This window comes from Haemaphysalis longicornis, unplaced genomic scaffold, assembly GCF_048455015.1.
Source record: "Haemaphysalis longicornis isolate Haplotype H1 unplaced genomic scaffold, Haemaphysalis longicornis Haplotype H1 scaffold_17, whole genome shotgun sequence".
Lineage (NCBI taxonomy): Eukaryota > Metazoa > Arthropoda > Arachnida > Ixodida > Ixodidae > Haemaphysalis > Haemaphysalis longicornis.
Genome location: NW_027526276.1, coordinates 3,045,117 through 3,117,205, shown reverse-complemented (window position 1 = coordinate 3,117,205; position 72,089 = coordinate 3,045,117). Strand labels below are relative to the sequence as shown.

Below are 72,089 nucleotides of genomic sequence, written 5' to 3'. Positions count from 1 at the left end.
TAGTGGGCCAGGTCTTTAGTCCACGACAAGAATGTAAGAGTAATTTTCTTTAATTTAATAGAAAGCTAGTCTGAGTAGACCAGGATTGGTTCTTTACGCCTGCAGAAGGGTTGGAAAACAATAAAGAGCTGCTTGGAAATATTCATCGGTTTCGATTTTTGTAATATATGCACGTATACTATTTATTGCGTTCACTAGCCAGTATATCAAGCCTTCAACACCGTAACCATGTCATAAGTGTTCGGGTTGAGAGCCAGTTGATTATGATAACAATGGTTACGATAGACATTCAGAGCTCAAAAGCCGCCTTCGAGTACTCTGGACAACTTTGTCTGTACGCGATCGCGGTGGCGTAGCACAAGCCTTCTCATTGGGTTTCCGTGTGAACAAACAACGCACGTTTCGTATATGCAGCTTCTTGCACGCAGCCATAACGAAAGCCCATTTGTGAAGAGGGGAATGTTAGCCATACAGCCTAAAGAAAATATCCACACCATCTTTGTGAGCCTCCCAAACATCTCCAAACCTAAAAAGACGTTTGTGACTATGGAGCGAAATTAATGCGGTGGACACAGAAAAAAATATAAAACATTCGTCTGATACAAGTCAACAACAACAAAACAATAGAAGAAAGCCGCTTTATTTCCTGGGGTGCGATGCTCGTGTAGAGGCCCGCTGCTTGGTACGTAGCATTAGACCATTGAGTCTTCATAAAAGCATCTCAAAATACGTTAGGGAAGGAAGCCTACGCATTTTGAATAAATATCGAGGAGCTGTGAGTGCTGAACCTCGCGAATAAGCCAGAAAGGGCGAGTTGCACTCGATATTCTGACCGATGCTCTAAAGAAAGTTGTTCTCCCTCTCCTCCTGTGTTGTAAACATGTGCGAGATAGAGCTTGAAATTATTCAAATCTGCCCGATGTTGGCAAAAATAACTGCATTACCAGAAATACCCGTTTAATGCACTAAAGCATCACGGGCACTGCTGCCCCTCACAAGCGAAGTGTAGCAGACGACAGCTGCGCGAGTCCCTAGGCTGACGTCAGAGCCAGGGGGCGCCACTCAAACATCTCACCGCTAATAGGGAAACGCCGACGATTGAAACTTGCTAATTACACTTCAAGAACAGGTAACAGCGAGTGGGTTCTAGTAAAGGTAGTAGCTAGGTGAATTCAGAAGCAGTAGTTTAACGCCCTGCATCTCCACAAACACACAGATATGGCGATAGTAACACCTGTAATCGTTATAGTAGCATAAACGGAGATAACTGGCAGGATAAAATTTTAAAGAAACGAAAATTAAAAAAAAAATAGAAGAATGAAATTTTCAAAAAAATGATCTGACAAAATAAAAAAAATACCAGTTGATACATTTCCCCCGAGACCGAAGAATGAACGAAAAAATTTCGTGAAAGAACGTTTGCAATGCCTATAAAAATAGCGCAAATTGACAAACCCTGCAGTACGCCTTACATCGTCGAAAAAACCTTATTAGCTAAGTAAACGCACTTCATCGCTATACCGGTATATTTTTACGTCATTGGTGAAAAGAATTAAAAGACAACTTCGTAATATATTCCAATGTTCTACGCTACTCAAAGCTATCTTTGAATGCAGAGATGCACAGTCTACACAAGCGCCGTAAGATTGCTACTCATTAGTAGCTAATTATCTGAACTTCTGCAGATGTTTTTGTTTCAATTTTGTTGCTTCCTACAATCTTACCTCATATATACAGTAAAACCCCGTTAATTCGGATTTCACGGTACCAAAGAGACTATCCGAATTAACCGAGTGTCTGAATTATCGCGAATGCGCCCAAAACACCTAAATAATACTTTCAATATCCCCAAGCCTTTATTTTTTTTTAAGTTTGTCACTGTTGTTTGTTGAGGACACAAAGGTGTTTTACACAAAAGAGACAAATAAAAAAGAATTTTATGGTTGTCTTGTTTGTCGGCTAGATGATGGCCACAGCGATGAGAACTCTGCCTTTCACTTGGTTGCGAACCAGTGCCATGTGTTTTTTTTCTCCGTGTGCCCAATCTGTATGCACCCAAGCTCGTTCGTATCTCATTCCGATTGTGAAAGTTTTTAAATGCGCCTTTGATTTCTGCTGCGGATCCGAATCAGCTGAGCGTGACCGTGGAAGGATGATCTGCTCTTTCCTCACTTGAACTCAGCGGGGAGCCAAAATTAGCCGAATTGCGGCCGAATCTATTGAAATTAATTCGTTTTCAGCCATAAAACAACCTGGAATTTGAACGCATCAGACAGTGCGTCCGAATCAACCCAAATTACGCATTAACGAGGGGAAGGGGGTATTTCAGATAAGATCGAGCAAAGTGTGGCTGTTCGGTTTCTTAAATTTACGTGATTATTTTTATATTATTCCCTGGTTATTTGAAAATATTAGCGAATCTGAAAATTTTTGTCTTAATAGGCAAAATGTTCCCTTACCAAAAAAAATTTAGAACGTGCCAAGGAGGACCCCCGCCGCTACTAGCCCGTGGGCCTCGGACAAATTTTGCGACGTCAATATACGAAAATATTCGTAACAAGGAATTCGGAAATTTCGTTCTCAATTTGCGCCTGGTGCCCACTTCGCCGAGAAAGTTTTGTTGCTGGAAAAAATATTATTTTCGCGATTAAATGTCAAATTCGTCCAAGAGCCCAATATTTCTCGTTTTTGAGCATCATTGCACAAGAAATGCTGGGGTCACAACATTCAAATTTTACTCAGTTGTGCTGCTCACCTTTAAAACAAACGAACTGAATATTATAATTCTATAAAATTTAGATCAGATCCAACAGGCGCGCATGTTTGAAGAAAAGTTTGAAAAACACAAAGTTCAGACCGTAAAAGAAACACAGCTTTGATTCTTTCGAAATTCTCCACAGGTGTAGGCCTTTACATGCTCTTTCGTTATCGCCAAAAACATGTTGCATCATTTTGTTTTTGGAGCGCGTACAGTGCGACAGAGGAGCCCTATTCGCCCGGCTCTCCACGACGTACTGTAGTGATATCGACTGCGCTAAAATTTGTATAAATTTTATTTGTCTCATATATAAGGCAAATGACCCCTCCACGGATACAATACCTCGGAATGAAACAGAAAAAAATAAATTTTAATGTTCACTTTGGCACCACATCAAGCAATCTGCGCCCATTTTGAAGTGTACAGATTGGGTAAAAGACAACAAAACTCTTACGTTCAGCGCCAGATAAAAAAAAAACCGCAGTTTCAATTTTTGTGAAACATTGCCAAGTTTTTGGCTGTTAAATTTACTTTGGTTAGACATAAAGACACCTTGCATCATGTTGAAAATAGCAAAAATATTGCGTTCCTTAACTATACAGGCGGCACCGCTGGAACGTACTTTGAAAATCCGCGCAGAAAGGGAATGGTGTTTTTCGGGATTAGTTCTCAGAGCTTCCTCTGAATTGCGTAAAGCACTGACACTCTTTCTCTTGATATGCTATTTTGTATTTCCGAGGTAATTCATGCCAACAAAACACTCGATCCGTGCACACCGGTATCCTAAATGCTAGGTTTACATCGAATATATACAAATCCTAAGGATGCAGACATCAACTTTTCGTGTCTGAGCTCCCTGCGAGGAGCATGGCTGACAGAAAACCATGCTCCCGCAGTACACACTTTAGTATCGATATAATGCAAGGTGTTTATATTTCTAATGAAAGTATGTCCAAGAAATTGGAAAAATTTTACAGAAAATGAGAGTGCTTTTTAAAATCTGTGGTGGAGCCTAATAGTTTTTTATTCTTTTACCCAACCTGCAGACTTTAAATATGGCGGAGAGTAGTTTTTTAGCGTTCTAACGTGGACAGTAAGGAGGACATTTGTCTGTTCCATTTTCAGTTCTATTCGATGAGGGAACATTTGCTCATTATACAAAACATATAGAATACATACATAGCTGAAGAAAGTGTTCACCACTACAGTTCATCGTGGAGAGCCGGGCGGATAGAGCTCTTCTCTCGATCTGTATGCGCTCCAGGAAAAAAATAATGCACATGTTTTCGTTATAATGAAAGAACATGCCAGGGCCTACATTTGGGGGAATTCCGAAAAACCGATTATGTTTTTTTTATATTATCGTGTGAACTTTCTGCTTTTCAGTCTTTTCATCAAACTTGCGTGCCAGTTGCACCTTAACTGAACCATATACAGTTATGAGATTCGTGTGTTTGTTTAAAAATGTAAGGGGCAAACGCGACTAAAATATGAAGATTATAGCTTAAGTGCTTTTTGTAATGTAGGCTCAAAATTAGAAAAAATCAAGCACCCCTCCATCTAACGAGTACAATGGTTGAACGGGAAGGTTTGTCGTGATGGATTCTTTGGTTGGTCAATTTTACACTGCGCGTATGTGCTACTCTGGATGCAAGCACCACTTTTGTGGAGTACCCACAGCAGCCCCGCTCCTGCCGTACCTGCAACTACACGCAAGGACACTATCCTACAATGGAACTGTCGGGGCCTGCCCCAAAAAGTTGGTGAACTTAAGGAACGCCTTCGCCTAGGCTCACTTCGTGCATGGGCGCTACTGCTTCAGGAAGCGAATGGCCTACCCCGTATCCCCTTTTTTACCGGCTATGCGTCTCCAACAATCATTGACCACCGTAACGCCCCACCAACGGCCACGGGGTAAAGCGGTGGTATATGTCCTCACGCGCCTTCCCCAGCAAGCCATTGACCTTCAAAGCTGGTGCTCCCCGTGGCAAGAAACTGTTGCGGTGAAAGTTCAACTAAGTCCCTGTGCACTGATCCTCGTATCCTGCTATGTGTGTCCTCACAGTGGTCATGCCCCGCGGGCTCGGTTTGGGTGGATTTCGCATATACGAGCACAACATCCCGGTTGTCCCATCCTCATCGGCGGTGACTTTAATGCTCCGCACCCAGCCTGGGGCTATAACACGGCGAGTGCGCGAGGTTTAGATCTCCTCAACATCATGGAGAATGCGCGCTTCACTATACTTAATGACAAGACCCAGTCAACTCGCCGCTCCACGTCTACTCGTATGCCTCCACATTCCCCACACCTAGCTTGGTGGCTTGATCCAACGGCCGTTACTTGGCGGCGGGAGCCAGACTGCTGGGGTAGCGACCATCATCCCATTTACCTCGATATTTCATCTTCGCCCTCTCGTCGCCTACGTCGTAAATGCCATATCATCAAGTGGGACGAGTTTCGGAAGTCGATTAGGCAGATATCAGCATTCAAAGAGGACCCTTTATCATCCATACAAAAGGCACTTGAAGATTCTACAACTGTAAACTGGGTTGACGAGAGCCGCTTTAACCCTGATTTGCCCCTCCTTCAGCTGTGGGCGTAGCGCCGCCAGGCAGAAGTGTTTGCTTGTCGCAATCCCAACTCTCCGACTTGCCAAATCCTCCTTAAACAGCTCACAGCCGCGGCTCGTCGACATGAACGCCGGCTGTCCCGCCAGCGCTGGCTTGACATGTGCGCTTCGTTAGGGCCTCAGTCTGGACTACGCTCCATATGGCGCATATTTCATTCGTTTGAGCGATCACCAGGATCCCCAGATCCTGCTGCGTCAGCGTTCCTCACGTCCAAACAGGCTTCTTTGCAATTTGCAGATACGCTGGCCCATACTTTATACCCCGATTTTGACTTGGACCCGGTCATCATGCCCCCTCCGTTCACTCTTCCGTCCGGTGCTGGTACGCCGCCATCGGAAGCAGCAACCGAGGGCATACTCTCACCATTTACAATTGCGGAACTAACGGCGGCCATTGACACGGCGGCTTTCCGCAAAGCTCCTGGCCCCGACGGAGTAGCATTTGAATCTTTCAAGAACCTCGACCATTCTTCTCTGGAGGGACTCCTACAGGCGTACAACCGGGTTTGGCTCACGTGTACAATCCCCCCGGCCTGGCTTCAAGCGGATGTTATCACTATCCCGAAACCCGGTAAACCGAGTACAGACATCCGCAACCTCCGACCAATAGCGCTTACGGCGACCATTTGGAAGCTGTTGGAACAGATTATTGCCACACGCCTTCAGCGGTGGCTCGACGAGCACCATCTATACCACCCATGCCAAATTGGATTTCGCCCCCACCTTGGTGCTGAGGATGGTCTGGGCCACCTCTCCGAGATGATCGTTATTGGCGGCCGATCCCATCGTGTTCGCTCTGTGCTGGGCATGGACGTTCACAAAGCGTACGACCACCTTGGCCACGCCGCCGTCATTGCGGTACTTCATCTCCTTCACCTGCCATCCCGCCTATGTGATTTCATTTCCTTCTACCTACGAAACCGCACCTTCTCCATACGTCTCAACGGATCTCCCATAGGTTCCTTCCAGCGCCGCCGTAGAGTGCCTCGGGGACCTGTCTTGGCCCCCTTGCTTTTTAACATGGCCATGATACCTCTTGCCTGGCGACTTGGTGCTGTTCCACACATCTATAGTATCATCTATGCAGACGACATCACGGTATGGTCTGTTCACCAGGACCTTCACGTCCAAAGTGTCCGCCTGCAACAAGCCCTAGATGAAACCAATTCTTGGTGCAGGTATCTTGGCCTCATGCTTTCGCCTAACAAAACAGCCCTTCTCATCGTGGCCAACGCGTGGGGCCGTCGGCGGTTGGCAACTTCCCCAGTCCGTCTTTCGGTTCAAGGCACGCCTATACTAACAGCATCTACGCTGCGGGTGTTGGGCTTGGATATTACGGCCACCGGTTCTGCAAAACCTTGGATTCGCTCTGCAAAGCATCAAGCTTCACAATCGCTGCATCTGTTCCGTCGCATGTCTCAGAAAGCCGGCGGTGCGGCCTCCAAGATGGCCCGCATGCTTGTCCGAGCCATTCTTCAGCCTCGCATAGGTTATCAAGCGCAATTCCACTTTCTTACAAAGTCAGACTGGGCACTACTCGAATCAATAAACAATTCGGCTATGCGAGCTATAACTGGTCTTCCAGCCCTCACCCCCGTCCCTATTCTGCAACAGGAAGCGCAGCTCAACACGTTTGATGAGCTAGTGCATCAGCGTCGACAAGCCCGCCTCCAAAAACAAGCCCTTGACCCTGATTCCGCCGCTCTTGCAGCGTACATGACCGGTTCACCAGCCCCACTACTATCAAACACCAATATACGGCCCCCATGGAATTTCCACCAATTAACGGATACATGACCTGTTGCCCGTATTCATCCCCGGAAAGTTGGTGCTCCGATTCCGCCTTCTATGAAGATTGGTAGCCCTTCGTCTACGCTGATGCTTGTCGACGCCAGTGTTTCCGATACCTTACTTCATACGGCGCTACTCTGCCCGACTGTGGCTCCCGATCCAGTGACCTGCACTTACATAACAACGGAGAAGTGGCCATCAACGCAGGCAGAACTCCTTGCAGTGCGGGATGCTCTGCTACACACATCGTTGCTAATCAACCACGCTTCACCACAGTGTACAATTTACACTGATTCGTCGGCAGGTGTTTGATACCTTCGTAAAACTCTCACGTCCAACGAACTTCTGCTAGAAATCCAGGACATAATGGACACTTATCCATGTCGTGTGCGCGTGTCATGGCGCCAACGGAATAGCCACCCCGCAATGCAGGCTGCAGATGCCGGAACACACCCCGTGCGTGTGCACTATCCAGCTCCTCTTGCACCTTCGTCAAACGGTGTTCGCCTTGCCAGTGCAAAAGAACGTCTACGGCGCACCGCGCGCGCTCTCATATTCCCGCGCGGTACCGATCTCCCTGGAGGGTTGTCTCGCCAAGATGAGGTCCTGCTCAGACGTCTTCGCCTGGGAGTCGCCCTCACGCCAGCTGTGACGAGGTCCTGGCCTCCTCAATACCATGCCCCGTTCAACTCCACATGCCCCTTTTGCCCCGCTCCAGTTGACCAGGCTACAGCAGAGCATCTGGTGTGGAGTTGCCCTGCTCTGCGAAGCCTCCGCGCTGTGCACATCGCCACCTGCGGCCCGCGCCTTGGACGTCCGCCAGACTTCATGGCGTGGATAGAAGGACCACATCATGGCCCCCTGCTCCGATTGCTTCGGGAATCCGGGGTTTATCTATATATTTAATTTCCCCTTATGCTGAATAGCAAACTTCCGCGATAAAAAAAAAAACTCTCGGGTGGGCACTCCATTGGACTAACGTTTGGGTTTCGGGTATACGGCGCGAATCGGTACCTGCTGCTTGGAGTTAGCTTCGACCGGGTCGAAGTGGAGCAGGGATTCTGATTCCGGCCGCTGCGCAGTGCGTACGCAGGATGGCGAGCTCCGTGAAAGGAGTGGCTTTGGCGGGCCCTGCGGCCCGCGGTAACAGGTCAACGGATGTAAACAGTGTTTCGCAGGATTACGAAGTTATTCTGCCCCACCTACCTTCAGGACCAATTGCACTCAATACGATTTTTGTGCACGCGGACGTAAAAGCCAGGCGCTACAAAGTTGAATATTTCCGCGACATGATGGTTCGTCTGGAACTTCTCCCCGAGGTTATCGCCTTGGGGGAGTACCAGGTGAACCATGTGTGGGCGGTAACATTCAAGGACGCTGACGGAGCAAAGAAGTTTGTCGCTGCTGGTGAAGTGCAGGTCAAGGGGCGTCGGTGTGTCGTCATCGACCCGAGGAACAAGGACGTCCGTTTGAAGCTCCATTGGGTTCTCCCCTTCGTCCCCGACGACGAAATACGAGCTGCCTTGTGGCCATACAACAGGGTGACTGACGTGCCCAGAGACCGCTGGCGTGTCCAAGGATGCACGGCGCAGTCGTCGACTACACGCTTGGTCACCCTAAAGTTAAAAGCAGGCGTCAGCGTCGACGACCTGCCGCACCAACTACGTGTGGCAGGGGAGCAAGCCCTCGTCGTGGTTCCCGGCCGGGTTCAAGTCTGCCTGCGCTGCCACCGGAGCGGCCACATTCGGCGTGAGTGCCGAGTGCCGCGGTGTGCTAGCTGCAGGCGCTTTGGCCACGACGAGAGTGATTGTGTGCGCACTTATGCCAATGTGACTGGACCTACGAAAGGTGACCGTGAGGATGAATACATAATGGATGCCGCCGACACCGAGGACGCTGCTAAAGGAGAAGACGTCGTGCCGTCGCCAGAGGTTACGCCCCCTGAGCCTGCCTCCGCAGTGAAGCCCCCTGTCACGAACGCCGAGGTAACACCGCCTAACGATGCCAGCAGAGAGGCTACAGCCAGCCTCCCGGTGCCCGAAGCGGTCAGCTTAACTGACAAGCAACATGAAGGTGAGCTTACGGTGACAGGAACTTCAGCTTCGGAGCAGTGCGAGGCAATGGAGGAAGGTGCTGCGGGAAACGGGGCTGCAGCTGTGAAGCGTGCACGCGAGCTGTGTGAGGAGGGAGGAACTTTCTTTGCGACGAATGAAGAACCGCCACCGAAAGCAGCAGTAGGAGGACGGCGCTCTTCATTTAAACCAAAGCCCAACATAACGCTGGAGAGGAATCCGCTGGGGCAACGGCCCCCGTAGCAGCACGGACTGGGCCGAGAATGGTGTGTGAGTTGATTAAGGTAATTTTCCGCGTATGCTAGACGCAGAAGTAGGGGTGCATCTTATTCATCGTACCAGCCTTTCTTAGGCTACTTTGATGTGTAAAATCCGCCGCTTTGTTGTAATGACCAGTTATGGTTGCGAAACTAAAAAATGCTCTAAAAATAGCGACTTTAAACGTGAGGGGCTTGGCGCCAAAAAGACGCCAGTATCAGCTTAGCCGCATTTTGCTCGAAAACGATATCGACATAATCGCAGTGCAGGAAAAGAAGGTAGAAAGTGAGCAACATACAGAGCGGATGATTTCGCCTTTCAGGGCGCGTTACAACGTTTGTGTGTGCCTTGCCGTTTGCACGTCCGGCGGCGGCGCACTCCTCATCCGCAACATCTTGGGCGTTTGCGAGGAGAGTGTACCAGTAAGCGAAGACGGCAGAATGATTGTGTGTGATTTTGAGTATTGCCAGTACGCGTGGCGGATAGTTTGTATTTATTCACCCAACAAAGAAAATGAGCGTAAAAGATTTTTTGAAGACATTGAAGCCTATCTCAAGTGTGGTAGACAGATGATCTATTTGGGGGATTTTAATTGTGTGTGTTTGGCTGAGAACAGAGTAACAAAACAGCCCGTCCGGGAAGCAAGCGCGATTCTGTTAGGTAACCTTACCCAGGAACATAATTTGAGTGACGTAGGTCACGTACTACCCTGCGGAAGTTTTCCGCAATTTACGCACTTTCAAAATCCGAGCCATGCCAGATTAGATAGAGTGTACGTGTCCTGTAGTCTAATACAACTTTGGAACAATTATGAAGTTATAAAAGTGTGTTTTAGTGATCATGCTTTAGTTTCGATTGTCGCGGGTACAAAGATAACAAAGCCCACCTTCAATTGGAACTTATGGAAGTTGAACGCGAAGCTTCTTTCGGACGAAGATTTTTTGGCTCAAGTAAAGAAAATGCTTCAAAAAGTGCTCGATGTAGACAATGAAGATGTCATCATTAAGTGGGAAGACTTTAAGAACAATGTCAAGATAGCCGCAAACTTAAAAGCTTGCGTTGCACGCCGTTGTGAAAAGCAGAAAGAAAAAGAGTTACATGGAAAACTAGACTTTTTCTTAAACCAGGAAAGGATCGTTCCAGGAAGATACAAAAAAGAAGATACAAAAGAAAAAACAAAAAAAACTGAGGTTGAGATTATCGATACAGAAAAGTACCGAGGGGCCATGATAAGGGCACGGGCCGAACGATTGTGGGGAGGGGTAACTGCAACCATGCGGGCGTTCAGTGACGAAAAAAGTTACGCAAAACGGAATGAAATTCAGGAGATAAGTTACAAGAACACAGTTACGAGTGATGGCCAGATCATAGAGAAGGCTTTTGTTGAATATTATACCGAAATGCTGGGTCTTCAGAAAAACTTTACGAGCGGTTACAAAAGCACCTTTCTTACATTGTTGCCACCGTTGGATGGAGACATTAAAGTACAGCTGGAAACTCGAATTACCAAAGCTGAAATAGAGACGACGATTGATGAACTAAGCTCGGGAAAGTCACCGGGGACGGATGGAATAGTCGCAGCATTCTATAAGGCGTTCAGGTCAGAAATAGCGGAGGCCCTGTACAGAGTACTTGACAGAGTGTATGAGTGTAAAGAACTGCCTTTATCTTTTCGAAAAACACATATTGTTCTTATCCCGAAATCTGAAAACCCAATCAAGCTGCAGTCAGTGAGTGCATATCGTCCGATAAGCGTGACCAATGTTGGCTATAAAATTTTCATAAAAGTACTGGCAAGGCGGCTGCAAACAGTATTAAAAGACATAGTCGGTCCGCACCAAACATGCGGAATTAACAGGAGAACCCTTTTCACGAACACGCACACTGCGCGCAGCATATTAGAATGCATCGACGCAATAGGCTGTCGTGTCGCCATGCTGCAGCTCGATTTAAAAAAGGCCTTCGACCGTGTAGCCCATGAAGTGTTATTTTGGGTTTTAGAGAACGTGAATGTTGGCTCAGTGATTTTAGACGGAGTTAAGATAGCGTACAAGCAGTGCAGTGCGAGTGTCATTGTTAACAAGAAATTAAGTACCAGCTTTCCTGTCCTTTCTTCCGTAAAACAAGGCTGCCCCTTGAGTCTACTGCTTTTTGCAATGTACTTAGAACCCTTCTGTTTAAAGATTTTGACCAACAATAGAATAAATGGCTTTAAGCTGCACTCAATTGAGGTCAAGATTCTGGCATACGCAGATGATATTGCGGTGTTTTGTACAGAGCAGGACAGCATCAACGTGGCGGTAAAGGACGTCACAGCTTTTGTAAACTTTGTGGCAGCACCATAAATTGGAATAAGCGCTCGGGCTTCTGGCACGGTCAGTGGGAAACCACAGCACCTGTTTATGAAAATGTTCAGTGGATTGTGGTTCCCACGAGGTACCTGGGTGTGCCACTTGAGTACTACCGGGACCCTGCCGAACACCGGAAAGAGCAAACAGAGCAGGCGCGCGAGAAAACGTCTTAATGGGGAGGCCGTGATATATCGGTGTTTACGCAGGCGACTGTTTTTAATCTTTTCATTGTCCCAAAAAGTGTGGTATGTTTGCAGGTATTGTGCATGGCCAGGGGTGCGGTGCAAAGGTTGCACCAAGTATTTGCAGTTTTTCTCTGGGGTTCAACATGGGAACGCACCAGTCGAACAAATCTTTTCCGTTCTGTAAAAAACGGAGGGGTCGGCCTTACACATTTGTTTCTGAGACAAGTAGTAGCGAGATATATTTTTTTCCGCGACCAGAAGGATTTATTATTACGAACTGTAGTCCAACTGTTCCTACGAGATGAGCTATCGGATTTCGTTGTGTCGTCAAGTGATGTGCAACACAATCGTGTGCGAGGTTACATCCGTGAGGTAATCGATTCTTTCAAACTTCTTAAAGCCCGTTTTTCATTGAATATTTAGGTAGTGTTTCTCGTAAACACTTGTATAAGGATTTGCTTGATCTTTGCTTGCCCGAACCTCTGTACCGATCCTTGTACAGAGGAGAGGGTGGCAGGGATGTGTTGAAGCGAGTGAAAAGAATGCCTGTGCGACCATCTGTGAAACGTTTTTTCTTTCAATTGCATACTGGCATGCTCCCAGTGAAACCATGGCTTTAAGGAAAAGGCTTATTTGTGGCTTGGTCCATTAACTGTCGCATTTTTCTGAAGCCAGAAACGATCGACCGCATATTTCTTGACTGCTCAGACTCCGTTTTTCACTGGGATATTCTGAAGCGCACGCTTAAAAAAGACCTTGTAATAAGGCCCCATGGCATTCGTTTCTTGTCCATTCAAAGCAGTGGGGGTGTGCCGTATGATACGTTTGTGCTGCTGAGTCTTCATAGTATTTCGAAGACGCGAATGGCTGAGACACACTCATGAGGACGCTCAGTCTGCGAGAGTGTATTTCAAGAGAGTATGGTGTACACGAGAGAAATTTACAGGCTTCAAAAAGAGCCGCCTGAGTGGCTACCCCTGTTGGACAGCTTGGTTGCACTGAAAGAATTTTAACTCGCTGCACTCCCAAGTGGGACCAGTGCTTATGTGTGCTTAATATTTTGTGTACGGGTGTTACATGTCCTGTGTATGTGCCAAGCAGGCAATAAAGAAAGAAAAAGTGTCGAAGTGGAGCACTCGGTTAGACGCCGGCTTCATAACGCAAGGGAGCCAGGTTCGGTTCCGGCCACTTTACCCCCGATCATTGATCCCCATCGCCAGAGAAAGGTGGCTTTCCTGCACGGCGTATTGGCGCACAACGACATCTAGACAACGTGACAGCAACATGCACAACGGGACACTAGAGCTTCGCTCTAAAAGTGGGCTCTGAACCGACTTTGGCGTTTTATTGCGAAAAATTCATATTCTTGTCAACGACAAAACTTTTTTGGAAAAGTTTGGAGAAGGCATGAATATTTTCGTAGATAGACGTCGCTATAGTTGACCGAGGCGCACGGCCAGGTGGTGACGGAGGTCCACTTTGTCGAGTTCTATGTTTTTACAGTAGGAAACTGTTTTCGCCAGGCAAAATTTTGGTGAGACTGGAAGTTAGTTAGTTAGTGAGACTGGAAGGAAGTTAGAATAGAAGTTAGTTAGAGAATGGAAGTTAGAATGCTATAAATAACTTCCTAGCAAATTGAAGAGTTCGACCAGGCACCCTTTGTTCGATGTTATCTGAAATCACCCAGGGACGGATTGAAGGGTCTTTTACTATATACTTGTTTTGCGAACCCTTGGATGACTATGAAATAGGCGTTAAGCAAATAATTATCAACTTCAATGCGACATGCCAAACTTACGCGAGAAACAACAAAAGAGCGCACTACGCGCCCAAAGAAAAATATTTTATAGCATTTAGGTGGTTGGCATATTTTGTGTGCAACAAAATTCCATGATTTGTCGAGAGCGTGAGAGCGCAAAATTTCCAAATGCCAAGGGCCTCAAAAGTATCGACGTCTGGGTGATCCACCTTAACAGGCCCGCTAATTTGTTTAAACCAAATTTTTGAATACACCAATTCACTAATTCACATTACCTCACCCAATAATCTCACTAATCGACCAAAGATACCCGCTTATCCTCGTTAATCGCCTTTGCTACATGCGCCTTATAGTTTCAAGGTTGAGCAAATTCAAAATGACGGAAAATGCAATCGCGTCTACTTTACAAGCAGAGTTCAGAAGGCGCCAAAGTATTTTTTTCTAATTGTTACGCTCTCTTAAAGCATTAAACAAGGGACACAATGTCTCTGTACAAGACGTCCCGGTGACGTAGAGGACGTCGAGTGTTTGTGTCTCACTACTGTTTGTGTATAACTATATTCCAACAACAATAAGTGGGAAATATGGATTTATTGTTGAAGACGTAATTGAGGGCCTTCACAAGGTGGCACTGGTCTATAAAATTATGAATACATTGAGAACTTTACACAATATTAAACAGCATGTACATAGGAACCATTAAAAGTTCGCCATGATATGTTGCCTCGGAATATACCTTTAACGTAACCTATTCCAAATGCAAAACAAAACTGGGGGAGATGGGCAGTGTCTAATGCAAACTGAAGTATATGCGTACAGCTTTACAACAAATTCAGCGTAACAATCAGACGAGAACATTATGAGTCGTGGAACTACGGACTACGCAAAGTATTTGGTGGTGCGGCCAGGCTAGTGGTAAAAATGTCTTCCGACGCGAGGTAGAGCACCATAATAAAAAACTGTGGCTGATTCCTCTGTCAGAGGAATCGGTAAAACACGAAAGTGGAATGTGCATCACAAACTGCAGGTGAGCATGATTTGCGGGTCGGTGGCTGTTTTGTGGGTGTTCTTGGTGAGCGAGGTCCGGCTGGCGGGTCGCTGCGGCCAAGGTGTAGTGGCGTCATTTCCGTAACGAATATGACGTCAGTGAAATCTTGATATATTCCGGCATAAAACACTTTCGTGTTAAAATATCAAACCCGAAAATGAACACGTACCCGAACCCGATAACAAACCCGATAATGGACCCGATAACATACTCTTTAGTACAAAAGGTTGCTTTCCGGAAAGAAGACTGTGTGCAGGGGAGCACCCTTTACAGAGAGAGATAAAACATCGTTATTTGTCCTGCAAACGCGACGCGGCTTCACGTCGTGTCAGCCGGCCACTCGGCTTCCGTCACCTACTCATGCCTACCCCCGGGTGGGGGTGACACTTTCGGGCGTTGAAGCTCGAGGGCGTCCGACACTTGCTGGACGGCCATGTGCTGTATGACGTAGTCTTTGCACACCGCCGCACTGACAAGGTACGGCGGGAACGTCTCTGCTGCACTGGCCTCGCTTGGGTGTCTTCTGCAGTCCCACAGGATGTGGGCCGCCGTGGCCCTGTCCTTCTTGCACATCACACACACATCACTCGGGTACTCCTCCGGGCATATGTGTTTAGCTATCACTGGAGTCATCAGCGCACGTGTTTGCAACTGCCTAAACACCACTGCTTCGCGTCGCGTCAGCTTAGGGTGGGGTGGGGGTAGCGTCCGGCGGTTAGTCCGGTACCACTCCAGGGTGTCATGTAGGTGGGGAGTGGCACCACCTCGTCGTCTTCCTCGGTCGCAAGTTTGGGGCTCGGGCACGCGCCGCGGCTGGTGAACGCACGCGCCGCCCGGTCCGCCTCCCCGTTGCGGTTCTCGCCCGTGCTCAACGGGCCGGCGTGCGCCGGGAACCACTTAATAGTCACCGCTGATCGTCTGGGGAGTAGGGCCCCGCACACCCTCACAACACTGAGGGAGACACTATTCGTAGCGTAGTGCGAGATCGCCTGTCTCGCGTCACTGATCACTGTGGTGCACTCTTTGTTTGCAAGGGCTAATGCGATCGCTATCTCTTCGGCCTGGTCCGTGATCTTGGCCCTGACGCTGCCGGCCGTGTACAGCGCCCCGGTGGTGGCTGCTACCACCGCCGCTGCGTACGTGTTGGGCCGGTCCGGGTACTTGGCTACGTCCACGTAGTATGCTCCGGTGTCCGTCACGTGTGTCGCCGTGAGTGCCTTGGCTTTGCCGAGCCGTCGTTCCTGATTGTGCTCAGAATGCATGTGCCGGGGGATGGGTGGCACGTGGAGGTTGCGGAGCAGGTCCCGCAGGAGCGAGGCTCGCTCCGCGCCGTCCTGCGTTCCTTGTCCCTGGTGCCCGAGCCGCTGTAGGATCGCGCGTCCCGTTCTCGGTTGCCTTAGTCTCGTTAGCTGTGCCGTGCGCTGGGCCTCGGCTATCTCGTCGAGAGTGTTGTGAACTGCCAGCTCGAGGAGCTTGTCCGTGCTGGTGTGCGTGTATAGCCCGATTGCCGCCTTATACGCCTTGCGGATGATGGCGTCGAGCTTTTTGTGCTCCGCCGCCTTCCAGTTGTGGTAAGCCGCTACATAGGCTACGTGACTGACTGCGAATGACTGGACGAGCCGGAGCAGTCTTGCTTCCTTCATCCCCGCATGCCTGGTGGACACCCTCCGGATGAGTCTAGTGGCCGTTTCCATCTTAGTTTCCAGCTTCCGGATTGCGAGGCCGTTGTGCCTGAGCGCGTCGATGTGGAGGCCGAGGACCCTCAGGGTCTTAACGTGTGGGATGGCCATGCCGTCCCACGTTCTCCGGGTGATGTCCAGGGTTGTACCCTTGCACCTTCCGTTGGGTTGCACAATTAGGAGCTCCGACTTTGCAGGCGAGCAGATTAGCCCGGTTCCCTGCAAGTGGTTCTCGATAACGTCGACCGCATGCTGCAGTGCGGCCTCAATGTGGCCGTCACTGCCTCCCGTCATCCACAGGGTGATGTCGTCGGTGTAGATCGTGTGCTTGACGTCCGGGAGGCCGGCGAGCCTGTTCGCCACCCCGATCATCACCATGTTGAACAGAGTAGGCGATATCACCGACCCCTGCGGCGTCCCGACACTGCCCAGCGTCTTGGTAGGTAGCTGTATATCTCCGACGTTGATTGCCGTCGTGCGCTCGGTGAGGAAGTCCCTGATGTAGGCGAACGTTCTCTGCCCCATGTCGAGGCGGGACACTTGCTCAAGGATAGCTGCATGCTTGACGCGATCAAATGCACTTTGTAAATCTAGACCCAGGACCGCTGGGTTGTCTAGAGAGTGGGTCGCTTGGTCGATCACCTCCTGCTTAAGCAACAACATGGCGTCCTGAGTGCTAAGCCTAGCCCGGAAGCCCAGGATCGTATCGGGGTAGAGTCCTTCTTCCTCGAGGTACGACTGCCATCGGTTGAGAAGCACATGCTCTAGCACCTTGCCCACGCACGACGTAAGCGATATCGGACGCAAGTTGTCGATGTGAGGGTGCTTACCCTGGCCGCTTGCTTCATTGCACTGGCGTCATTTCCGTGATGGATATGACGTCAGGGAAATCTGTGTATCCGGGAATAACACACCTTTGTGTTAAAACTAGAAGTTACAGTTTTGAAACCCCGAAACCGGTTCGGAAAGGTTCCATCGATTCATTCCGGTTTGGGTTCAATTCCAAAATGGCGGGAAAATACGGGTTGGGTTTGGTTCCATTTCCGGGCAAAAATTTGGGTTCGCCTCCGGTTTTTGGTTCGGTTACGGTTCGACACCCTGGGGGCAACAAAACTGTATACAGGTGGGTAACAAGAGGACCAACAGGCACCCAATGCCGCTGCTAAATCGAGCTAACGTGACCACTCAGAAAAGTAGAGCACGAAGCCCCGTTGGTGCAGTCGACAAGGGAAGGGCGAGGAACGTCACGTTGCGTACTTTTAAAGCCGGGGGAAGTTAATGCTCGGGTCGATCCTCAAGTTGGCGAATAACAGGGCCGAAACGCGGAGGCGTTTGTTAAGATCCACGAACAGATCTTCAAATAATTTTTTAGAGTTCACGTCGTTTTGCATACTTCCTTGTCGCTCTTAATCCGGCACTTTTGGTTTGGTGGCGTAGTTGCTGACAAGCATAACTGTAGAAAGACTCAACGCCGTAGGCAATGAACAAAGTTGTAAAGACTGATCGGTAAACTAAAAAAGCTATACTGCGAGGGCTGCTTTGCGTAATCTCGTCTACAAGAAGTGCATGACATAAAAGCATTGAAACCATTCATTTTAGAAGTGTATAATGACTCGCTGTGGGTTACTTATGTTTCAGGGGCGAAGCCCCTTGGAGGCTGGGGGTGTCGGCGTCTCATTTAGTCGTCGTCGTAATCGATCGTCGTTTCATGTAGTCACGGTACTAAAACACCGGGAAACTCGTTTACGCTTCGCGCTACAAGGTAATGCGTACTAAAAAACAGCGGGACACTCGTTTACGCCTCGCGCTGGAGCTCTTCGTGCTTAATAAAAAACAAGAGGCTTTTACAGCAAAGCTGTATACCTCTACCTCCGAACGGTTTCATCACCGTAGGCAAAAACGCCAAGCCGCCAAGAATACACTTATACACTGCATGCTTCGCTCCTCCCCAGGTTTCACGTTAGTGGAGATTGCCCTGGATTTTTTTACGTAACTAAACAGCAACGTGATTGACTTTTATCAGAAATGCTACGTCAACTGGGGTGCCCACCTCGTGTTTGCCCAAAACCAATAAACGTATATTCTTAAGAACGTACATACTGCACCGCAACCGGTCGCTGTAAAAACTCGGCAAAGTTGTCTGTTAGCTTTCACACTAAGAAATGAGGGAGGACCGCTTTGCACACACGTGTCACATTGGTCGCGGAAATATTACATTCTTTAGTCGGTATGAATGCTAGCATTACTGTTTTGGACTCCGTAATTCTCGCTCGTCTTGCAAACCTGCAAACGTTTGCATGAGGCCAATAACTGCAATTCTAGTGACTCGACGGCAAGTGCGCGCGCGCCTGCAAAAGGCTGCAGATTTGACCAACACCTATCTGCATAAGCAAGGTTGTAAGTGTTTCCAGCAAATGCGCAGTGCTTGCATTCTCACGTAAGCCTATGTATGCATACCCTTTGACAGTTAATGGCGAAAGGGTCTCTAATGTGTAGTATCAAAAGTTTCTCGGCGTGGTCGTCGACAGAGACTTTTCTTGGAGCCCCCACGTTCGTTGCTTGAAGAAGACGCTGTTTGCAGTGACCCATTATCTCCAGTTCATCGGCGGCAAGACGCGGGGAGCGCCTATGAAGTCAATGTTGCAGATAGTATACGACGCACTATTTTCGAGCTCCATACGGTACAGCCTGCCTGTACTTCAGGTACAAATATTCAGCAACTGAAAGGCATACAAGCGCAGTCCCTCCGAGCTTGCCTTGGCCTACCAAGGTGCACGTCAACAGTTGCAACCATTGCTATGTCTCGTGATCACCACTGGCCAAGTACGTGTCAACTGAAACACTAAGGGCGCACATAAGGCACCTAACCAGGCTGCCAGATCATAACCTTGCTAGTATGCCATCTAAGCGCCTTCATGCGTCTTTCGAAAAGGTTGTAGCTTTCAAAATCGCCAGCATGCCGTCGAACTATACGCCTGCGATGAGGCCGCCACTTAACTTTGGTGTACGAAGCAGCCTCGAGCATGCCTTACTTTCCCAGGCTTAACAAGGAAGCAAGATTTCCCAACGCTGGCACTACAGCAGTTAACTCTCATTTATTCACACGAGAGATACAGTGACCACACCCAAATTTACACCGATGGCTCTGTAACAAAATCTGGCTTTGCCGGCGCCGTTGTTATACTACGAATGTCCGTGTCCACAGAAATCAAAATAGCATCTTACCACTTCCACGGCTGCAGAACTTACCGCCATCCGTGGTGCCCTTCACACCATTGAACAAACTTCATGCCGAAGATTGGCGATCTCCTGCGACTCAAAGCCTGCGCATCAATCGTTGCAGTCAGCCCTGTGCCGTGGACCTCACGAACAGCTGCTGGCCTAGATACTGTACGACCGTGCCACCCAAGCGGGTCATGACATTGCCTTTCAGTGGCTTCTGAGTGATTGCTGCATTGTCGGAAACGAAAGTGCGGACGCTGCCACCCGCTTGGCAAACCAAAAAAAGGAGACCATATCCATTCCGTTATCCAGGATGGACGAAGGTAGGACTCTCCGCAAACTTGCTCGGGAGACCAAGCTATCGAAATGGACTACCAAAGAGTTCACGAGCGCTCGTATTCATGTCCTGGACCCGCACCTTCAGCGCCCCTTTCCATTAGGCCTGCCACGATCTGATGCAACCATTCTTTGTCGTATCTGGTTTGGAGTCGCATTCAGAAATGCTTACTCCTATTTGATTTGAATGGAAGCCAGTGAGGCGTGCGAAGTCTGTGACACACCAGAGACCATACGACATGTCCTATGCGAGTGTCGACAGTTTTCATAGGAAAGAAGGCAACTCTTGGACCCTACGGAAGCTAGACGCTCGGCGCCCGTTCTCTGAGGAGACAATCCTGGGCCACTGGCCTTCTCCGTCGTCTACGGACAAGGCGACAAAAGCGCCCGTGTGTTTTCTAAAAACGACGGAATCGTACTGAAACCTGTACCGCAAAAGACTACCCTTTATGAACTCACTGAACTTGTATGTCTAGTGTCCTACCGCTGGGCAAACCACTCTACGCTATGCCTGTCCCGTTCCGTTTTTTTGCTGTTTTCCTCGTTATTCCCCTTTCCCCTGTGCAGGATAGCATACTAGGCCGATGCCTGGTTAACATTCCTGCCTTTCCTTTGTGTTTTCTCTCTCTTTCTATCTAGTGCAATTTTTTCTACGTTGCCTAACATAATAACCACAGTATCTGTAAAGAACCATCATTTAAAGGTAATTCACAAAGCTAAATTACCTAGCTTATGTCGAACACATCGGCAGGGAAAAATTAAAACAATATTGAAAACGTAAAAGACATTCAAACAGGAAGTTTTGTTTTTAAACTTGAGGATCACTTCGAATTAAAAAAAATTGCTTTACTTATAGTTTTATTAGCAATTCTTAACAAAACTGTTTTTCGTGAAGGCAGAAATAAAAATTAACAAAAACAGTTAACCCGGGTACAAGGTCACTGTCGTTACTCCAACAATAATTAGATGTGTAAAGCATGAGGCTTCGATCTGTTACAACGGGAAGTATATTCCACGGATTCCGAATGTACAGGTATTTGTACACAGAATAAATGCAATTGGACTGCGCCAAGGAATTTTAAAGCTTCGTGAATTCACCAAGGAGCGTGCGATAATACATCAAATATTTAAAATAAAGCATGGTATGGCCAGTGGAAGAGTTGTTTAATGAGCCTCTAGTTTGTTGCCTTCATTATTGGACCAGGCAGATAAGGACAAAGCAGCAAACAGAAAACAATTAAAAGAGTGGTTTCGATCTCAGCTGCGCCATCGAAACCATCGAACGATGTCCCCTCCTTTGGATGGTGAGGCCGTAGCCCAAGTCATTTTCGGTTTTACTATCCAAGTGGCTTTCCTAGTAAATTCGGGGACGTTAGGAGAGTGGTTATGGTGAACTTCTGCGCGACAACCATTTTTAATGGGAAGCCTTCTACGTCTCACGGGTAGCGTATGTCCTGTTAAAAACCCACTGCAGGAAAGCCGCCTTTCTCTCACGGTGATGAGGATAGAAGGCTAAGTGAAAACGAAAGTTTTCGGAATCTAACCTGGCTCCCTCTGATTATGAAACTGACGAATATCCGATTGCGCCATACCGACAGGGTCGAAACAGTTTGGAGTTGGAGACGGGTGCGTGGACGTGCCAAATTTCACTGGAAAATCATGCACGCCTCCGTCAAAGCCGCTGAGATCGAAAGCCGACACTGCGAGCTAGTACAACCTGAACGAGACAAAATAAAAACCGTCTGCGAGTGTCTATCCACACTCAGACTACATGCAAGGAATCGCTCACGAAAAAGCTTCGCGTCCAACAATCGTCGTCGCTAGACAGAGAGGTGCATGGTTCTTCAGTTATCCCGGGTGGGTTCTACACAATACCTTAAGCTGAGATGCGGTGGTCTTATTTTATTTTCCCGAAACCAATTGAACGCGTAAATTTATTAACCAGAACTTTTTTCATGCACCGTGGTATTATTATCATGCAAGTCACGTGAAATCTACGCCTATTTTACGTCGAGCTGAAGAATAAAGAACCCTTATAACGTTCGTGTGCACTTATTCCTTTCGTGAAATTAGCCAAACATTTATTTTGTTCCAACTAAGGCACCAATGTGTGAACCCCGACACCGATGCTAGTAGTTTGGAAACCCGTTAGGTCACACAAGGCTTTTGTTCATTGGCACTTTTGTGGGGAAAGGTTTTTTTGGAAACGGTACAGTTTTTTTGAGGTGGAACGAGCGTAAAAAACGACCTCTCGAGACAACTCTAACCAATTTACTGGTGTTCAGAAAGCATTGCCTCACGTGTTAAAAAAGGAGGCACCCTTTTTAACTACATAACCTGGAACCAGAGCCGTGTTCCTGATTTTGCATAAGTAAGGAAGGGCGAAGGGAAAGTACACTAAAAAAACAGCGATTTAAGATTGCAGGGGAGCAAGAATGAAACACTGTTACATCTTTCAGCAATTTCACTTCGTGAAGTTGTGACCCTAGACGAGTTGTGCAAGTACATGACTTCCTGCGAGTAACTACAATTAAAACAAAAGCCACCATCAGTCGTATGGGGATATTCTTTGCCCATGCAGCACCACCTCAAACATCAAGCTACCAGCGCATGTCTTGATGGTTGGCTTTGCCTCCTGGTAGAGGGCGCTGGAAGCACTGTGGGGATATAACAGATATGAAGTAGTGAGATGAACCTGGAAGGGAGTAATGGTACCAGCACTCACATTTTCAAGCGCAGTAGTGTGTGTCAATCAGAGGTTCAATAAGGGCTAGAAGTAAAACAGAGGGTCGTAGGTCGATTGGCATTTGGAGCACACAGTAAAACAACAAATGAGGCAGTGCAGGGAGACATGGGATGGGCATCCTTCGAAGTGTGAGAGAAGCACAGAGCAAAATAGGTTTTGAAGAACGACTTAGAAATATGGATGATCAGAGATGGGCGGCCAAAGTGTTACGGTATCTTTACATGAAAAGCGTGGACACACAGTGGAGGAAAAGAGCCAGAAGGCTCAGGACAAAGTATATGAAACCTGGAAGTGCAGGGGAAACGACCAAGGCAATAAAAAATGAAGGGAAAGAAACAGAGACAACGACCTGGAAAAAATGGGCCCATCTCCCCGCGAGGGCGACTCGAGTAAATGCGTCGCATAGGGGGTGGGTGTATTGCGTTAACGTTTAGTGTTTGGGGGGTTGGTGCTATCGCGTGTACACCCCGCAACTATCACGCCGCTAGCACGCCGCTGAGTCGCCAACGCACGCCGCTGACGACGTAGTTTGAATTAGTCAAGGGTATAAGGCGCGTTAGTAGCCTTTGATTCTGTGTCGGTTTTGTGACGCAGTGGGAAGAGCACCATGTACCTCGTGTTCCGTCCACAGGTAGTGAATGCGTTGTATCAGCTGCCTCTTGACGTAGTTTGAATGAGTCAAGGATATAAGGCGCGTTCGTAGCCTTTGATTCTGTGTCGCTTTTGTGGCGCAGTGGGTAGAGCACCATGTACCTTGCGTTCTGCCCGCGGGGTCGAGGGATCGAAACCAGGCGCCGGTAACTGTTATTTCTTTTTATAGTGTAGGTGGAGGCTGGCTGCTGCGGACGCCGACGAACGGGTGATATCGTGAGTTATACAAATGCTCTGCATTTAAAAGAGGAGGGATGCAAAGAAGTCCTTAGATATCTGCAGGATCGGGAAGCAGAAGATCACAAGGGAAAAATTATTCGATAATAACAAAGGGAGTGCATTGCTTTTTGAAGCCCGAGAGGGTTGCTTGCGGACAAAAACGCTTATCCGCGAGCCGGTACAGGAAGAACTATGCGCAGGCTGCGGAAATGAGCCAGAAACCATGCGACATATTGTAACGGAGTGCAAAAGTATCCGTCCAGTCCTGAGTGATGGAGCCATCCAGCTTCCGGAAGCCCTTGGCTTTAAGGTTAGCGGAAAAGTGTATTGGACAGCAGTAGAGGTTAGTAAAAGATGGTTAGAATGTTGGTGGGAAAAGAGCAGAGAACAATCTGGGAAGACATGTGAACAAAGAAGTCAGACTAGCACAAAAATTTCGCAAAAGTATTTTCTTTTTATTTTGGTATTACTAATTTTTTATTTATTTTGTTTGTAAATTTTGGCGAGGTGATTGTACAGCGGCGTTGCGATTAAGGCCGCTGTGCAACACCACCCCGTTACAAAGGGGAAGCCACTAAGCATCATCATAATCTCGCATGAAACATTCATCTGGCACTGAAGTTCGTTTACGAGATTTTGAAGGTCGAATCGTAGCGAAGCTTACGAAAGACTTCTTTACGGTTACATCGCCTTTGCATTTGCTTATTTCCTTTCATCTGTACGTCTTTTCGTGCGAATTACTTCGGGAGGCCGACCGGCCGCTCTTCAAGCGACAGCTTCTATATTCTCCGAGTTCTCTAGCTGGCGTACACTAGCACTACTAACATGCCGTCACATTCAGCTCTCAGGCGCCCTGAGTAGGCTAACCCCTGTCCGACAATAAAAATACGCCGTGACTGCGCCGTGGTAACACACTCGACTCTTGATGTGGTTAACCAAGTATAATTTCAGCACAAACTCAAAGGTGTTTCTTATTTTCTCTTTACGCGCTGACAGCATTGGAAGTCGGGCATGGAAAAACGATTGCAGGGAAGCCTAACTCAGCGCCGCTGCCATCGCAGAATACAAGTTTCACATATTTACGATCAAAGCCTACGTATAAGAAAAGGTTTAATGTTTCCGTATACCGGAAAACGTCGGGGATGTCCGTAATTTGGCACAACACCTCCGTAAAAAAACGTAGACAGTTTTCGTATTTCAGAAAACGTAGAAAGTTTCTGTAATCCGAAAAAAATAAGGTAGGCAAAATTAAATCTGACTTAAATTAGACAAGAAGTTGGGAGAACGTAATTGTGAAACCTGCCGTCGTGATGGAGCCCTCATAAATGTATCGTTTGTTTACAACGCGCAGCAGAAGCAAAATTCAAACGTGGTCTGCAATTGCGGTGGCGCTGGTTACCGCACATCATCGCTGGCTGTTCCCTAGGACTCTGTGGGCACACGGAACCGCATTCGTCCATAGCGAATGGTTTTTCTGCTGTTTGTATTGTTTTTGCTCTGGCATAGAGCGTGTGGTGGTGAAGCCTTTGTTCGCGCCGCTTTGGCAGGGTTTTCAAGATATCTTTTGCATGTTCGCAGTTGTTGCTCGATCGATAGATGGCGTAACAGCAGGTTTTCAAGATATCTTTCGCACGTTCGCAGCTATTGCTTGATCGGCAGATGGCGTAACAGTAGCTAAGCGTCGTTTCGTTGCTTTCTTTGAAGTACTGCGTCTCGGGGCGCGTTGAAGCTGACCTAACTCTCCACCAATTCAGAGCCACGTTTGTAGAGATTGCGCGGCGCGGTTGACGTCTCTCTTGTCGTGCTTTCGAAGAAGGTAAGCTCACTTTTACCTGTTTTCTCGAGGCGGATCGTGCAGAACACCTTAGTGTAAGCACGACAGTTACGATCTTTGCCTTCTCGCATGAGTTATCGGCGGCGTGGCTTGGCACGGCGAGTTAAATCTGAAATGACTTGCCAAACTGTATTGTGTCACGCTTATGACGCTTAGTGCATTTGGCACAGGAGACCATCTCACGTTCGTCGGCGGTTCTGAACAGTCGTGGAGCCTGTAATTGGCGTCCATTTCAAACCTAAGCTAGCCATAGCTGTCGCGTAGTTTTTTTTTTTTTGGTAGTTACGTAGTCCGGTCAAATTGTTCGAGCCCCGCATGCATGTTTAGTTTTGCGCCGCATACACGCTCAGTTCCAAATGCAGTGCAAAGTGCTTTGAGAAGTACAATTACGAGGCTGCGACGAGTATTTGTAGTTGCTTCTTAAGTTATACTCGCGAATCCTTTACGGAGTCAAGCTGCCAGTTCTGATTTCGCAGAGCTCATTCTATGGTCGTATGCGTATCTCACTGTCGGAATCAGTACAAGGCATTTCTTTTCTGTGCTTACAAAGGTTGTGGTCATACGGGTACATCTGCACCAATAACTACGAAACTAATACAAAACTACAAAATAACTACGCACGAAGCCAATGAGACTACGCAGCTAAATGTCTCTCAGATGTAGAGAAGGGCTGATGTGCGGAACATATACAGAATAATTTTTGCTGCAGGGATTTTTACATTTTAAAGCAACAATGCAGGAGGAAAAGCTGCAGCTGGAATAGTGAGACATTTCCTTCAGCTCACCTACTTTGAAATTTTTGTGTTTCACAGCAATGGGCTTTATGTTACGCTTTGTCCGATTAGCTCAAGCAATGTGGTCTTCAGGAAAATACAAAAGCTTAAAGAGCCATATCTTTAGACACCACATACAGGAAGTGACAAACAGACAACGTGGCTTTTGGTGTTCTATGCCGCCATGCGAGAGACAGGAATCAACACGTATGAAGCCCATCTCACACATTGTAGACCACTTCAAAAATAGGACAGTCTGTTGTACATCCTTTTTCACGCGGTCTTTGCGTGCTGAGGTCGGCTGGCTCGTTTATGACCCACGATTCTGATGCCACAAAGAAGCAAAGGATACATCAGTGCACTCTGACGACATAAGGAACGATATTGAAATGGTACCAGTAACTGCCACAGAGCTACACAGGGCCCCTGCCCCTTCATGTTGGTTCACGAGGAGAGCCCATTTTTAGCCAGTGCAAAGATATGGGCCTTTTCACAGTGAATTTTGCACTGTTTTTCTGAAGCTACAGGGCCAGCAACAAGTGCATTAATGGCTGTCCAGTAGTACTTTATAAAGTATAAGCAGAAGAAAAAATTTGAGAACAAGAACAAAATAAATGGCGACTCCCAGGTATATCTTAGTGGCACGAGATGGTATTTACTTTGTTTTGCCCTCTTTTTTCCTGCCCTGTGGGTATCTCTTGGCTGCCGTACTGTCGTTTCAGCTTAGCTTGTTTATGACTGTAGAGATCTAATTGACAAAAGCCCCGTGTGAATCATGACTATGTTAAAAAAAGAACCACGTGAAAGGTATCTGGGTGGTTAAAATTAAACCGAAGCCCTGCAACAAAGCCCACCCCCAGCCCAGGTGTCGCTTTCACGCATTAAACCCCATAATGCTTTTACATTTTAAAAATTTGTCTTGGAGACTTGGTTGTATAGTGAATTTCGTGTATGTTTCAATAGTGAATTTGTGTATCCTTTAATAGTGAATGTTGTGTATGTACCTTACTTAGGCCACTCAGAATAGTGTGTCGACCCGCCATTAGCTCAGCGGCTGAAGAATGCCGCCGCTAGGCATAAGGTCACAGGTTTGATATTTAGCTGTAACACCTATTTGTGAGGGTTAATTAATAAAAATCCTGTGTACATGCTGCATACATGTTACAAAACTTCAGGTGGGCCAATAAAAGGTACACTGCACTGAAATTTTGCTTCGGCAAAATTTATTTTAGACATACAGTGCGCATCCCCAAACCAACTAGAACATTATTGGTAGCCGTGTGAAATGGCTTGGTAGTAAGTTGGAAATGTTCGAAGACCTACGTCGCAGACAGCCTTAGACCTGCCGGAAGACCATAAAAACACCGATGAAGCGGATGTGACATTGCAGCCGACCAGGCCATTGATCCTCCAAACAAGCAGGACTTATCCAGCCAAACACTTATGTATTTTTCGGAGCTGCAAGATAACCGGATGGACACCCCCTTATGGAACGCCATAATCGTAATGCTGTAATTCTGGTGCCAACCGAGGCAAGCGAAATTTGTCGAAAGGTCGTGAGTTTAAAAATTCGGGAAAATTGGATATTCATGACCTTCCACTCCAACCAGTTCAGTGCGTAACAGACGTTATAGCACACTGTCAGGCCTACAGGGTATATCCTGTCACAGGCTTAAATCTTGGATTCTTGCCCTTCAACTGTCGGCCTCAATTTACAAGGATCGCTTTTGTCTTCCGCCGTTTTGAATATGCCGTCTCCCGACTTGACCCCAGACCAAGCTAAGAGTCTGTTCGCCCGTTTCTTCCATTATAGTGATATTTGTTTTTATATGGTGGTCGTCTACTGCAGCAAAGAACCATTGTGAAATACAGCCTTAATACGGGCAAGGAAAACCTCGTTCACAGACTACCTCAGCGCGTTTCTGCGACGGAAGGCGGAATTACACAGACCGAAGTTGATAAAATCCCAGACAAAGGTGTCGTAGAGCGATTGTCATACTTGGTCACATCGTCAATGCCAGTGGCTGTCTTCCGGACATCGCCATATTTTGCGCCGTAAAAGACCTTCCCCGCCCACGTTCTACGAAAGACGTTGGAAGCTTTACCAGATTGTGCACCCATTTCCGCCTGTTCGTCAAAAGATTAAAACATAAGGCGCTTCATCTTCCCAGCCTTATGAAGAAGAACATTCCTTTTACAGCGAAGCTTTAGTGTTCTTACTGATTCCGTTCTGCTCCAATACGCCCTGCAGAAAACCTAACTTTCTCTGACGATGAATGATGGGGGTGAAGTGAGAGAAATAAACGCTTCCCATGGCCAGAATGGAACCTGGGTCCTTCGCGCTGAGAAGGCGGTGTCTATCCGATTGCGGCATTTCAACATGGTCGAGGTGAGAGCCAAGCAGCAGGTACCGATTTTCGCGTACACCCCAAACCCAAATGTATAGCCTTGGGAGTGCAGACCCGAGAGTTTCTGTGGGCATTCTAGAACAGTGGGGCGTACCTCCAGAGTAGCACCTACTCACAGTGTGGGATTGGCCAACGAGAAATCCATCACGAGGGAGCTTCCCGTCCAACCAACGTCGTCGTTAGACGGAGGTGTGCATGATTTTCTACTTTGGGTACTGCCTGACCAGACGCCCTATCAGCCCTATCCCATTCGCTCCCACTGCCACCCATTGTGGCCCACATCGACCCGTTGGCCCCTACAGGACTTCGCACTGATGGCGGAGCGCATGGCATATACGTCCTTTTTGGCTCAGTGCCAGATGGATCTTGATCGTGTGATGGCCGAAGCCAGCCGCCTTCTTTTATCCGCGGATATGAACTACTTGATAACGGAACGCCGAGTCCTTCGGTTTCACATGTGCGATGGGAAACTTTAGGCCCTACCTCCACGGCAGGCCTCCCTTTGTCGTGACCTTTCACCACGCTGTATGCTGGTAATCGTTTCTCAAGCATCCGAATTGCCGCCTGGGATGGTAGGCCTTCGGGCTTCAAAAAGGGTGTACAAGTCTGAGTGGTGTACAAATCTGGACGTCTCTACGCCGACACAGACATCGTGTGCAGATACCATGTGGGCCCTCTCGAGTTATCTTCAGCAGATGCGGACAATTATGTTCTTTTCATTTAAGGCCTCCTAAACATCTCCAATGAATCGTGATGAGCTACTACACTCAATAATAGACCGCTACCACAGTGATGCATCATGCCGCTTCCGCATTCCGGCAAGCTGGAACCCTCTACTGACAAGCGTTTTGCTCGGACGGCCCAGGTTACCCCTTGTTCTCGTGAAAATCTGCACTCTGCCAATTTCTACGTGAGCACTGCATTCCGGAACACCTTGGTATCAGTCGTATCTGTGACCGTCTCCGGTAACCATTCTACTGGTCTTCTTTCACCGTCCTTTATAAAGTATGTTGCCAGGTGCGGCACCTGCCAGTGTCCTAAATCTCCCTCCCGACCACCTGCTGGTCTCTTCCATCCACTTAAAATTCCTGCCGAGCACCTTTCCCGCGTCAGGATAGATGTTGTAGGTCGTCCATTTAGGTCATCCACTTCGGGCAATAAGTCGGTTGCCGTAGCCGTGGACTACGCGACACGCAACGCCATTACGAAAGCGTTTCCCAACAGCTTCGCTACCGATCTGGCGGACTTCATTCTCTATGATTTCATTCTTCAACATGGCGCTCCACGCCACTGCCGACCGGCCAAGGTCCGTGCCTTATCTCTGAAGCTTTCACAGAAAGTTTACGCTCTTCCTCTAACGACCACAAGTTATCCGCAGCGTATCATCCGCAACTAGCGGCCACACAGAGCCTTATAACGGAACACTTACAAGAATGCTTTCAATGTACGTTTACACCGATCACCGTGATTATAATTTTACGTGATGTCACACTTGCGGTAGTACTCGGCGATGCCCCGGTGGGCCACTGTACGACTGAAACTAATAGGCATAACATCTGTTCCGTTATTTGTTATCCTAATGATGTAGTTCAGCATGAAGTTGTACGCAATTAGGAACTGAAGCGTGCGGTCAATACATGCCCTCTTAATAGAAAAGGTCATAAAAGGGTAGAAACGGCCATAATTACTCACTCTTTACGAACCTTACTACCCAGCGGTACCGTACGTAGGCTCTGTCACTAGCAGCTGCATGGTTAGGAAATTAGCTGGGTGGAGAATGTAGTCTACACTAGATTTAGGTCGTGCTTATGACTAGGCTATGCATGGCCAGTTAATAAACGCATGTAGCTCAGAAAACACCCTCTCAATTTTCTTCAGGCCTCTCCAGCCCCTCCTTTCCACACGCGCTACGTCACGCTATGTGTCCGACCGCTCGACTGGCGCGAGCCGGCAAGGCAGCACGGCTCCCTCTGTTTCCGCTGGCGGGCTCATACGGGCAAGTTCTGGCGGGAACTCGATCTTTCGGTGAGCGGCAAGCCGCTGCCTTTGTCTTTCAATGTGCTGTTCGTGCAGTATTTCATTACTCGCCCGAGTCTGTCGGTCCTGTTCCTTTTGTGGCGTGTGTGCGTGTAGAAGCCTTCGAATGGAAAGTGTGCCCGGAATTCAACGCTGAACACCTGCCGTGTCGCAACGAGGGCAACTTCGTGAAACATGGGCCGGTGCTGTGTTCCCGGGTGCCGCGGAAACTATGACAATGGCCCCAAAGTGCGTGTTTATTGCTTCCCAAGAGACGAAGTGCAGAAGAAAGCGTGGTTGCGGGCCATTCCACGGAAGGATTTCACACCTACAGTGCATTAGAGGGTAAGACACTGCAATTTTGTTGCATAGGAGCCAGAACTCTCGCGCTACTGCTTGGAAGAACTTCACTTCAAGTACGTCTTGCTGGGCAAGTTTCAGACAGATGCGCTAGAGGACCGCTTTGGCCGTTACCGTCAGCTAGCAGGAGCGCAGTACCACATTTCGGTGCGCCAACTGTATGAGTGTGAGAAGAAGCTTCGTCTTCAAAAACTTTTGATATTTCCTCGCGAGGAGGCCGAGTGTGGAGACACCAACGAAGATCTTCTGGCGTGCAACTTTTCTGTGTCTGTTACTGACGATGATATAACAAGCGACCACTCCGATATGGATGCTATAGTTTATATTGCAGGGTACGCGGCTCATTCTGTTTCAAAGAAGCTTTCTTGTTCTACTTGTTTCAGCACGTTGGTTTTTGAAAACCGCGAGATCGAAGCGGAAAACACTGCCATGATAGCTAACCTGACGAGAGGAGGCCTGAAATTTCCGCAGCCATGGACAGTTCATATGGTACTGATGACAAAACTAGTTGCAGAAAAGTTGTCTTTTGGAGAAAACGTGAACGATTTTCTATCCTGTAGTAATCAACGTGGCGTTGTGACTTCGCAGACGATTTCACTTCTGGAAGAACCAGACATTGAGATGTGTGAAAATGGCCACACTGCACAAACGCTTATGGGCTTGGTAGTTCGCGTTGCAACCAATAATGTTTTGAACAACTTTTGCAAGCTCAGAAATGACATCATACAAGACAATGCGCAGAAGAAGGCCGCAGCCCGCAAAGCAGCAACTCCGAAGAAGTAAAGCGTTATTCCTGATGCAATAAAAACGTTTTTGCGAACACTTCATTGGTTTCTTATAACGGTTGGATTAGCTATCCAGTACTTCAGTGGTGCACACAAAGGCTACATATATGACATGGCATGACTGTAGTTTGCACCCATTAACACACACTGTAGAACTTCTACAGCCCAGCATTATTGTTTGGGTCATATCTGAATGATGAGTTTTAACAGCTAAGCAGAAAAATTTGTGAAAACTTCAAATAATGTGCAATGTTGTCGTTTGGCTAGGTATATTAAATTGTTTGCACTAATGGAGAAATAAACTTAATAGGCGCTCAAAGGTGGAGTAGTATACAGTAAGATGTGTTCCGCTATAAAGTAAGCACCTATAAATAAAGCACATGAAATGGTAGTCCTAAGCATGAACTAGGCCATTTAATGTTTCCAGCAACCAAAAAAGAAATATGAGCGGAATCTCTACACCGAACAGTTCAGAACTTAGCAGCCAACTGTGGCAGTAACCGAACTACAGGCCAAACGGGCGCGACGCTCTGAAATAGTGGAACGACGCGCCCGAAAGGTCCCTTAGCGTGACGTCATGGGACCGGTGGAGAGGCCTTACCAAAATAGAGAGGGTGTTGGCTCAGAAGGGTATTATGGCTAGGACTGAACTAGTGACGCTAGTGGCGCTTATTGCGTTCTTCAGTTAGTAACCCCCTGACAAGTGCGGAATTCACTACCTCTGGTTACAGAGTACCTAGTGTACACTGGGACAAGTAACTCGATAGTGTTCCGTTAGTGAATGCCACAATCTTTTTTTAAGAGCGAATGCTCTTTATAAGCGACCCCAAACCATCCACCGCCGGCGTCGGCGGCGGCGTCCGCAGTGCTCTTTAAAGAAAAAACAGCATCCGGCGCCAGGTTTCGATCCGAGGACTTTGCGGGCCGCAGCGCGACGCGCTACCGACCAAGCCACAGACGCGACGGTGATTTCAGTGTTAGACGCGCCTTATATCTTTAACGCATTCAAACTACGTCGTCAGCGGCGTGCGTTGGCGACTCAGCGGCGTTATAGCGGCTTGATAACTGCGTGGTGTACACGTGATACTACAAACCCGATGGAAGAGATGGAAGAGAAGGCGGCGAGGGGGTGGGCTGCGGGGGCCGAGCGCAAGCGCCGCAAGCGGGCCGACAACCGTGCATTCGCACTTTCACATTCTCCCCCTCGGGGAAATGCGGGGGAATTTTTTTCGGAGGCGTGTGGCAATGGGAAAAGGCTGGGACTCGTGTATTAATTGAACTCTCCCGAAACAAATAGTACCGTGATGGTTCGCTCGAACGTCTACTTACCCATGTGAAGTGTTATCTAAGTAGCCATGAAGGATACTCATCAGTAATAGTTTTATGATAAATAACACAGTCTGCTACGGGGAGGCGCGGGGTTGCGGAAACTCCCAACAGATGGCGAGAGCTATGAGAACGCGGGACGTTTCAATTGAACTCGACGTCCAGAGAGGTGTAGTTAAAAAATCCCGCTCGCGTCTTTATATGTGTGTTAGGACAAAATCCTGGAATAGGCTTGCTGGAAAATGTATGGGCAGCATTTACAAGAAAAACGAATCGGATGTACGTACGGGCTGTTCACTTATTAAGTAACTTGTTAAAACGTGTAATTATTCCCCAAATCCTTGTTGCCACTACACTCTAAACTTTTTTGCCTCCCATATACTCCCTAGAGGTTCTTTTTCGCCTGTCCTCTAGTGATCCTCCTTGTAGGAGTTTTTTTACTACATGGAACAGGGAGGTTTTGTTTACCTCCTCAAAACAGGGCGTTTTTAGGTGATAGAAAGGAGGTATTTAGGGAGTGTTAAGAAATGTCCCGGAGAATTTAAGGAGTTCAAAATGGAGTATTCTTTACTTTTAAAGGGCGTTTTTAAGTGATGTTTATGGAATTTTTAGGCGGTTGAATAGGAGCCTATTACGGCTCCCTTGGGAAGTACTTATGTTATTTTAGGGGCGTTTTTAGGAGGTTCAAGGGAAGCATTTATTTCTTTTGCATGGAGTTTTACCAAAGCTTGGGGAGTTTTGTAGGCCTTCCGAAAGGAGTTTTTCGAGGCCACAAGGGAGAATTTCTAGTTCCCTGCGGGAGTACTGATTTCACACGGTTTTTCTCGATTTCAGGTTTATTTCAAACGAACTTTCGCAGATAAGTTTACATGGTACATGGTGTACACAAGGAGGTTCCGAAATAAAAACTTAGGGCGACCTCCTATAAGAAAGCACAAATGGTACATTGCTAAATAACACGCCAGTTAGGAATGGAAGACAGCAATACGATGCTAGTTGAATAAACCGTAGAAACAATATTACTAGAAGAACTGGAAATACGCGAAAAATAAAGATAGGCACAAACACAACCGCATGGTAAGTGAAATCACTATATAATACTAGCGGATCGAGAACGCGTCGGTACTTATCAGAACTTATCAGTACGCATCAGTACTCAGTACACAAAGTGAAAAAAAAAATGGTTCCAGTGGTTTACAACAACAAAAAAAGTTTTCAGTTGGTGGTGAAACGAGCGAGAGCAGTGTGCTAGTTGAACAAATTGTAGAAACAATATTAATGCAAGAACTGGAAATACACGAAAAACAGATCAGCACAAACACAACCGCATGGTAAGTGAAATCATTATATAATACTAGAGGATCTAGAACGCGTCAGTACTTATCAGAACTTATCAGTACGCATCAGTACTCAGTACACAAAGTGAAGAAAAAAATGATTGCAGTGGTTTACAACAAAACAATTTTTCAATTGGTGGTGAAATGAGCGAGAGCTGTGCAGAGATTTGATACTGAAAGGTAACGAGCACTTTGTAGGTGGTAAAGGCACAAGAAATAAATGATGCAGGAGACAGACAGCAGTGAGATGGCTATGGATAAATGAGTAATATAAAGAACAAAAAATGTGCTGCACAAAATACCAGTGCGTTTTGATAAAGACACAAATGCGCCAAGAAAAGTGACCGTGTCTGACGGGTTAATTGCAATGATATAGAACAGAATGGGTGCTATCGCGACAGCTTCTTTAGAGTGAGAACAAAAAGCCATGAAATTCATGTTTTTCGGATAATTTTTAGTTGATTCATTTCGCACCTGTTGCCAACACTATTCAGATAATTGTTTCAACTTAAATTAGTTTGTTAACATTTCACTAAAAGATAGCTGTATTATCAGCATACAGAACGGCCCATCAAATATCCTCTTTTCAGTAAAAAAAAAAAAGAAAAAGTCAGAAACATAATACGGAATTCTTTTTGACTACTATCCAATGATTACAGGATTGAAAACAAATAAAATATTATTGAGCGATATTGATGCGATAAAAGTTAATTAGTTCTAAATCCTTCACATGTGGTTTGGTGCTGGCAAGGTCCAAAATGGCATGTTCCACAAACGTTAGAGCTCTGTGTGCCTTCTTGGGATATTGAATGTTCAAAACCCAGAACAATGCAAACAGACTACACAGTCCTCCCAGTAAAGATGATGCAGTCAAGACACGCTGGCCATCGATGTGGAGGCCAACTTCCGCGTTTACGGAATGCAGGCAGGGAGTCAAAGGAACATCTGCCTGAAAAAGCAAAAAAGAAAAAAAATGCCCCACACGTAAAATTCTTACTCATTTCAATACTCATTCTTACCGACCAGAGCGGTAAGAATGAGTCAGAGCCTTGAACGAAAACAACACAAAGATTTATATTTGGACAGGCAAAACACGGTACAAGCACGAGGACAGGAACGTAAGAGGTAACTTAGAATGAATACAAATGCCAGTAACAGTTCAAATACAAAACGTACAATCAGGAGCGTTGACAAATAGATATTACAAAGTAGAGCAGTTAACTAAAAAGAACACGAACAGTTCGATGCATATGAGAGACAGAGTCCCACAATATTCACCTACCAGGCCAGACGATGCACCGCTGTCGGGGGCGATTCGGCTACCTGTAAACGACGCCCAAACGTACCTAACTTGCTTCGGCGCGAGTCTCTTTTTCATAACTGCGCACTTCGCGGAGAGAGAGAGAGAGAGAAAACATTTATTGCCCAGTCACCGACCTAAGTCCAGGTCAGCTAAACGACGGATCCTGAGGCGTCACTGTCTTCATAGTAGTCCAGAATGTCCTTGGAGATAAAGGGCACAACCCGCAACGCGCCCGCCGCCGATGAGCGCACCACTTGCCTTTCTCCCTTCTAGAATCATCGACACGCCTTAGCACTGGCAAAGCTACGCTCGCCCCCTCGACAGAACTGAGCTTCGGTGAAAGCTGAGCAGCGGAGTTTTTATTTTGGTATTTTCTTGCCGGCGAGTGGTCGCGGTACCGCCGCTTCGTTCGACAAATTCCAGCGTTTTCTAGGGGCAAATAGAACTGAACTGAATGAATCGGACGACTTAACAAGAATTAGGCCCTGTACAATAAAAAATGAAAAAAAAAAAATACACGGTACTTTTAGACGTCGTACGCTCGAGTTTGTGGCAACGTACCCGTGTGCGGCTCTGTCCTGAAGTTCGGAGAAATGCAGGCGGGTTGCGTTCCTTTTCTCGTCTTGCATTACGCTTTCTTTTAAATATGAGCACCCTCTTTCCCGACCTCTCTACGTTCCTTCCCGCTTCTGTCTGACTGCGCTGATTTTCGCCAGCATGAAGTAACCGTCACGTTGCTTTGAAACGACGCCGCACGCGACGAGCAATTTTATCTCGAACGCCCTGTTACAAACCGGCTTACAAAAGAATGCGAATGGATACCCCAAAACCCACAAACAAGTAAAATAAAACGAGTGAGCGCTTTTTTCTTTGTCCGTGCGTGTACGTGCTGTGTGCGGCACGGGTATTTCGCAGTTAACCCTATCCAAACGTTTGACAAACGCATTGACTGATGACAGACCACTTACCAGCGAGCTGTCCACAGCTGTCGCCGTATCCAAATGCTGTTAGCGGCCGTTCGTCGTGTGACAGGGGCACATAAAAATCTTTCCACCAAATGGCACTACTAGTCCTTCTCAAATAAGAAAAAATGATGGCCCAAGGCGAGGCGCTTGAAGCTCCGGCCGCACCAAGTCACCGGCCGCGCTGCGTTGATAGCACGGAGGTTGTTTACATCCGGGCAGCAAGTCGTGCCGCCAGGGCAAGTTGAGTCGCTGCAGTCGGGTGCGTTGGCGCGCTGGCACGAGAATTTAAATCGTATATATATGCACAAGCAAGCGAAACAGATGAACATTGCAATTGTTTGCAACGGCGAGAACTGTCTCTTCGTTAGCAGCAGAGTTTGACAACACCTATCGTCAAAATAAACAGATTGAAACAACACGGCCGCGCTGTCTGCCTGTGATCGCGCTGGTTGAAGCATCTATACGGGTATACGTACGGTATCGGTTTTGTAGCTGTATGCAACCGTCGCGTCCTGCTTACTCGTTCTAATTGGGATTAGGCCACGGTTGAAGTGCTGATACACGGAAGCAACACAAGACTAACATGGCGACCGCCCGCTTGAGATGATTACCTCCGATGGGGAGTTTATTCTGGACGTGGTAGTTTACAAGGAACCGAACGCCATCTCACAAATGGTGTTAAGTCGTTCTAAATCCTCCCTTTTGCTACACGGATGGGCAACGGTACTACCATGGAGCTTCGTCCACATTTTTAGATCATAGTCCAAGGTTCGACGAAAACTCGTCTGGCGAGGAAATAACATTGTTGGTACAAAACCTACACTCGCCAAAGTGCTAAAAACAATAGGTAAAACAAATGACGTTTCGGGGCCCGTACGGGTCCCTTGTTCACATATGAAGCGAAAAATGGCTCGGCCGTAATTATACATGCTTAGAACGGTGCAAAGCGCATGCGTATGTTGTAGGCATAGGCCCACGTGTCCGATTAAGAGCGTGCGGGGTTGATTGGATGTGGAATGATTCTCGGAGTAGGCGGGTTGATAGTATTTTCTCGGTGGCAATGATGCTGGCCGAATCCCAAGCGATGACGTGGTCGGTTACGTTTTGGTGTTCTGCCAAGGCGTTTAGCTGGGTGCGGCCGTTAGCAACGTCGTTTTTGTGCTCCTTTAGTCGCCTCTTGAAGTTCACAGTTTCACCAATGTAGGCTGCGTCGCAAGTCTGGCAAGGAATCTTATAGATCACCCCGGGGTACCTTTCGCGTTCTAGCGCATCTTTGGCATCTAGCGCATCTTCTAGCGCATCTTCTTTGGCTTCTAGCGCATCTTTGGCATCTTCTGCACGCGAACAGCGTGGCGTATGCGGCGCGGGAGAAGCGGCAAGAAAGTCAGTGCGCCAAGTTCTCGTTGCTACTCCAGAGGAATGGCCATCCCCCGCGGTCTAATGGTGTGTTCAACCTCTCGTCACGCCAGCTGAACCCAGGTGAGCTGAGCGTTCTGAACCGCGGCTTGAACTTTAACACGGGACAGCCACCAAAGACTGACACAATGGCCTGCGCAGTGGAACAAGCTGTACGCAAAGTGGAACCTTCCCTGCAAAGTGAAGCACGCACACGTGCCATCGGAGCCTTGTCGAAACTCCCAAAAGCAAGAAAATCTGTCCTGCCACAGGCGGAAAGGGAAGCCATCAAGAGCCTCAAAAAGGCTGAGGATATCGTAATCTTGCCGGCTGATAAAGGTAACGCCACCGTAGTACTGGACCGCAAAGACTACCTGGCAAAAATGGCCGAACTACTGCAAGACAGGTCTACGTATGAAAAAGTAAAACGTGACCCAACAAGGAAAATCGAGAGCGAACTGAAAGATCTTTTGACGGATGTTTTCAAATATGTTCCGCCTCAGAGCAAGGGTCTGTACTACAGGCTCTTATGTCACAACGGCTCAGCTCCAGCCATCTACGGTGTTCCCAAGATTCATAAGCCAAATGTTCCTTTACGGCCGATTGTCGACTTCACCCGTTCCCCTCTGTATAACCTGTCCAAGTATCTGCACAGCATCCTGCGGCCTCTCGTTGGGACGACAGAGACTTATGTGAAGGATTCTGGCCATTTCGTAACGATGTTACGCGACGTCAACATCCAGGACGACGACGTAATGGTGTCCTTTGACGTTAAATCTATGTTTACTTGTGTACCTGTGGACTTCGCGGTCCAGTGCTGTAAGAAGGTGCTCGAGAACGACGAGACGCTCGCCAGCCGCACTCCGATTGAAGATGCCGACCTCTGCCGCCTCTTGGGCTTCTGCTTGCGGAGCACGTATTTTGTTTTCAAGGAGGAGTTTTACAAGCAGGTGTTTGGTACTGCGATGGGCGCTTCAATTTTTGTGACTTGTGCGAACCTCGCTTTGGAAGCCGTCGAGAAGACCGCACTAAGCCTCTTAAGTCGTCGTCCAAAAATATTCGTACGCTACGTGGATGACTGTTTCTGTGTGTTAAAGCGGGAAGACGCGCCAGTACTTTTGGAACACCTGAACTCCGTCCAGCCAACAATCCAGTTCACGATGGAAGAGGAGGCTGCCGGTCGTATCGCTTTTCTGGATGTGGAAGTGCAGCGCAAGAATACCGGCTTTGTGACTACGGTCTACCGGAAGCCCACGCATACCGGCCAGTACCTGGACTTCGCTTCTGCGCACCCGGTCGGACACAAGCGCTCTGTGGCCTCGGCACTCTTCACACGCGCGCAACGCCTGTGCTCTTCTACCATGGCGCGGAGGGCGGAAGAAAAGAAGATAAGAGAGGACCTCGCTAGCAACGGATACCCCAGCCATATACTAAACGCTCAGCAACGCAGATCGGCAAACCCACCCACATCACCGAGGAAGGAGCGAAAGCGCGCCGCCATTCCTTACGCTGTTGGTGTAAGCGAAATGCTTTCACGAATATTCGATAACTACGGCGTCCAGGTTTGCCACGTGCCCACAAGTAAGCTCCGACAGCAACTCGTAGATGCCAAAGATGCGCTAGAACGCGAAAGGTACCCCGGGGTGATCTATAAGATTCCTTGCCAGACTTGCGACGCAGCCTACATTGGTGAAACTGGGAACTTCAAGAGGCGACTAAAGGAGCACAAAAACGACGTTGCTAACGGCCGCACCCAGCTAAACGCCTTGGCAGAACACCAAAACGTAACCGACCACGTCATCGCTTGGGATTCGGCCAGCATCATTGCCACCGAGAAAATACTATCAACCCGCCTACTCCGAGAATCATTCCACATCCAATCAACCCCGCACGCTCTTAATCGGACACGTGGGCCTATGCCTAGAACATACGCATGCGCTTTGCACCGTTCTAAGCATGTATAATTACGGCCGAGCCATTTTTCGCTTCATATGTGAACAAGGGACCCGTACGGGCCCCGAAACGTCATTTGTTTTACCTATTGTTTTTAGCACTTTGGCGAGTGTAGGTTTTGTACGAACAATTTTTAGATCATGCCTAGGGAGTACATTTTTTGCTATAGGTACTTTCCAGGGCACATTACTTGATTAAAACTCCATTTCAGGCTAGTTTGCGTTTACAGTGTATGATGAGGGCCGTATGGAAAAGTCGTCCAATACAGTGTTTACATACCTGTATACATATATCAACATTTACCTATATCAACAAAAATCACCGCAATATCTGAATTGGCATGCGGTAAAAATAAATATTTAAAACTCTATTTTAGTGCTCCTCAGTCTCTCCCTGGCGTAATTTTCAAAGATTTCAGCAATATTTAGTTCCGACACTATAATCAGATTGTGCCAACGAAATTTGAAGCCTTTCGAATGAGAAGTTTGGCTAGGCGTTGATATCACCTTTTAGACATTTTAGACTCGTCAGGCGTGTCATTAAAAAAAAAAAAAAACATTGTTGCCGACCTTCGCAAGGCGAAATCATTCAAATTGGTTTTGCGTATCGGTTTTAGTAATATTTTACCATGACCCGCTTAGATAAATCACTCAGTGAAACATTTATTGCAGAATCTTTAAGAACAGCCATTTTATTCCGAAATGCATAATTGGCCCAATAGTGTTGGCTAGGGGAAAAAAGTAAAACTCCTTTTTACATATTCGTAAGGGATGCACATATTAGCAAAAGGCGCGTGACTATGCGAAGGGGCGAGCGAGGCAATGACGTATTCCCGAAAACACAATTTTCATCTTTTCCTTGCTTGGGAGTACCATTTCGGAAGACCCCGCCTTTGTGAGCGCCATCGTCATGACACGAATCTACTCCCCGAATTTGAAGTCCTCGGCTGGGCGTTGATGAATCAGTGAGTGAGTGAGGGAGTCAGTCAGTCAGTCTGTTAATCAGTCAATCAGTCGGGCACCCTTTATGGATATAGGCTTCTCTAGAATTTTTCGGATTACACCACCGGATATTCCCCTTTCTGCTTACTTTTCGGCAACGAACCAACGGCGCCCTTCGACAGGTTGCTCCCACCCAACAGAACGGCAGCTATCGAGTTCGCCCGTGGTACCATTGCCGGGGCTGATGAGGCCCGTCACATAGACTGCGCGCCTCACTCACACCCAGCGTCCCCGGAAAATTATTTACGACTGCCACGGACACGACGTCCACTTCCCTCCCCGATCCTTCGTGCCGCTTGGGTCTCTGTACGCTACGTGGGTCGGTCCTAGAAGGTTCTTTCTCCGTAGCCTGTGAACAATATGAGCGCCAGTGGTAGTTTTTGAGAGCCCGGTGATTTGGTTGCAAGATGAGCTTCAGTGAGTCCTTTTGCGGTGTTCTGCACACTGAGGTCTTCGAACTTGGTAGTGGAAATGCTCAGGCGCAGATGGAGGGTTCTTTGCCTTCCATCTGCTCAATTTGGAAAGGGCACTGCTCAATTTGCTTGTATTCCAGAAGTTGAAATGCAATAACTCTTTTGTTTCTGTGTGGATAATAGTCATTTTTGTGCCTATGTCTTCATTACCCAAAGGACAGACGTAGTGCCGGAAACGTACCTGAAAGGAATGTGTTTAGGGAGTCGTTTAACAGGTGTCCGTATGTGACACGTGACACGTTGCACTTGAGTCGAGGGGCCGTCATGCCTGCACGCTAGTAGTTCAATCACTAAGACGACTTCGCAAACGATAGCATGTCGTAGTAGGACTTGATCGCTGGCTAGTTGGTTCATGACGTGTGAAGGAATAATTTTGCGCAAAAGCCGGGGACGAAGGGAAGAGAGGACAAGACGAGCGCATCTCATCTTGTCCTTCTCTTCTATTCGTCCTCGTCTTTCGCGCAAAGTTGTTCGTTAATATAGCAAGTCGGCTTGCCCATTGATACACGGGGTCCGGTGTAGCTACTCTTGATATATACGTTACTGTAATCATCTCCTTGTTACCAGTAGTCGAAATTCAATTTTTCAAGCACCACATTGTTTATAAGATTGTTCTGTCTACAAGCCCGTAGTTCGAGACGCTGCGGCGATTGCTCGCCCACACAGCTTCGCCTTCGAAGTTTGGCCTCACAGCGCTATACTGCCAGACTTTTAAAGACGATAGTCTTTCTTGGGCTACTTGTACGCGGAAATTTGGTCTGCCTGTCTGTGCCTCGATTCAGCCGCTTGGAAAAATTTGTTGAACGAAATGATTATATAGGCAAAGTATATTGCTAAACTCTTCAATCTAGTGGTAATGTTCACGCTCGCCAACACTGCTTAGAACAAACAACGCATTACGCGTATTTGAGGCAGAATATGAATACCTGTGATAATTGCAGTGTTCTTGTACTTAAAAATACATGGCTGCTTCGTTTTTGCAATAGGAAGTGGAAAACAATACGCCGTCTACCGCTGTCGCCTGCAACACTATCTCTCCTGGCGGCATTCCAAGAAGTTCAACCATAACGAAAGATTGCAGTGGATGGCACACGGAGTGCGCTGGAGCAGTGCAACGTGGTAAAATAAATGGATTTAAGTTGCAGGGGTGACAGCTCTACTCTCGTACAGGGGTGACGTCTCTACTGTCGTGTTTAGACAACATTTGCAAGGAAGTGAGCAGATACGGGGATAATTTTGTATGCTTATCTTCGCCATCTTCTCCTGACAGCCTCCCGTTGAAGACGACCATCCCAGTCGAGGGAGAATCAAATACGCGGGTATGGTGGTGATACGAACTGAGAGGACAATTAGGTGCTTATAAGTGCTTCCCTGGAACATAGGCGCGGTCATATTTAGGATTCCAGGCCATGTTTCGGTGCCGCCCCTTACCTGCGTAATACATTTGTGTTACTGTTTTCCACTATTAATTGAGAACTGAAACCCCAAAACATTCGCCTTTTTCTGCTTTATTTCGCACTCGATACGAATACTGCTTACATTTAGAAAGATTATTTATGCTGGATTTAACCGTGAATGCAGATTGTAGGTTATACCAGTAAATTTCACTCCAAAGCCTTCTTCAACGCGACATAGAAGTTGGAGAAGAACTGATTATGCCACAACTCCAGGGTAATTGGACTGAAGATCTTGCTGAGGGTTCCAGCAACGACTCTCAATGCATCGCCGGCACCGTCAACGACGAGGTACGGGTTCACAGTTGACACGGGGACAGTGGGTCCCTGGTATGACAGAGCCACGTCGTCATTGAAACCTGCCCTTCCAACAGCTAGCTGAACAGTGAAGCGCGAAAACTCGGTGCGGAGACTTATGCTTCCTTGGTTTCCGGAGCAGGTTCTCCAGGGCGTCGACATGATGACATCATCGTCGTTGACAAGCTCAAATTGCAGGAAGCGGCTTCCGTTCGTGCAGTAGGGCAGCGCAGGGCCGTACTGGGTCAGCCTGTGGAAGCCACTGACGTTGAGCCTTCCGCCTTCGAATCCTGGGAAAATTTCCGTGAATCCTTCAGGGCCAAAGGTTACGTACTTGGGAAACTTCGAGATGAGTCTTGTAACGGCGAGGTTGGGGTTGAAGCCGCTGAAGTCACACGGTACGTCTGAAAAAATTACCAGTGTTGAAACAGGGAATTGCAAATGCGATTTCACAGTCCCTTTCCCATTCCAGTAGGGATAAATTTTATTGATTTATTTGACAATACTGCGGGCGGATGTGCTGGCCCAAGGAGGAGTGGGTACATGAAAAAATAGTTGTAAAAAACACGAGACAACAATACGGCTGAAACGAAAGTTAAGAAAGAAAATGGCGCTCCAGGTCCCCAGGAAACCTGTTAGAATGAAAGAACCCACAGGGCAAATAATTCCAATCTTCCATAGTTATAGGAAAAGAAACTATAATTAAAGCATTTGATCGGCAAAAATTGGCGTTAGACAATGATCATAACCATGAGGAGTACGTTGTGCTGATAGCGGTTTAACCCTGTCAGAAAGATCAGTTTTTACACTACCAGACAAACAATCGTAAGGAAGGGAAAGATGACTGAACTTTCTGCGAGGTTCTAGAGTAGAAAGGTCGTTTAATTGCATTAGGGTGGTCGGGTAATCAAGCCGGCGATATTAGCCAAAAACAAACCTAACAGCTTTCCTGTTTATACGTTCCAATTTCGTAATATCTTTCTTGGTATGGAGATGCCAAATAATGGAAGTATACTCCAGCTTTGACCGAACATACGCATTATAGGCTAGAATTTCAGTGCGCAAGGATGCGTATGCTAGTTTTCTTTTTAGAAACGATATCTTACGTAACACAGAAGTGGTAATGTCAAATATGTGGGTTGACCAAGTTAGTTTGCTTGTGAGAGTTACTTCCAAGAACCTATATTTATCCACATTATTTATGTTTCTGCCCCTTAAAGTATAGTGGAATTGACTGGGACAACGTTTCCTAGAGATAAGTAGTAGCACAGTTTTTTGAGTGTTTAACTGCATGCCCTAGTTCTGACACCAGTTGTCGTTAACGATAAGTGCTTCTTGTGTCCACATGATCACACGGTGAAGAAATTGCTTTAAAAATTAAACAATCATCTGCGAACAAACGCACAGGCACATTTTCTGGAATGACGGAACCTAATCATGAACAAAAATAAAAACAAAAGTGGCCCTAGCACACTTCCCCGTGGTACTCCGGAAGACACACGGAGACTTGATGAGAAATTGTTAATCACTACATTCTGACGTCTATGTTGAAGATAAGTCTGAATGCAGTGAACCATTTTTTGTAGGTAATCCTAAACACTGTAATTTGCTTAACAACTTGCCGTGTGGCGCTTAGGCACATCAAGTACACGTGAAAATTCATGGACAGTTGGCTAACCCCGACCGCAAACGCGGTATAATATCACGTTTGCCGATAATATGCCTTTTCAACCAGCTGCGGCATTCTCGTGCACACGAAAGCACAAACCCAGCAAGCATGTCTTGGTAAAGTGTTCTCTTTCCTGCCAAGAGCACAAGTTTTAGGTACCCTTTCGGGTGGGTTCTCCCCTGGCTGGCCCCGGATTATGATTACCTATAAACTTTGCGGAATAGCTGTATTAGGGGGACCAAAGTGGTTGATTATGCATTTTTAGACGATAAGAACGATATATCGGCCTTGTTTTGCGCACTAAAAATATAGTATTTCTCGCTCTGGCAATTGATAATAATATAAATATTATAATAATAACAATAATAATAATAATAATAATAATAATAATACTCAATCATGTTCAATCAATCGATCATGTGTATTTACGTGCCCAGGAACAGCCAAAGGCCTGAGTGCTTGCGCACGGATAGTTACATAAAAACAAAATACACGAAACACATTGCAAGAAACAAACAAGCGACAAGACACACACAAATTGAAGTAATAAAATTTACATAAATAAAGCACAGGTGGAGCCTGGGTACAGGTAAAAAAAAAAGAATATGCTTTTGTGGCTCTGCTTGTTGTAAAGACACACAACAAGCAGAGCAACAAACTTTGACAGAAAAATGACAAAAATAAAGACAAGAGTGTAGAAAAAAATGATAAGACGAACAAATCACAGTAAACAGTTTCAAATATAGGCAACTATCAGTTGGTTAAACAGAACCGTGGAGAAACCAAGTTCCAGCAATGGAGGAGAAAAAATAATAATCCGTCTATTTCAGTCCACGGCAGAAGCAACACCACTTCTATGGATGGGAAGATTTTGGTTGAATCAAAGTGGAATCATGCTTTCCCACTGTTGGAACGGTGAGGAAGTTCCGCTTCTTTCCCACGAGCTTTGCCAGTATGGTTGCACCTGTCTAGTTTAGGCTGACTGGTATGCGAAAATGTTTTTCCGTGGATATTAAGACCGCGTGTCGCCTACACCACATTTTCCAGTGGGAAGGGAGGATGTGGCCCCCTCCAGCAAGAAAAGAAAAACCGGCGTTCGAACATCGTATATCCCCAGAATTCCACATTCCTTTAACTAAAAGAGAAATAAATTCACCGCGTGAGCGGTACTCAAACCTAGGTACGCGCTTATTGGCCAGTGTCTAAACTTTACATCAAATCCGCACGAAGCATGGCTTTCGAGGAGCACTGAAGTCCGCTTGTCTACTTACAGGCTGTGGATGGATGCGGAACAGGCTGTGAATACGCGTGTGTGGGACACTGCAGAAGGCTTTCCCAGTGCCTTGGTATGGTGGTTCCCATGGCTATCACCCTGACCACATACCCCTCAAGGGGCTTGGCTGATAACAATGACACTTGCCGTCTCTGGCCGGAACTTCAATCGAAGCCAGCGGGGTTCGGTGAGAGGCTGGTGTCTTCTCAAGTACTCTACGCCTACAGTTAACGGAACGCTTCTTTCAAGGTGTACTTCAGCCTGCTTACGTGCTTTGAATGCCAAAGCAACATGCTTCCTCTGGCGTAACTTTACTGCTGCATTGTGTGCGCGTCATGCTGGTTCCATAAGATGCCACAATGCAGATACTAGTGCGGAGGACGAGTGCGCAGTCCTCGTACAAGGATTTCACTTCTTAAAAAGAAATTTCCCGCCTTTAATTAATGAGACCCGTATTTACCTGTTCTGTAATGCATGGCAGTGGCCGCAGCCGCCATGAAAATAACAGACGCCAGGACGCTTACGGGAGACATCCTCGCTGGCGCGATCTGAAAGAAAATTGTTGGTCTCTGATCAATTGAAGCCTCCGCTTGTAGAACAACACTGGAAAAAGGTACTTAATGTGAACACGTGAGACATGGGAAACATGGAGGAAATTCACAAAGGTAACTCAATGGATTGACCACTGCAGATATAGTAATAATTGTGCTCTCGCACAAAGCGCCTGCAGTATTTTTTTGATCACAACGAGGCTCAATATCTTCCAGACTGCCTGATCAACAACGTTTAGAAACGATCCTCGCTCTAAACACGCACCGTTTCGCTTTTCCGGGAAGGGAAAAGATCAGGAGGATGAAAAGTAAAAAAAAAACTGTTGCCCTTCCACAGCGTCTCAGCGCGCGTACACAATCATTTAGCGCATCTTGCACTAGCAGTTAAGGCTGACGAAACAGCTGAGCTGGCGGCCACTCTCCCTTCGTCGGGGACCCGGATGTTGCACCTCACGGGGATTTCCAAACTTGCCGCTGAAAGTTCTGCATGACTGGCAAACCCAGGTCGCTTTGTTCGCAGTCTTTCACGTCTCTCCTAAAGTGGACCCCGTTACCACGCGCTAAAACCTACTGCGACCAGTTTCCCGAATTCGGCGTGTTCATGCGCGAACGCACGCAAATTGGCGAGGAGAACAGCACGCGAGAGATATCGCCACGAACGATGGGCAGAGTGTTCTCGAAAGTCGAGCTGGCCGACTCGAGGCATGTCGAGTCCCACGGCCACTTTAGGGCCGCGCCTTGTCGTTGTAGCTCGCTTTCTGGACCCAAGTAGAGAAACAGGGCGTCCCGCAGTAACGCTGTCGTTCGCGGCGTACCCCAGAGGCTTCGAAAGCCAAGCGGTTTATATAGTCATAAGCATTGGAAACTCGTGAACCGTTGGTGCTGGTCCTACATCTCCCCGTTGTTTAGCGCAAAGAAAACTGCAGGTACATTTGAGGCAAAATATACGCAAATACGAAAACGAAAACTGCGTATAAAACGAGGCTAGAAGAGAAGACGACTTGACACACAGGGCGCAGGGTGTCCTCGTTTTATGCGCAGTTTTCGTTTTCGTAATGTACCAACTAGACCGAGTTTGCATTATACGTATGTAACCGGCAGCGCCCGCGTTCTTTTAGTTAAGAGCGCCCGTTGTGTTGGTTTCTACTAAGCAAAAAAAAGTGGAGTGAAATGCCGGAAAGTTCGGGAGGAAAATCACTAAGAGAAGAGAACTTCCGCTGGCGCAGTTTGAGGCAGGGAGCGCGCTAGCACTGCGAAGGTGGGAAATTTGAAATGCGTTGTGTGGAGCGGATAACGGCGCTACAGCCCATTATGGCGAATCACTGCTCTGCACTTACGACCACTTTCACATTGATTGGAACGGCTTAAATTTTTTTGTGCTCTTTTTTGTCTAAAGCTCCTCCAGTGGCGCAAGGCCACGCGCAAGCTTGGACGATGCCGCGCACTCCTCACGCGGCGCACGATCACGTGCGATCGGCTTGGCTTGGCTTCGTGGTAACGCTCAACCACGCAACTAAAAGCCTAAAGAGCTGTGCTAATAATATGTGCGAAAGCTGGTTTTGTGATACTAAGGTCTGGTCACAGCGAGAAATTTTACGTTTTATATAAGTTGAACAATTTTTTACACCACATGCCGAGACCAGTTTCCGGACTGCGCGCATGTTCCAAGGTGCTTACCAAACAAATATTGTTCAGAGGTCTTCAACTCGTTCATACAAACACTACACAAATATTTTAAAAAAATTGCAGCCATGTCGATTTGTTATCAAGAATTTTGGGCGCAGAATTCCTGTCTGGTTATCGTTAATTGGGCGAGTAAAATGTCGCACCTTCAACAAACAGTGGAGTCGAGCCACAGACTTACAACTGCTAAATTGTTATTTTTTATCAAATGGGTGCAAATACCGCTGTCACATCAAATACAGTTTCAACGTTTTTCTGTTACCCACCGCGGTGTACACTTCTAAGGAGTGGGGCTGCTACGCCCAAAGACGGGGTTTTGATCCCGGCGCAGTGGCTGTTTTGCAGGCGGTGGCAAAAACAGAAAACGCCCTTGTACGGGGGTTTCGGCGGAAAGTAAATATTACCAGGTGGCCGAGATTTATCCGGACCTCTCCGCTACGTTGCGTAGAACAGCCTACTAGGGGTAGCTTCGTGGCGTAAGCGAAACGTTATTATATTTGAAGCCTTCTTTTGGATGATGAGAACAAAAACGCTGCGTTTGAGCAACCAGACACTACTCAAAATATATTGACATTTTTTCGCTTGCTACAATGCTGTACTGATTGCTTCAATATAATCGAAGCTGAGTACTAGGGATAGCTGTACTCAGACACCACATCCACATTTGTTAAAATATCACAATACGAAAGCTTGTAAGCAGCTTATCAGACTTCCCAAGAAATTCGTTCTTTAAAGATGGAACGAATTCGTAGTAAAACGCCGTACTTATTTCTATGGCATGTATTCAGTGAATGAAACCAATTCGAGCCAATTTCCTCGAGTGTGAGGGCAAAACAGTACTAACACATGTGTGGTTAGTACTAGGGGAACAAAAACCCTGAGATATAGCCCCCTTTCCGGTATAAAAATGACGGGTGTAACAAACTAAGGCGCTTACGGTGGGACTAGAAATTGCGCCAGCAGCGCTGTTTTAAACCTGCCGCTTGATGTAGTAGACAATTTTGATATACCTATCAAGCGACGCAATGCACCTATGCCAATATCGTCATAGTTTCTGCATAAACCGTGGCGTCGCAGTCTTTTGATTTCAGATTTTTCAACTGATGTACTGGGTGATTTTTGATTACTTGTTTTAGCTAACCTTTTTCGGGTCTGAACAACCATCTTCTATTCAAATATAACGTTAGATAGGTACATTCACTTACTAAACATCTGTTATGCACCTAGCTTATGATGGTTTAAAAAGTTGAACACACTTCGCAGTAGACAAATTCGCAGTTTCACAGCGCTGTTTTTCCGAGAACTTGCCCACGAATATCAATATAGTTGCACAAAGTGCCCGTAATTAGGACGGGCACCGAAGCCGTATACAAGATGCGGGACTGTATCATTTGCCGAGTGGTACACATGTTAGTGGCACATTGAACTGATTGATTGATTGTAGGGTTAACGCGCCGACGCAACGCAGGCGATGAGGCGCGTCGTAGTGGAGGGCTGCGGATTAATTTTGACCACCTGAGGATCATTAACGTGCGCCGAATCTCGTACACATGGGCGTTTTTGCTTTTCGCCTCCACCTGAAAAGCGGGCGCCGCGACCGGGAATCGAAGCATTTACTGCAGGACGCTATTCCAGATCTATTTCACTGTAACTACTCCAAGACATGTCGCACCGTTCCGCCACAATGCTTCCACAAGCGCACAGAATGTCGCAAGGTTAGTTATACGTTGACATGCGTACGGTAACTGTTTGAGAATGATGTTTCCTTTTCTTGGGAAATACGACACCGTTGCATTTCCTAATACGTCATATTGAACGGAGAATACTTTCGTCAGAGTCTTTAAATATAGTGAATGCGTGTCTGGCGGAAGTTAATCTCCGTTCTTACCCACAGACCCGCAATCGGAAACGAAGCGGTTGAACGCTATTTTATGGCGAATAATCGTCACGCAGGCAAACTTGGCTACATTACGCACCGGAAATGTTTTTTATTAATTTTTTGCCCCTTTGCGGCACCGGTTACGGTTACACTTCATCCGGGTGAGAGAAATAATTAAAGTAGGCAGCGAGTTGCACGAAACCCATGTTCCCATCCCGACACAGCGCAGCATCGGTTGGGACGTTGCAGATAATGAATGACTTCAGCATCAGTAACTCAGAATGAGGTCAGTAATACGCATTTAACGAACCAGTAGCCGTATTAAAAACTACTCATACCCCCTAAGGAAGGTCCGTAAATCTTTCCTAAAGTGAACCGGAATGACGAATCGCGAAATCCCGGGAAAATTAGCAAAATAAAATGTCCGAAAAATTTTGACTAAAAAAATGGGACCTGAGCTGTGTTATCGCGCAATACTACTCTTGGTGCTTTCATCTTGCGAAGTCACAAAGGCGACGACATTTTTTGGGTAACATCTTTGCTAGTTAAGGTCATTTACTTATTTTCCTGATTTTGAAGCTGAAGTGGATCGTAGACATTTCTTAGCTTACCCTTATAGATGTACCAGCCCCCTACAAGGCCACAAAGTGTTTCCTGTGCAGCGGGTATCATGCATATCATTCGCCGCAATATTTTGTGAGAACTTACATCCAAGAAGTGATCCTAAAATCCGGATGTTCCCGCTTCCAAAATTCAGAGTCGAAGAATTCCCGCCAACTAAGACGACGCCAGGCGTACTGAGTTTCCTTTGGGAAAAAGCTTGCCGCCGATGTGTGATAAACAGCTTTATATGCATTCGCAGCCGGGCTTTTGCTAGCTCTGATAAGAGTCGTGTTTCTCTAGACTTGGGGCACCATATCGGGAACGCAATTAGACGCAACACAAAGCGAGAGCTCCCACCCCTCAGGACGTCCGCCAGGATGCGAACATGCCAATAACATTTGCTTGACTCCGCATCCGGTGCAGAAGACAAAAACATCGTGTATCACATTGCCACGTTCATACCCAATAATCTTTTATCAACGCTGCGCAGACCAAACATTTGGTTATGCTGTGTTTCCGTCTGCAAGACATCCGTAGAGCGCACTAATATACCGCCTAATTGGACTGTTCCGAGCGAGTACCCTTTCACTTAGAGCAGAGGCTTCATTGTTAAGGAGACTAAGGGGAGAACGTAGCGAATGGCACCAGCAAACGTGGTTGCGGAGAGTACCAGCACCTCACATCGTTAGGCATTGGGTGCGATCTTTTCTTACAGTCGTTTTCCTTTTATTTTTGATGTCACACGTCTTTTGCGCCTGTAAGAAGTGGAGCGCTCGTACAAAGCGTAAACAGAAAGCATATATTAGTAAAAACACCGGTATATTCACAACCGTACTGCCGCGTTAATTTCGTGTCGTCCTGTATACCAAAGAACTAGATAGTCAAATATGGTCTATCACGACTGTGTCCCATATGCAGATGAAGCTTTTGTCACACCACACATGATGCGTTTGTATTGGAATATAACCTTTCGCCCTGCGGTCAGTGAGTCCAAACACGGCCGTGCAGGATTTCATCAGACCCTGAGTGGTTGCGCTTTGGAAAGTTCGCTTTGTCAAAAGTATAACACATTTAACACGAAGCTGTCGTCATTGCGAGTTTTAAATGAATAAAAAGGAGTAATTTGTTTCCAAAAGGATGGTCTTGCTTTTTCCTGGCGCCTCCCACCCATAGAGGTTCATACTAATATATACTAGAAAGAAATCTAGCGCCACTGTCTAGGGGAGCAGCGTTTCAGCGAGCGTTCCGTCATGTACCCGGCAGGTACTTTCCACTTGTCCTTGGCATGGCTCATGAACAGGCTGAAACGTTGGCTATGGCTGAAAAAAAAGCAACAATATTACCGTAGATGGTTCATTAAATTTGTTTTGTTATTACAAAATAGAACCTCCAAAATGTCAGTAGTTTTTTAGAAGCTTAATGTACGACGAACAAGAAAAAAATGGTACTTTTTTTGTTGATTCTGGCTTCGTAACAAAAAAGAAGCCGTATGGCTAGCAAAGCCAAGCATGCGAGGAACGTCGCTAGCAGCAATGGCGCCGCCCACGGCGGCCCGCGACTGCAGCGACAGATTTCCCTCTAGTATATATTAGTATGAAACTCTATGCTCCCACCCTCCCTCGGTTTTTAGCCCGGGCCCAGAAATGGCACACACAAGGTTTCAGCAGCTGTACCGACCGATGGCAGTCATCAATCGGGGACCTCTGACTATAGCCGTTTCTGTCTCCATCCAGGCCGAAAACGCGAGAAGCAACCGGCTAAAGCAAGTGTTAGAGCCACAACCATCATCGATTGGGTAGAGATCGGGCGCAGTACGGATGAAGAGCGAGGGAGATTGCACAATTACAGAGAAGAAGAAGCCCATCGGAGAACACGCAGGATGCATTGGCTCCCGCTTTGACCGACGATTTTTGCGATTTCCCCGCAGTGTTACTGATGTAGTTGGTATCACCTGCTTCACAAAGTTGCGCCTGACCGGTTGATACCAGTATAAACCACATAGGACCGTCCGTACGCCGGCACTGCCCGATCGAAGCTTGGACCACATCGCACATCACGCCTAGGCCTACTATGGCCGCGGCGGCTGCAGCCACCACTACAGCTCCCGCACCTGTGCCCTCGGAGAGCCATCAGTTACAACAGTCGCCGCAGTTCAACAGCCAGGAGAAAGCCATGGATTTCGACGAGCTTAGCGGCCGAACAATTGCCCAGCCCGGCCCTTGGAAAGAGATGCTCAGCGCCAGACGCCGCACGCCACCGCAAGCCAACGCTCAAACATCCGGTAAGCCCATTACCCCTCTAAGAGCACCGCCTGCCCCCCGTCTCCCAGAAATGGACTACAAAGTAATATTTCGACCACGCGACGGCCTACGACTAGCCTCATGGAGTGACCGCCAAATCACAGCTGGTATCCAAGCGGCCAGTGCAATACCTGAAGGCGCATTCAATCAGCAGGTAGTGATCCAAGTCCAGGCTGTGCAAAATCTAATAGTAGCCAGTACGCCTAATGCAGAATGCGCAGACGCTCTCAGTGACGTGACGTCAATTCAACTAGGTGCAGTGACCTATACGGTTCTCCCCTACGTGAAACACTTCCCGGGTACAGTTAAAGGCGTCATCCATGGCTTAGACCCTGGTACCACCACCGAGCAACTGCCCTACATCATTGCGTCGTCTGGACCCCGCATAGTGCAAGCCCGGATGCTTGGCAAATCGACGTCTGCCGTAGTGACTTTTGAAGGCCCCCACGTGCCTTTCTACATCCGCGCCCATGGAATGCATACTCGGTGCCGCCCGTACCGTCGATCAATTCAGTGCTGCACTTTGTGCGGGGACATCGGTCACCGACGCGACGTTTGTCCCACGCCGGACGTAACTACATGTGCCCACTGTCATGAGCGTGATCCCTCCCAAGACCACGTGTGCAACCCGAAGTGCAAATTATGCGGACTTGCACACCCAACGGCCAGCAAGGAATGCCGGCAGAAACTTCGTCCTCCCCCGCCACCCATCCATGTACGAGAACGCCTCGCCCGTGTAGAGGTGCTTCCTCCCCTCCAGCCTCCCTTACAAACTCAAACCAGCCATCCACTGTCGTCTCATTACCAGCCGGGCAGCAGCGGACGCCGTCAACAACCCATGCAACTCGCCAACTGGTCTGCCGTAGTTGCCTCGGGGATACCGCAGCCGGGAGATTTCCCCCCATTACCAGCCCAACCCGTCCTCACGCAGGCGCCGATTGACGACCCTCGCACGTACCAGCTACAACGGGAAAACGCACAACTCAAAAAGCAACTCGAAATGCCGGCACCGACTGATGACCCTCGCATGCAACAGCTACAACAGGAAAACGCACAACTCAGAAAGCAACTTGAAATGCAGGCGGCTCGCACCGAAAACCTAGAGCGTCGCATCGAGGAGTTACTAGCCCGCCTCACAGCGCTTCAGGCGCCTCCTGCACAGCAAGCCCCAGAAATAGTGACGCGCTCCAACACAGTGCAGCCAACTTTCCAGGCCCCTGAGACACCTGACCTCGTCCGTATTGAACATCTAATCAGATCCCTGAGTGAAACTATGGAACGCCGTATCACAGCATTGGAGCAACGACAAGAGGCTGCAGAGTCGGTGAAAAGGAAGACCCGCAAAAAGAATAAACACCAAAGCCTCGGAAACTCGACCACTGCTCCGAACGACAACCCTACCAACGACCCGCCCAGCCAATCGACCAGTGCCATGGCTTCAGAGGACGAATGGTAAACCTGCCATAATGGTGGTCCCTAAGTGTCCTGTGAACCCACCAACAGTTATTTGGCAGTGGAACTGTCGTTCGTTTCGCAGCAAACAAGCATCGTTGTCTTTCTACGCGTCTCAACACTCACCCATCGCCATTGCGCTACAAGAAACAGACACGGACAAAGTGCATCTCCGAGGCTACACAACTTACACCACGGACCAACAGAAGAGGACAGCGATACTCGTACAGACGAGTACAGCAGCGCAAGTACACTCCCTGCCCACATCTATTGACTACACTTTTATCGAGCTTCTCCCACCAAAGAAAAATCAGAATAGCCTTTTCCTTCTAAATATCTATAGCCCTCCGACGGCCGGCCTAGGGGAGATTGACCGCCTCTTCAAAACGGTTAAACAGCGCACTAGGGGTCATGCTTTGGTAATAACAGGAGATTTTAATGCGCAACACACAGCTTGGGGATATCATAGGGACAACAAAAAAGGACAACAACTTTACGATGCCATACGAGGTAATAGCTTGCACTTGTGCAATGCCCCGGACACTCCGACCCGGCTCGGTAATAGTGTCTCTCGAGACACTACCCCAGATCTTACTTTAACACACGGAGTTAAAGATCCAACATGGGAATGTCTCTTTGAAACGCTGGGCAGTGACCATTACATTATTCAATTGCAAATTTCGAACTATCGCACTGATTCACAAAAGATCGGCACTGCCCGCATAACTGATTGGCAGAAATTCCGCGAATCGGCACCAAACGGTCCCATTCAAGACATCGAAGAATGGGCACAGAGAATGTTAGAAATTTTCCAAAAACAAACAAAAGAATTGCCTCTCACGCAAGATTGCCCCGCTGTAGATGCACACCTCTTACATCTGTGGGAGGCCCGAAGAGGGCTAACTAAGCGATGGAGAAAACACAAAACAAATCGAAAAATACGTATCAGAATAGCTAAATTAACGCAGGAAGCAGCTGAATATGCTAAAACACTCAGCCAACAAAACTGGGCTCAATTCTGTACGCAATTGCAGGGTACACTGGGTACCCGTAGAACGTGGCATCTGCTTCGATCCCTCATGGGAAACAAGGAATCTAAATCATCCATAGCCCATCAATTAAAGAGGCTTATTCATAACTATCCCGGAACAGAGGCGGAACTCCTCGAGGAGCTACAAAAGCCATGGAAAGACAGCGCCCAACTTACGCTTCCTCTCCCACCGTACAATGGCGCCCCTAACCCCGAACTGGATGCCCCCTTTACCCTTGCCGAAATAGAAGCCGCCGCACGAAACCTCACCCGGAACACTACACCTGGAAAGGACAAAATTCCGAATAAGCTCCTCCGAAATCTCGACTGTGAAGCAATAGAAGCCCTTCTAGACTATATAAATAATAATTGGGTAACGGGACAAATCCCTCCACAGTGGAAACATGCCGATGTAACATTAATACCTAAACCTGGAAAGCCGTTAACAACAGGGAACTTGAGACCCATATCGCTTACATCCTGCGTAGGAAAATTATTTGAACATATGGTCCAAAATCGTCTCTCCCCTTTCATTGAAGACCATGACCATTTTCCCAACACTATGTATGGGTTTCGCCCACACTTATCCACTCAGGACGTACTCATTCAAATTAAAGAAGACATTCTTGACCGGCTTCCCAAGAACCATAAGCGCTGCATCCTGGCTCTAGACATAAAAGGTGCTTTCGACAACATCAGTCACCACGCTATCCTTCAGGGCCTTTCATCCATTGATTGTGGGCACAGAGTGTACAATTACGTCGCAGCCTTCCTCACGAAACGCACCGCGACCATTGGAATTGGACATTTACGGTCTGCTCCTTTCAAAACGATCGCTCGTGGCACCCCACAGGGGTCAGTCATCTCGCCACTTTTGTTTAACCTTGCCATGAAGGACCTCCCACCATTATTGCAAGATATTCCCCACCTTTGTCACGCCATCTACGCAGATGATCTCACCTTTTGGACGCCTACAGGATCCATGGGTGAGCAACAAGAAGCACTTCAAGCCGCTATAGACAAGGCGCAAAGATACCTTCGAGAACGAGGTCTTGAATGTGCCCCAGATAAATCGGCACTTTTGACACTTAGTGCTGGTACCCCGAAACAAAAGTCCACCGTCCCAGACCCGGACCTATTCATCAATGAGCAACCCGTCCCAACTGTGCCTCACTTGAGAATTCTTGGACTTGTTATCCCTAAAAATGGCTCTGGGCTCCACACAATCGCTCCCCTCCAGAAGACTGTCAACCAGCTGACACACATAATTCAGCGCGTCGCACATCGACGATATGGCCTCAAAGAACCTGACACGCTCAAAATAATACAAGCAGTACTCATAAGTAGAATCACCTATGGAACACCGTACTTGGCCCTTAAAACGAACGAAAAAGCCAGATTAAATATAATTATTCGCCAAGCCTACAAGACTGCGCTCGGACTACCCTCGAAGACATCGACATCTAAATTATTACAATTAGGCGTACATAACAGTTGGGAGGAGTTACAAGAAGCGCACCACACTTCTCAGATAGAGCGCCTGAAGAAAACGACGACGGGGCGTGCAACTCTTCACCGATTAGGTTATACCACTCCACCGGTTAAAGATCAGAAAACAAGCATACCTTTGAAGATTCGACAGCACATACGAGTGGCCCCAATACCAAGAAATATGCATCCACAGTACAACAAGGCCAGAAGAATTGCCAGAGCACGAGCCATGTCCGCCAGATATGCAAACGACCTAAATACCTGTTATGTGGATGCATCTCCTTATCCGCACCATCCGGCCCACGTAACTTGTGTAGTGAATGGACGGGGCCAAGAGATCACATCCTGTACCGTCAATACCACAGCGATTGATACTGCCGAAGAAGCCGCGATAGCCCAAGCCATCATCACTGCCCAATACCCAATCACCATACTTACCGACTCTCAGGCAGCGTGCAGAAATTACTCACAAGGTCGAATTTCTGAAACGGCACTTCGTCTTCTTTTAACAAGACAGAGCATTCCCGAAGTTTATATAGTTTGGGTGCCAGGACACGAATCCCTTGAGGGGAATGAGGCGGCTCACGCCGCTGCCCGCGATTACATACACCGGGCCATTTCTCTCACGGGGCAGTCACCACCTCAGCCACCTAATCCGCAACCTCTCTTGCGCTACACAGATATATTGGCGGACTACCGACTCAAACGGCAAATTTTCCCCATTCCACACCACCAACTCACAAGGGATGAAGCAACAACGTTCAGACGACTTCAAACTAACACGTATCCACACCGTACCCTTCTTCATGCCATTTATCCGACAGATTATCCAGCCACCTGCCACTACTGCCCAGCGCCCGGTACCCTATACCATCAGGTGTGGGAGTGCCAAAAGACACCGGACCTGCACCCAATCCCCAACCCCTCTATACAACAGTGGACGGCGCGGTTGACCAGCAAGGACCCTACGTTCCAGCTTGACCTGGTGCAAAGGGCCCGCGCAGCCAGCCGCAGCCAGGGGATCCCGGACTAGGGATCCCCTCCACCGGGCGGGTGCCCTAACAACTGCACCTGTTGTTTTAATAAAGATTTGTTTCATTCATTCACAATTACAGTTGGACCAAGTTGATACGTTCCGGGTATATACGATATCCCGGTTGCTACGTTCTCAACTGCGAACACTAAAAATGCCCCATCGCGTACGGTGTTTTGTTCCGGTTACTACGTTCCTGGATAACACGATTTCCCGGTGAGTACGTTAAACATTTTAAATCGTTTATCCAACTACGATGGGATGACGCGTTTTACGGTGAACAAAAAACCTGCTGACGTGCGTGCGGACCGAACTTCAGCGGGGGCGGCGCAATGAACAGGCCCCGAACGGTATTGGGCCGCATGGGTCACCGTGGCGGGTTTCCTGCAGTGCTGAACTTGCAGGAGTCCCTTGGTGACACGGCTGCCTTTAGCAAACGTTACCTGCATTACGACGTCTCAACCTTAAAAACGCTAACCTTGTAAGAAATCGTGGCGGACTCACGCCATGCAACAGCGCCGGCGCTAGACGAAGCCTGCGAGAAAGATGGCGGCGAAGATGGGGAGAAGAGGTGGCATCTGCGTCGGCCTCATTTGCTCAGGCAGTAGTCGGCTGGGACGCGGTGCGAAGTTACTTTAGCGCGACGGAGAATCCCAGTGCGGGCAAAAGTCTGCAATGTATAGGAAGGAGCTCTTGCTCTCAAAGGGCCGACCCATATGCCAGACCGACATGTACATGTTCGTCTCTCGATTGCTTTTTTTGTTACTGCGTCCTATCATACGTTTTGGCGGATAGTACGTTTCTCTCTCTCGTTTTTTTTTAATGTATCAACGAGGTCCCACTGTACAACGTCACAATTCTGGTAGCTATCTGCAACTTCAGCTTGCAAGCTTCGTACCGCGTGAATGAATGTGTGGTTATGTCATTTGTCTACCGTTATATCATTTGTCCACCGCGTTTCTCTGCACCCATCCGCAGCTCGTAAGTGGCATTTCACGTTCCCCACTGCAGCTGCATCAACAAGCCATCAGCAGGGGCCTGTCTGAGGGCTGGTGCACCTTAGGGGATCGGGTCGTCAGCGTCTCCTGTCGTCTTTGTCTCTTGTCGCCACGGTAAATAAGGTTGTCAAGCGTTGGTCAAAAAACAAGTGTATAATAGATAACAGCGGTTCATATTAAATAAACATGAATTAATCTAATTTAATATGAAGGAATGATCCGGATTTCGTTGCATTAATAAATGAAATTCGTTAAATTCGGTCTCGAAATCGGTTTCAAACGCAAGGGAGGGCGCCACCGCCTCATCCAGCGCGCGATTGCTCCTCCCCCAACGGCACTTCTTCCGTGCCCAATCAGCGCGCCGCGTGAGAGAGGCAACGGCACGCATTGGCTCCAGAAACATTCTTTTCTGCGATGGACGGTTAACTACAATCTCTCAAGGAGCGGCAATGTATATAGTTGAAACAAAATCGCCTTCTGTCTCTCATTGCCCATTAGCAGCGATTTTGCTTTGGGCAACACCGGCGCATACTGCACGCTTCTCCCCTCCGCAGGTTTAACGTTAGTGGAGATGACCCGGAATACTTACAAAAAAGCAGCGTTTGTACATATGTTCTATGTCTGTAAATAAAGCAGTTGTTAGTTGGTCTTCGTCCTGCATTGTTGTCGTCATGGTTCTTGTGCCACACGGTTCAAAGTTTAGGCGCTTCCCCCCTCAGCTATGGAACCGCATCCCTGAGACAACCTACAGCTGCTCAACCGAGTGCAGACGTCCTAAGCTTACGAAACCCATTTTGGAATTCCTCAAAAGTAGTAATAATAGTGTACAATAGTCGAACTTCGTTAATTCGAATTACGAGGGGATAGAAAATCTTTTGCAATCAGCCAGCGTTTGAACTGGCGGGGGTCGCATTGATCGGCAGTACAGCGAACACTACCGGTATTAGAAGCGCATACGCGATAAAGTAGACGTTATTGTATGTCCTTCAGAATGCACTTTCAGTATTTATGTGCTGCGAAAGTATGGCATACGCAATGAATGGTTTGAGATGCGAACCTGAAGAAGCGGGCGCGCATTGCCAGACAACGATCCATATTGCGCAGGTAGCGTGGCTTATGATAGCTGCTTCGGTGTGCACGCAGCAAGCACGTGGTTACGAGTTTGGGGAGCTGTCGAGGCTAACGACGCATTGAACTTTGACCTTCATCACGAAAAGTATTCTGTGCGGGCGGGGAATATTGTTCGGATAAACCCTAGCACGTGTTTCAGGTTCAACTTGGGTTCCACTTAGTTTTCCACCATTCAAGTACACGTCACTTTGATGGGACCAATGGCCCAGTTCGAACTATCCATTGGTTCGAATTATGCCGCTTCAAATTAACGAGGCTCGACTGTTTTTATTCGCAGTGGATGTAAACCGCGTGAAGGTTCGGAGGGTGCGCGTGTATGCTCCTTATGGGTAAAAATCCGGAGTTTTTATACTCTCGTGGGTGGAATGCTTTAGAGTAATGCTTGTGCATGCGTTACCTGCACAGTGAGCTACCCGGCACTGCTATTGTGGGGTCGCCGGTATTCCCTGTGCTTTAGAGCTAAGGATTTGCAAGTGGCACATTTGCGATGTGGTGCTCACATCCGTTCCATCTCCGCAGCCACCACAACCGCATCATACCAGTTTAACCAAATGTAGTGTTATGCAATCGTGTAATGTGGCAATTATTTAAATATCGAACTCATATTGCAACCGATTCTATGGCCATAGTTGCGCCAGTCAAAGTGCTTTGTTTACGTTTTGTTGCCAGCGCCCAACCGCATCGCGTTAGGTTGCGCTGTGCTGAGAAGGGGCACCCGTGTTTTCTTGAGGGTGTTGGGCCACATCGTGCGACATGGAAAGAGAGAAACAACGTCAAGTGCACGTCACTGAACCACACTATTCTGGCATTATCAGAAATTTTACGGGTTTAATTACAGATTTCCTCAAGTGCTACGCTAGGCAATAATAGATGTTGAAAAATCACACAACATTCGATTCCCGGGCAGTGAACTCAGCAAGTCAGTTTCGTTGACTCCTTTTTCGCAGTTGCTTCTTCCGTCAGTGTTCAAGGAAACGATCGCCGTAACGACCTTTATTTGGCATTGAAAACGATTTTTTTTCCTATGCGACATGGGATGGGAGTTCTGGATGACACCCTGTATGCCCCTAACGGCCGATAGGAAGCGGTTAAGCTCAAGCAGACCTAACCAGATCTAACACGTATCTAACACACTGGTTTCGCCCTACATTTTATCTTCTGCTAGAAAAATCCGCAAGAAACGCCGCTATACAAATATGATCAATGAAGGCAGTTCACCTGTTGTGTTAGAGGAGCCTCCGGAAGTGGTGCCCTTCGCTAAACCCTATGGGGAGGGCGTTGTAGGGGGGTTGTTGGAGAAAGTGTGCTTCACAAGTTCTTGGCGAGAAACGAGAACTCTTCGCATGACTGATTCGTGTGCTGGAAAATGGTCTCTTGATCGCGGCCACGATTCCGAGGCGGCCGCAATAGGGAAGATGTTACGCATGCCCTCTATAGACGCTATTCTATAGCCAACATACTGCGAGTACCGGGATGTACGCAAATGAGGCGCTTGTGTGTAGTGATGCTCTGCGGAAGGCGGTCCGAGCCGTAGTCAGGGAAGAGCTGATTAAATGCGTTCCAACCATGCCAACGTTCAATCATTTATAGAACTCCGACAGCCCCAAGTCAGATTAACGCGGCGTCCGGTCGTCATTTTCCCGCGTCAGTTTGAAGCAGTTAGGAGACCCCGTCATACCACCGGCTCACGGCCTGTCGCGCAACACGGCACCACCAAGTAGGACCTTACTGACGTCCTGTTTGCAGGCTTTGTGAAAAAGCCTGTCATGTCCACCTGCACTGCACTTAGAAGCGACTAAGCATCCCACTTGCGACAGCGACTTGTGCGCCTGCGGGCTGTTGAAACCGCATGACATCTAAGAAAATCCGTCGAAGCAAAGTAGAATACATGTTTAATCATCTGCAATCACCCAACTGTATTGATCACAGGACCACCATAGCGTCGCTGACCCAGCTCATAGCAGCTTCCATAGACCACGTAGAGGGAGCGGAAGGACGTGCTTCTGCTGGTGAACTTAATGTACTACGAAATAATTACACCTCTAAAAAGACGAGACGACACACTAAAGTACGAGGCTCAAACAAAAATCCCCGACCCACAAGTTTGAGCAACTTGAAAGCGACTTCCGAAAGTGGCTATCTTCTTACGTGATGATAGAAATACCGAAAACCAGGACCATTCCTTATGCAATGCCCCGACGGGCGCAGAACGCGACCGCAACTACGTACAAACTACACCTATCTAATCACGGCCGTGGGTTTTCAGCACTGGTGCATACTGGAGGGCACTTGTCTAGGATGCACACAACGTGCGCAGCTAAGCTCAAAAATTACAATTAGAATTCACTGTGGTAATTGACGTTGCATTGGAATCGTTGCTTGCTTTCAGGGGTACTCACAAAATTGCATGGAAGTAATTGGGACCGGTTGTGAGTGTGTAAATTTAATTCGAATTGCTTGGTAATACATAGAAATATTCTAGGTTTGGAAGTTGGCAATAATTAGATGTAATTGCCTGGGAGTACAGGAAATCACTTGGAATTTTCTGAAATTTCTTGGGATTGCATAGAGTGTACACACTTTCTTAAATTGAATTATAAATTCCGTACTTTCAATTCTCGAGGGTTTAAAATTCGAATTTTACATTTCCCTTCTCGGCTATTTCTCAAAACAAGAGGAGTGTTCCGAGTGAACCTGTAGATAGCCTCAGTAGCGTACACGAAGTGCCGAGCTTTTACCTAGCTGGGAACACAATCTCGCTGGGCCAGTTTGATCGGTTGATCGAGAGGCTGAGGGCCGAGCGAGAAGAATGGAGTGTGAAGACGATGGAGAAGAAAGGGAGGAATGAGTAGGAGAACAAATTGAATGCTAAATTTCTACCCCAAATCCCAACCCTCCCTATGAGCAGAGAGTGGATCAGCTGACCAGCTCCGAGCTCTCGGATGAGCGCCGACTGGTGGAATGGGCCCGGAGGGCGAGCGAGCTCCAAGGCATCTTGTAAAAAGGATTCCTATCACTGGGTGGAGGCCCTAAGAACGTCCTCCTGCTCATTACTACAACGAATCTTTGTCTCTCTCTCTCTCTCTCTCTATTAGTAGGAATATTTTATTACAAAATTACGTGAAAGAGAACGCTGCACACGTCCTCGAACTGGCTTATTATATTTACTTACTTCACCGAGAAGTTTACAAAAAAATAGTCATGAATCCCAAAAAGAAATATCCTTAATAACGGCGTCACTTCTGCACTTTCACAACAACGTAAAACATCGGACGAGCTTGCATACCACCCCATGTTCACGAAGTGAAATGTCCGATAATTTGTGGCGCATTTATCTCACGGTTCTCCAGGGGACTTTTTTTACCAGAGACGAAAACGTGGAATAAACCGATTAGACGAATTTTGCACTTTTTCGCCTTGCATTCCGCGATGACTCGTTGCGTTCATAAGTCTTCTATTGCATTCTTTGTGTTGGAAGAAACAGTACAATGTTGTTATAAACATTTTTATTTCGCAGGTACTCCCACTTGTCCCCTAAACCACGCAATTTAGAAGGTTCTTGCTTTTTTTTTCGATTTTTAGCATACCTTAGCGAAATAGCGGTTGATTTGTCGCGTTCTCTCTTTCATGTGATCGTCCAGAGTGTACCCACTTTTGCACCCTTGCGTGGAGTGTCCAATGTGTACCCTTTTCCTCTAAGAGGCTAAGCCAGGATGGCAGTTTCGATAAATGAATACGTAACTAATACACACTGTTGCACATTTATTGTCAGTTTCTTTTTCCTCAAACCAGTATAAAGTTCTACGTATACAAAATAATGCAACCAAGTTAGAACGATCTCATCAGTAGTAGAACCCAGGAAAGTGCTAACGCGAAAGCAGTATAGGAATCTGCAGGTCGAAAATGTGGGGGCGCGGGCATACAGTTGGTAAATAGAACTGGCGACAGCGTCAAGGGCAGAATTATAATTTAGAGTGTGTTTGAGGTGCAAACCAATTTCGTGGTATGTAGGTGTAGATGAAAATCGAAACCAGGGCCTCAGCGGAGGGTGAAACAAGCACTACGCCTCAACTCCACCAATGGCTTAATGTCTCGGAGTGACTGAACGGGTGCCTGAAGAATGCCCGTGGCCTCAAGCTCAAACACCTGCGTTGGTTACATTTTCTGAGCTTGTGAATGCACTGCGGCCTGTAACTTTGACACCTGAGTTAGAAATATGCTTTGACGCCGACATGAATAATTTGAGAGTGCTAAATGCCGAGGTGGCAATAATGGGCTGAAACGTGCGTTTCGCTTGATGTTTGTTTAGCTTCCCGACAGGAACAAGACAATGTGGTGGCATCACCTTAGGACTAACGTTGAGCTTTGAGCTCCAACTTCGTCAACTGGTACTCGCAGCCTTGCGTGCACTGAGTTTCGTGTCGCTTGCACGTGATAATCCTCGACGCTACCGCTACTTTACGTTAATAGTACATGTAAGGCTAACGAAGGTGCTGACCGACGCTCTCAATCGTAGTAAGAGAATAATAGGAAAAAAATTGCGCACATATCTACTCGCTTCACGCAAATATCATCCCAAGATGGCAGTTGTCTACCGTTCTTACCAAGTAAACCGAGCAAAATCATAGCATCATTTTCATCATTCCAAACTTCCCCAGCACGAGCGATGAATGGCTAGATAAGGTACACGATCTCTACACACCGTTTGTGCTAGATACTTTCTCTCATCAAACAGGGGTTCCATGAATTCAGATCTCGACGCCGAGATTACGAAGGCGGAGGTCCGAGGTGCCCTCCTTAAACTCCGACCCGTGTTGATCACCGGAGCAGAATGCAGTACAAATAAAATGCCCCAGAGTCTCGACGACAACTCCGCCTCGGTCGTCCCGGCGTATTTTAATCACTTCTGAAAGCGAGGCTCCCTACCTCCGGTCTCAAAAAAACATGCCAAAATCACCCTTATTCCCAAACCGGGTAAACCACTGTCCATCGAACATCTCAGACCAATTTCCCTCACCTCTTGTATGGGGAAGGTTCCTGAACAAGCCGTCGTCGCGCGCCCCATGTCGCATCCCAAATCATTCGGCGCACTACCGCATTCCATGATCGCATTCCGAACTGGTTTATCCCCGCAAGACCTCCTTCTTCAATTGTCCCGGCAAGTCATCACCCCCTGCTATGTTCAATACGCCTGCCATCCAGGCTTCAGATCTTACTATGGCATTTGACAGAGTTTCGCGCACAGCGGTACTGCACAGTGACATCCCCCCGTTAGGCACGGCATTCATTGAAGTCGGCGATATCCCATGGAACGCCATGGCCCTAACATCTATGTGTACACCACAAGGCACTGTGCTATTGCCACTGCTCTTCAATCAGGCCATAATGAACGTACCTAAAAGCTAATTCTGCATCTGCTCGTCAGCCTATATGGAGACGATATCACCGTCTGCTTCACGCGAAGTAGTGGTACCCCCATTGAGGAAGCCTCCAAACTGGCGCTCAAACAGTCGCGGATGCAGCCAAACTAGCTGGTCTCACCCGTTCATCCACCAAGTCGGCATTACTTCTCCTGCAACCAAACCGCGGATCAAGACCTCGACCTCACAAAAATATCTGCATTGATGACCCCCCGATTCCAGAGGTGCGCACCAAGGTGGTGTGTTTACTGAAGCAGCACACCAGGGCGAATACCCAATATAAATCTCACTTGAATAAGCATGTAGTACAATCGGTATTATCAAAGGAATAACTAACCGGTTGCGGGGCCTACTAGAAAAGGAGAGGCTATATTTGATTCAGGCAATAGTCATCAGCACGATCACGTATTCCCTACTTTATTTCACAATAGCGCAGTCGAATGTTAAAAATTATTTGGCTTATTACGGAATGTGTGTGTTCTCGGCTGTGCGTGCTTTCCCCGTGGTGTCTAACTGAAAAGAAGTCCGGTGCTGCTGTGGGTCGGGTTCAGGATGCTGTATTTTGCTCCATTTCAGTTCCAGTAAAACTTCTGCACCGAACCGGGTGGTTAGTGGAAATTAAAACTGGTCGCGAGAAATTAATGATCTTGTATTAAAAAGCAACGATCAAGACAAACTACAGTGTTGGTTAACCAAAATTACTACGTTTCCCCCACGAAACTGGTCAGACGCGTCCACTTTAAACGACTGGGCTCAATAATAGGCAAAACAGTTGCAGTAGTAATAATTCACCAGGGCTGATATTGTCACTTGAACTAGATAATATTGCAGTGGGGGGGGTGGAATTATACTAAACCCACCACCACGAAACATGTATACATGATTTAACAGCGCCCTATTTCTGCTTGATCGTTCCCCTTCAATGCTTACAAACAGTAAAAAAACTGATAGCCCTGTTCTTATTCTTTCCCCTATTTCTAAACTCCTGATGTTGCAGAGAACGAAATAGCAGTTTTCGATGTTTTATATCTTGGTGCTGTTAAAACTACGTCTCTCGAAGCCAGAATAAAGTTGAGCGAGTTACCAGGGGTTGTTCTTAACAAATAAAATAAGATTGCATTTCCTTCATTGGCTCCTTAAGCGTGTCATCTGAACAGCGACAGGAGACACAACAGAATAATAGCTCCGAATTTGGTGCTTTCGGTATCTAGCTGCCTTTGCCTTCAACCAACAGGGAAACATACTTCCGAGCTCGCGAAGGCTGAAAAGGTCGATGCAGAAGCTTTTATACGCAAGGCTTACAAGCTGGCGTTGGAACTACCTGTCAGCAGCACCTAGACACAGAAACTCGTACATTTGGGAGGAGTTCACAATTCCTTCGATGAACTCCTCGAAGCTCATCGTATGTGCCAATTATTACGCCTAATATTCGCCTCCACTGGTTGAACGAATTTAATTCAACTGCGCCTGCGCTCACCACTAGAACACCCCCAGGCCGGTGCGATTCAGCTTCCGAGGGATATTCGCAAGTTTACCGATGTGGCTACACTCCCCCTCAACGTTCATCTGATACTCCACTAGGCTCGCAGAGTCTCCAGAGAGAAAGCGATCTCCAAACAACACGGGGGGGCGCTGCGAGCGCGCGGAGCGAGCGAACGCACTTCACATCGGCTCCGTCGACTATGCTAATTATCAGCGGATCATCGACCCCTACCGGAGCAATTTTGGTACGTGAGCGTTCCTCTTAACTAGCGGACCACGTTGATACCAAATTTGGGCCATTTTACCCAATTTTCGAGGAATTAAGACGACTTTTACGTCTAGAGTGGGCGCCGCCCCGCTAAGCCTAACGCTGACTGCCTCCGCGGCGGCCATGTGCTCGGCCGTCGCGGCCCCTGAAGCGGCCTTGGGCGCCGTTTCTGAGTTCGCCACGACTCCTGGAGGCGAAATGGATTACGGAAATGAAGAAATCCAAGCCATGGACATCACTGCTGCGACTATGGATGGAGACCAGACTCGCAAAAGGAGACACGGCCACGTGGACGTAGACCCAGCGAGGGAGAAGGCTGCTAACACTACTTCGGGACCGCCACCCAGTGCTTGCGGGAGCGTTTCGGCTATCGGCGACGGCAGCTTTGCCAAGACCGGCACCGGACTGTGCACCGAATCAGTGGACTGTGCGAGTGAACCGGCGAACTTGTGCGCGGGTTGGACTGTTGTAGTCTCGCGCCGCAGCAAGAAACAGCAGGCAACGGGAACCTCGTCGCAGCAAGGGACCCAGCCTAAAGGTAAGCCGAGCACATCTCTCTCGGCTTCGAACGCTAGAAGTAAAGAGGAGCGACAACGCGCAGCCAAAGCGCAATTTGTAGCTAAAGTTAACGCCAATATGGCCAAATCGGCACGCATGCCAAACTTTGCCGGGAAGGACGAGCACCGCGTGGTGGTTAGGCCTCGTGTCGGGCTAGTCGTAAGCACGACTGCGATGACTGTTTTGCGTGGAGCGATACTCGCAGCAGCCAACATTACTTATGAGGAAGCAGAGGAGGACTCAATTGCCCTTAACGCCGCTCAAAACATCATAGTGCTGAGTACGCCCAGCGAAAAGAGATCTTTCCAGTACGGATCGATCAGAAGACTAACGATCGGAGAATGCTCGTACGAGACTTTCGCGTACAAAGCTACCCCGGGCAACACCTCCCGTGGCGTGATCAGCGGGGTTGAGCACGATGAAACTGATGAGGAGATCACCAAGTGCATCGTGAACAAGTACAATCCAACGGCCATGGCCGCGCACCGACTGGGCCACTCCACGTCGGTTGTAATATTATTTGAAGGGCAAAAGGTCCCGCACTACGTAAAGTACGGAGGCTTTATTGCAAAGTGTACGTTGTACCGCCAGCACCGCGAGGTGTGCAAAATCTGCGGCCAAGTGGGGCATAGGAAGGATGTATGCCCTACCCCAAATGTCAAAGTGTGCTTTGCGTGCGGACGGAGAAATCCGGGCGAAGATCACGCAGAATACTGCAAGCCTAAATGCAGGCTGTGTGGCGGCTCCCACGTTACGGGCGCGGGTAGCTGCAAGAACAAATTCAAAACGCCGATCCAAATCAAGAAGAGACAGTGGGCAAAGCAGAACGCTGAAGCCCCTGCAAAGATGGCGCCCGCGCCCTTGCAACCCGCCATGAAGGCCAGACTTTTTCGAAGGGACGAATTCCCGGAACTGGAAGCAGGCCGAAAGGGGAGCAACGTGGTGAACCGCGATTGGCGTAAGATGACGTCAGACGGCCCAACGTGGGCTGACATCACTACTGGAGAGTGGAAAACAACTCGACGTCAGCGCTCGGTTTCGCAGAAACGAGAGCGCCAAAGATCGCAAAACAAGATTGACGTCACACAGGAGGGAAAGAAGGAGACGCAGAGAAGGAGGTCCGTGTCCCGGGGAACGAAAACAACCCCTGATAACGCGGACGCGACGCCAGGCAGAGATAAGGAGTCTGGCAGAATGCCCAGCCACGGTAGCGAGGAGCAATACAAGAAAGAGGTGGGCGAGCTAAAGGCCACCGTGAGGGAACTGCAAAAGATGATGCAGGACCAGCAAACGAAGATGGCTGCAATGCAGCTAACGATAGCGCACCTACGCGGAACCATAGCGAAACTCAAGGAAGGCAGAGCAACGAGCGAAGCCAACAACACCATGATGTCGATAGACGCCGACGAAGCTGACGAGGGCACCCAGGCAAAAGCCTCGGCAAGCTGCAGCATCAACACCACCGTACCTAAGACCTTTCAATTCACCGCTAAGGCGACGACTCCCAAGACTAGGGCGTCCATCATTGCGGCCGCAAGAAGAATAGAAGAGCAACCTACAGAGGAGCTCGACAGAGACAGCGAATGCGAAGACGATGAAGACGACGACATTTCCGTCAAATCCACTGCAACACACGGAGGGGACAAGGCTAAGAGGTAACCTCTTGGATATGCCGGGCTCAACAGACGCGTCAACCAGCTCACCACAACGGTGAACCGCTGGGGCAGGAACTTCGAGGCTCTCGAACAAAGACTCCTGACTAAATGCACCCAAACCATCCAGCAACAGCTGGCCCAAACCATACAACTGCAAGTAAAGCAGGCGATCGAACAACTACTAAGCCCCGAGAAGTTGCAACCACTCATCGAGACGGCGGTGCAACGTTACTGCAACGCGCAGAAACTGTCGCCGCAATAATGGATAGAAACAGCGACAGCACGATGAAGATATGGCACTGGAATGCAAATGGGTTCCGATGCCGCAAAGCAATACTGCAACAGCACCTGAAATCACTTGACCCGTCGGAACAACCAGACGTAATAGCGATACAGGAAACACACATGGAAGACACGCCGACGCTGCCCGGATACCGTGCGCATGCCTGCCCGCCAAGCGCCCGCACATGCGGGAAGGGTGCGGCGCAGGGAGTGTGCACGTTTGTCCGCAAAGGCATCGCTCACGTAAAACACGACAAATTCTTGGGCAACAGAGACACCGCAATCGAGCTCTGCGTCACCGAGCTAGTCATTTCCAGCAAGGGACATAAGACTCGAGGCGGCAAGAAGAAGACGTCGACAACGATACACATTGCCAACGCCTACAGCAACCCACAGCATGGAAAACAGAAATTCAGAACCCGGTTCCAAAAAGTCAAGAACGCCACGATGCAAACGCAAAAGGATCTGGCGAAAAGAGGAGACGCGGCAGCAATCATCTGCGGCGACTTCAACGCCCAACACACAGAACTCGGATACACCCACACCACATCCAAGGGGAGAGATCTCCTAGAAGACGCAAGTGCAGCCGAGTTCACGCTACTGACGAACCCAGCTCATCCGTCGAGAATTGGAACGTCGACTGCCCGAGACACGAACCCGGATCTTGCCTTTGCGCTCCTGCCCGACGGCGGGGCCGTAAGGTGGAAGAACACGGGACACAACTTGGGCAGCGACCACTTTATCATAGAAATCGAAGTGCCACTAAGTCACCCCAACGAAGGAGTGAATTACGGCAAAACAGCGAAGCACAAGCTGGTCAATTGGCACAAATTCCGAGACGCGGAACTTGGAGAAATTGACAATATCGAAGACTGGACAGCGAGAGTGTTGACAGCCACAGAAGGCGCCACAGACGAAGTCGACGCGCCAGAAGAATACGAAAAGATGGACCCACGCCTAGCCCACTTGTTAGAGGCTCGGCGCTCGCTCCAACAACGCTGGAGAAGGCAGCGGCACAATAGGAAGCTGCGCAAAAGAGTGGCAGAGCTCGGACGAGAAATTGAACGCTACAGTAGACAGCTATGCTCCCAGCAATGGTTTGCGCTTTGCAGCCAGGCTGACGGACGGCTGCACCGTGGCGGCACTTGGAAGCTCCTGAGGCAGCTCATGGACGAAACCAAGAGCTGTGAATACCAACGCACGCGCATGGCCCAAATCCTGCACACCACCGCAAGACAACTGGGGGAGGAAGAGATGCACAGGCGCCTGAACGAGCGCTATCTCCCCTCCACCCAGCATGAAGATCACCCGAGCTACGCGGGTCCGCCGAACCCTACCCTCGACCGAGACATCGAGAAGTGGGAGGTACGCCAGGCCACGCAAAATTTGAACTGTCGTTCGGCGGCCGGACCCGACAGAATCACCAACAAAGCTCTGCGCAACCTCAGCGACTCGGCCATCTCGTCGCTCACGCGCTTCTACAACAAGTGCTGGCACAGCGGGCAGCTGCCCAAAGCCTGGAAGACAGCAAAGACCATCCTGCTGCCAAAGCCAAATAAGCCACCGGGAATAGAGGGCCTGCGCCCCATCTCGCTCACGTCCTGCGTGGGCAAGGTGCTGGAACATGTCCTCAACACCCGGTGGAACCGCTACCTGGAGTCCCAGAACATGTACCCGGACTCCATGCTGTGTTTCAGAGCAAAACTAGGAACCCAAGATGCCATGCTTTTGCTTCAACGGGAAATCCTGGACCCCCCGGGCGGGATCCCGAAGAACGACAACAGAGCGATCCTGGGCTTAGATTTGCAGAGTGCGCTCGACAACGTCCGCCACTCGGCAATCCTGGCTCAGGTATCCCGCCTGTGGCTGGGAACAAGATCGTACGACTACATCAAGGCCTTCCTCTCCCGCCGCACAGCTCGGCTAGAGGTGGGAGGAACGAAGCT

At 48.0% G+C, this 72,089-nt stretch overlaps 1 protein-coding gene across 2 annotated transcripts; it reads right to left on the bottom strand.

Moving 5' to 3' along the window:
• Positions 1–43,126: 43,126 nt before the first annotated feature.
• Positions 43,127–51,316, bottom strand: LOC144166390 (uncharacterized). 2 transcript variants are annotated; one of them, XM_077695904.1, is made up of 3 exons: positions 51,149–51,316; positions 46,788–46,875; positions 43,127–43,789 (listed from the first exon to the last, which is right to left on the bottom strand). In XM_077695904.1, the coding sequence occupies exons 2-3, from the start codon at positions 46,858–46,860 to the stop codon at positions 43,239–43,241; spliced, it is 624 nt and encodes a 207-aa protein (XP_077552030.1). In that variant the 5' UTR covers positions 46,861–46,875; positions 51,149–51,316; the 3' UTR covers positions 43,127–43,238. The 2 variants fall into 2 exon arrangements, with proteins under 2 accessions (XP_077552030.1, XP_077552031.1); XM_077695905.1 differs by lacking the exon at positions 51,149–51,316 and adding an exon at positions 51,052–51,079.
• Between the last annotated feature and the right edge of the window lie 20,773 nt (positions 51,317–72,089).

Coding starts and splice junctions, on each gene's coding strand:
- LOC144166390 (XM_077695904.1), bottom strand. CDS start 46,860: ATGTCTCCCGTAAGCGTCCTGGCGTCTGTTATTTTCATGGCGGCTGCG. Junction 43,790..46,787: donor TGCCATGCATTACAGAACAG/GTAAATACGGGT, acceptor TAATTTTTTCAG/ACGTACCGTGTGACTTCAGC.